This window comes from Saccopteryx leptura, chromosome 6 (genome assembly GCF_036850995.1).
Source record: "Saccopteryx leptura isolate mSacLep1 chromosome 6, mSacLep1_pri_phased_curated, whole genome shotgun sequence".
NCBI lineage: Eukaryota > Metazoa > Chordata > Mammalia > Chiroptera > Emballonuridae > Saccopteryx > Saccopteryx leptura.
In genome coordinates, this window is record NC_089508.1 from 53,946,064 (window position 1) to 53,997,806 (window position 51,743).

General features: G+C 47.1%; 2 protein-coding genes across 5 annotated transcripts; both read left to right on the top strand.

Annotated features, from left to right (window-relative positions):
- Positions 1–1,291: 1,291 nt before the first annotated feature.
- On the top strand, positions 1,292–13,891 carry PDCD7 (programmed cell death 7). Its single transcript, XM_066342632.1, has 5 exons — positions 1,292–2,211; positions 4,118–4,256; positions 9,472–9,708; positions 9,963–10,050; positions 12,090–13,891. Exons 1-5 carry the CDS (start codon positions 1,339–1,341, stop codon positions 12,211–12,213), a joined length of 1,461 nt encoding a protein of 486 aa, XP_066198729.1. The 5' UTR covers positions 1,292–1,338; the 3' UTR covers positions 12,214–13,891.
- A 3,206-nt stretch (positions 13,892–17,097) lies between these two features.
- On the top strand, positions 17,098–39,919 carry UBAP1L (ubiquitin associated protein 1 like). Of its 4 annotated transcripts, none has more exons than XM_066343503.1 (6): positions 17,098–17,157; positions 23,453–23,741; positions 30,667–31,302; positions 33,630–33,836; positions 37,466–37,567; positions 39,102–39,919. In XM_066343503.1, the coding sequence occupies exons 2-6, from the start codon at positions 23,622–23,624 to the stop codon at positions 39,234–39,236; spliced, it is 1,200 nt and encodes a 399-aa protein (XP_066199600.1). In that variant the 5' UTR covers positions 17,098–17,157; positions 23,453–23,621; the 3' UTR covers positions 39,237–39,919. The 4 variants fall into 4 exon arrangements, with proteins under 4 accessions (XP_066199600.1, XP_066199602.1, XP_066199603.1 ...); XM_066343505.1 differs by having other exon boundaries at positions 30,670–31,302; positions 39,102–39,918; XM_066343504.1 differs by lacking the exon at positions 17,098–17,157 and adding an exon at positions 17,595–17,686.
- Positions 39,920–51,743: the final 11,824 nt, after the last annotated feature.

The following is a 51,743-nucleotide window of genomic DNA, read 5'->3' on the forward strand; positions in this document are numbered from 1 at the left end:
AATAAGGGATCCTGGAGTGGTGGAAATAAACATTCTGTATCTTGACTGCACCAATGTCAACATCCTGGCTGTGATAGTGTACTACAGTTTTGCAACATACTAGTTTGGAGAAAGTGGGTAAGTAGTACACAGAATCTCCCGTATTATTTCTTACAACTGCATATTGTAGCAGGAATTAGCTGCAAACAGAGAATAATGAATGCCCAGATAAGGAAGAAGAAAGATTTACTGGTAGCAGGCAGAGCCCGTGGGGCTAGTAGCACCAAAATCATGAGCTCCCTGAAGTTTGATTTCTTATATCTTATATACCTTTACAGCTTTAGCTTTCACATGACAAGTGCCTGATTTCTTTGACTTCTTTGTTTGCAGACCTTCATGACTTTTGTGTCTCCGGGAGGGGACAAGGTTATAGAGGAGGCTGGAGGGTCTGTCCTTGACTATTACATAACTCATTCTTCTTGCTGGTGCTGCAAGTTTATTTCAGGGAATTGACAACAATCAAGGACCACAGCTGTGGTTTGTTACTTTTCAAACTTTTTCCAGTCTGCCCTTCCTCCCTCAGTCCAAAACCTTGAGGTCACTAGTTTGAGCGTATGATTATTACAGGTCCCACCTCTTCTGCATTTTTCTGGTTTCTCCTCTCAATATGAATCTTCAATGATCTCAAAATAGTTTAATTTTTTTAAAAACCAGTCATGCAGCATGGCCTTCCCTTTGGTGACTCATTGTTCCTAAGATTTGAGATCCTGGAGTCTATAATCTCCACCTCCTAGGATCACCAGCTCCCTTCATGCTTTTTGTGCTCCATTCGCACTAGCGTTCTCTCAAAAGCTAGGTGGCTTTTGCAAATGCTGTCCCCATCTGAACCGTGCTTCCCTCTCTTCTATTTAATTCCTACTTTTCAGACCTCAGATGAAGCCTAAAGTCCTTAGGCCAACGTTCCCTAACTTCTCTAAAATCAAATTCTCCTATAAACTCCTTGCCCCGTATTTTCCTTTTCGATAGTATTGTACTTATATTCACCGCGGCACTTTAACATTAGTTTGCATAATTACTTGATTAATGCCTTTTCTTTACTAGACAGTTTCACAGGCGAGAAACTATATCAGTCTCACTGTCTGCAAAGCAGCTGGCTCCACACCTAGAACGCTCAGTAAGAACAGTATGAAGGCTGGAATGAATGGCTACGCCTGCGCCGGGTTCTCTAAACCGGACGCACAACACTGGCGTTGCACGTGGTATACGTCGCACGAGGTATACGTCACTTTCTCCCGGAAGACCCTTTCTCGGGAAACCACTCAAATTGCTGTCACTTCTCAGAATCTTTCGGTGGTGGCCATGGCTCTACCGCCCTTCTTCACCCCGGATCGCCCGGGCCCGCTGCCCCCGCAGCCGCTGCCTCCTGCTCCCTTCGGCTGCCCACCACCGCCGCTGCCCTCCCCGGCTTTCCCACCGCCTCTTCCCCAGCGGCCTGGCCCCTTTCCGGGGGCCTCCGCCCCCTTCCTCCAGCCTCCGCTGGCTTTGCAGCCCCGGGCCCCTGGGGAAGCCTCCCGCGGCGGCGGCGGCAGCAGCGGCGGTAGCGCCTTCTACCCGGTGCCGCCACCGCCCCTGCCTCCGCCGCCTCCCCAGTGCCGGCCCTTCCCGGGGATCGACACCGGCGAGCGCCCGCGGCCGCCGCCTCCAGGCCCGGGGCCGCCCTGGAGCCCGCGCTGGCCTGAGGCGCCGCCACCCGACGTGTTTGGGGACGTTGCCCTGCAACGCCTGCGCGACCGGCAATGGCTAGAGGCGGTGTTCGGGACCCCGCGGCGGGTGGGCTGTCCGGTGCCCCCGCGCACGCCCGTGGGGCCCAGCCTGGGCGAAGTGCGCGCGCGGTTACGCGGGGCTCTGCGCCTAGTGCGGCGGCTGCGCGGCCTGGGCCAGGCCCTGCGCGAGGCCGAGGCGGACGGCGCGGCCTGGGCACAGCTGCACGCCCAGGCGGCGCCCCTGCGCGCGGAGCTGGCCGAGCGACTTCAGTTGCTGACCCAGGCCGCCTATGTGGGCGAGGCACGGCGGAGGCTCGAGAGGGTCCGACGTCGCCGGCTGCGGCTTCGCGAAAGGGCCAGAGAACGCGAGGCCGAGCGGGAGGCTGAGGCCGCGCGAGCTGCGGAGCGCGAGCAAGAGATTGACCGCTGGCGGGTCAAGTGCGTGCAAGAGGTGGAGGAGAAGAAGCGGGTAAGAGCAGTGGTTGCGCATGGGAGCAAGGATAATAGTGTTTGGAACGTGAAGGTGCAGGAGGTTTGACCTACCATTTCCCAGGTGGAGCCTCTTTTTCCTCATTTGTATAACAAAAAGATAGCTTTTTCTTTCCGGCCTCTTATCTTCGTATTGATCGCGTGTTGATGATATGTAGTATGTGTACAACGCAAATGCTCTAGGTGCACTACAAAGACCTGTAGTCACAAGATTACATAGTGGCGTTGCAGGGATGACATCTCCTGCGCCAAGCTTCTCGCATTCTGACACCAACATTCAAGACTAACAAGCATCTGGTCTTAGATGATTTATTTTAAGACTACAAAATATAGAGACCTTGGGACATTTGCTCAGAGAACATATACCCTAATTGGCTGATGGGTCAATAGTGATGATTTCCCTAGGATTCCTTTGTTTACAAGCTTTAAATCACATATCGGGAGATTCAACAATGGTGTTTTTTGAGCACTTACTATATACTAGGCACTATGCTAAGGTTGGTACATATACCAGATCGTGAATCCTTTTAACAGCCCTGACAGGTAGGTTAGGTATTAACTCAACTTTACAGATTGGCAAATTAAGGCATAGGGAGATTAACCTGACAACAATCACATAACTGGCTTATGGCAGTTTCACTCCTGATTGGAGCCCAGGTTGTGTGATTCCAAAGCCTGTTGATCTCAGTTTTGAGGGTGAAACTGGAAATTGGTCAGATGGTTGTTTAAGACACTGTCATTACTTTTGAGTGCTTCTAAGCATCCCCCCTTCCTCCACTCTCCATTACCAGCTAGTGTTTCCTCCTCCTCCTCCTGGTGTCTTCTACAGCCATAGAGTTTGATGTAACTCCCCTTCTGAAGTGTATTGATGGACAGTTTTGTCTTCAAGTTCCCAAAAACATCAGTGCTTTTGAGAAGAACACTTGGAGGCAACACTTCCTTAATCTAAGGAAGTTTGAGTTAGTTCAGACATTTAATGAGGGCCCACTATATACTAGGCCCAGTGCTAGGTGCTAGGAATAGAGATAAATAGGGCATAGTGCTTGTTCTTAAGGGGCTTAGAGCCCCATAGGGAATCATGTCTGTATAGCGTTGTGTGTTAGAATGTCAACTGTAGGTGCTATAGGAGCCCAGAAAAGGAATATCTAATCTTTTGGGAAAGGTGTCTGGGAAGGCTTGGATGATAAAGTGACAACTGAACTGAGTCTTAAAGAAATGTCAAAGCCAAGTGAGAGCAACAGGTGCAGTTCAGGCAGAGGGAGTAACACACAGAGAAGTGTGAAACAGCATGATATATTGTAGCTGAAATGGTGGAACAGGTTCTGGTTTGACAGATGAGAAAGAGCTTTAGGCAAAAGCATCCTTACCACCTATGGTGAGGGTGTTGGAGATAGTCCCTTGAACAGTGGATTGAGGAACCAGAATTAGTCTACATGTGAGCCAACTTAAGAAGAGTAGAATAGGGTCTTCGTATGTTTGTTATGTTGATGATCCTTGGCAGTGGTGATTTTTAGGTTGTCACTGAGCATTGTAGAGTCCTGGGCCTTTTCAGTCCCATTCCTTATCTTCCTTGCTAGCTCCAATCTTTGGGTCCAGGTTTCTACATTTTTAATCAGAGCCCCAACTTTACAAGGAAATTTGAATGCAGATGTTGTTTGAACCACACGTTGAGAAACTCTGAGGATGAAACAAAGACCAATGCCACGTGGAAGCTGCAGAAAGGATAATCCTTTGGATGCACCCGTGTAGAGGGGTGTCTTGTGCACGATCTGGGAAATTGGAGTGTAGGTCTAGTAGAGTCTTTCTTAACCCTGGGACTCTCTGATCTCCGAAACCTCACTGCTGGGCACCTGTCCTGTCCTCATGGGCTCTCTTTTCTCCTCCAGGAGCAGGAACTTAAAGCTGCTGCTGATGGTGTCTTATCTGAAGTGAGGAAAAAACAAGCAGACACGAAAAGAATGGTGGACATTCTTCGGGCCTTGGAGAAATTGAGGAAACTCAGGAAAGAGGCTGCAGCAAGGAAAGGTAACCATGGCTTTCTATTTCTACTGGCACTTCTCTCTTTGTTCCCCTGCTTCTTCCCTTTCTTTACCAGAGTGTTTGCCCTCCCCCAAAATTTTGAAGAAAAATGCTTGATACAAACTGAGCTTGTCAGCAGTACCTCAGAACTTTTGAAGTAGGAAGTCTCAGAAGATGTTTAGCACTTGGTAGCCAAAGCTGAAAGACAGGTGTGAGATCCCACTGTACCATCTTCCCCTTCACTCATCATTCCCACCCCAGACATTCCTGGCTACATTTTTGCAAGTGAAGTTAACATGGTTGGTCAACTTTACCCATGTGCCTAGTTGAAAGCTATCATATCCTATCCTTACTTGATGCTTCTGAAGATGTTGAAACTTGGCATGTTCCTTCAGATACATTTAAAACCTGAAACATGGATATTTGAAGAGGCAGGAAGGATTGGACAGGGAGTGAGTGCCCTGTAAAAGCCTCTTCATCTGCATGTCACTTTTGGACTCGGAAAACCTCAGTGGTCTCCTCTTGCTTCTAGAGTTCCCAGTTTGCTTTCCATTTGCCTGTTCAGGTCTTTGCTCTGACAGTCTATTCAGCTGGAGGGCCCTCATTCCCATCTTTGCTATTTGAAGTTCTCACTGTCCTTCAAAACCAAATTTAGATGGAATATCTTCCATTCTTCTCTGCTCTGGGTTGAGGCGACCTCCTGCTCCTTCTCACTTGCACCTGGTTTGGGCTACGTGCTGCCTTGTTTAGTAGGTTGTAGGCATTGACCTTCATCAGGGATATTTGAGAGTACACAAATTAGCAAATACCATGATAGCAAATGCATTATTCTCTGTGGTTTAAAATATAAATGAAAACTTCAATTCAGACCCTTAAATAAAATGTTGTTGGGATGTGACCATTGTGTGTTCAGCCAGGTTTATTCACTAGCTAAGTGATGTGCTTCTACATTTCAGCCCTTAGAGTGGCTGATTCAGATTCAGGCCTCAGATTCAGATGACTCCATAGGGGACTTGTGAGTCATCTACTACTCTGAGTCATCTAGAGTTGCATCTACTGTGTCTACCCACGTATGAGAACACAAAACACGAGGCCTACTATTTAATGTTCCCCTACTCCATGTCCTCCATGAGGTGAGGTCAGCAATATTTTGCCAAGTGAATTTACAATCATAATTTCCCACAATTAGCCTCCCTCTGTTTGGTCCAAAAGAAAGAATAAATTTTAGGAGGAATTATAATTTATAAAAAATAGGCTCTGGCCTGACCAGGTGGTGGTGTAGTGGATAGAGTGTCGGGCTGGGACATGGAGGACCCAGGTTCAAAACCCTGAGGTCACGGGCTTGAGCGTGGGCTCATGTAGCTTGAGTGCGGGCTCACCAGCTTGAGTGCAGGGTCACTGGCTTGAGCATGGATCATAGACATGACCCCATGGTCACTGGCTTGAAGCCCAAGGTCGCTGGCTTGAGCCAAGGTTACTAGCTTGAACAAGGGGTCACTCAGTCTGCTGTAACCCCCTGATCAAGGCACATATGAGAAACCAATCAATGAACAACTAAGGTACCACAATGAAAAATTGATGTTTCTCATCTCTCTCCCTTCCTATCTGTCTGTCTCTATCTGTCCCATTACCTGTCCCTCTTTCTGTCATAAAAAAAAAAGGCTCTAAAGTTTACTGATTTGAATTTTAAAATGACTTGGTTGCTTTGTGTACTTCAAGCAGCTTTCTTAACTTCTCTCTTCAGGCGTATGCACCTTGAAGAGTAAGTTGCTTACCTCCAAGTAAGTACTGAGAAAATGAGGCTGGATATGTAAAGTAGGGGCACATCGCAAAGTGTGTTATGGGCCAGGCTAGACATGTCACCCTTGCTTACAGCTGAGGGGAACCATTGAGAGAGTTTAAGCAGAGAGTGAAATGATGACAAAGATCAGTGCTGACAGAGCAGAGAAAGGTCTGGAGCATCTAGGAAGAGAGACCGGTAAGGCTGTTGTAGTCTGGGCAGAGATAATGTGGGAGTATGAACTACAGGCCAGATGGTGAGTTGGAGAAAAGTAAAGTGGAGAGAGCAAGACAGTGTGTGTATGTGTGCATAGAAATAAATAATTTGGGGAACTCAGCATGTTGGAGCTAAAGGGAAAAAATGATTTCCAGGTTCTGGCTTGATGTACTGAATGAATGATGATACCATTTTAATTGGTCAGGAAGGCAGGAGGAAGAGGAGGAGGAGGAGGCTTTGGGTTGACAAGTTCAGTTTGGGACCTGTTGAGTGTGAGATGCCTTTGGGACATCTGGATAAGGGTTCATGAGCCTGTAAACAGACCTTAAGGAGGTTATACAGTGTGTTCGTAAAGTCATGGTGCACTTTTGACCGGTCACAGGAAAGCAACAAAAGACGATAAAAATGTGAAATCTGCACCAAATAAAAGGAAAACTCGCCCAGTTTCATACCTATTCAGTGCAGTTCGATGTGGGCTCACGCACAGATTTTTTAGGGCTCCTTAGGTAGCTATCCTGTATAGCCTCTACAGACTCGTCACTGACTGATGGCCTACCAGAACGGGGTTTCTCCACCAAACTGCCGGTTTTCTTCAACTGCTTATCCCACTGAGTAATGAGTAATGTTATTCCTATGTGGTGGCGCTTCATTATAAACGTGCCGATATTCACGTTGCACTTTGGTCACAGATTTGAATTTAGCGAGCCACAGAACACACTGAACTTTCCTCTGTACTGTCCACATCTCGACTGGCATGGCCGTGGGCTGCTCTGCTGTATATATGGTGTTATGTCATCTGCGCATGTGCACATGCTGCCACATTATCCTAAAGAAACTGGGAGGGTTTTCCTTTTATTTGGTGCAGATTTCACATTTCTATCGTCTTTTGTTGCTTTCCTGTGACTGGTCAAAAGTGCACCATGACTTTATGGACACACTGTATATTGTGCTGAGTGCCAAAAAGACAAAGTCCAGGAGAATGTTAAAATCAAGATGAAAAAAGAGGATGCCACAAAAGAGATAAAGAGAGGTCAGAGAGCCAGGAGAAAAAGATTACTTCCTGCAGAGTGGCAAATGCTCAGAGAGATTGTGCCGTCTTGGCATGTTTCTTTGTGCTTCAGTTTCCTCATCTGTAAGAAAGGAATGATGATAGCACTTACCCAGGAGGTGTTACAGTGATTAAATTAGTAAGCATGGGTAAAGTACTTAAAACAGTCCTGGAACATAGTAAATGCTGTATAAGTGTTTCATCTTATTCTTATCACGTAATAAAAAGCTTGAGAAACATCCATAGGAATTAGTACCCTGTAGATTACTGACCTATGTTAGGGGCATTTCAGTGGAGTGGTAGGAGTAGAATCCTACTGCTAGAGTGGATCAAAGGGAGTAGGACATAAGAAAAACAAAGAGTGAGTTTAACTTACTAAAAGTTTGCCTGTGCCTGACCAGTGGTGGTACAGTGGATAGAGCTTTGACCTGGGACACTGAGGTATCTGGTTTGAAACCCTTAGGTTGCCGGCTTGAGCGCAAGCTCATTGGCTTGAGTGTGGGCTTGCCAGCCTGAGTGCAGGGTTGCTGGCTTGAGCCCAAAAGTCACTGGCTTGAAGCCCAAGGTCGCTGGCTTGCACAAGGGGTCACTCGCTCTGCTATAACCTCCTGGCCAAGGCACATATGAGAATGCAATCAGTGAATAACTAAGGAGACTAAGGAGCCACAGCAAAGAATTGATGCTCCTCATCTCTCTCCCTTCCTGTCTGTCTGTCCCTATCTGTCCCTCTCTCTGTCTCTGTCACAAAAAAAATAAAAAAGAATAACATTTTCAAGGACCGACAGGATGGACCACATTTCCATCACCTTAGGATGACTCATTTAGCACTAAAGCAGCTTTTATATTGTGAGGCCATTCTGGTATGAGTGCACAATTGCAATCTACATGGGTATTCATTAAATTTAAAAAGTTTTCCTTAGAAAATTTTATGAAAAATTTCACACATACAAAAATAGAACACCTAAATAAAATAACCATCATCAAGTATGATGCCATTATCACATGAAATTGGTAATAGTTCTTGGATATCACCTAATAACTAGCCTAAAATGTTTCCCAGTTGTGGCTCTAGCTGTGTTGGCTAGACTATTAGCTGACTCCACAGTTAAATCAGGGTGACCAACCATCCCAAGTTCCCAGGACACTGGGCTTTCAAATGCTAAAACCTATGCTGAGGTCGCCGGTTCGAAACCCTGGGCTTGCCTGGTCAAGGTACATATGGGAGTTGATGCTTCCAGCTCCTCCCCACCTTCTCCCTCTGTCACTCTCTCCTTTCTCTCTCCCATTCTGTCTCTCTCTCTCCTCTCTAAAATGAATTTAAAAAAAAATTAAAAAAAAAAAAAAACTGCTGCAAATGCTAAAACCAGGCAAACTGAAACATGTGGCCACCCTCGTCTTAGCAGCAGACTATGACGTCAGTGTGTTTGGGTGAGTATATTTCTTCCTTAATATTTACATGTATTCTCCATGAACTTCAGATTGAGAGGGAGAACTGGGGAAATATCACAATGAAAAAGTACAGACAATGCCTTCCTGTAGTGAGCCTACTCTCCAACTGTAGGGTCAAAACCATCAGAAATAAACAAAATCACAGGTTAAGTTGTATGCTCCAGAGAGAAGAATCAAAGGAAAGAGAAAATCAGGGTAGGGTCAGATTAATTAGAGACTCGAGGAGAGCAAATTTGCCTGACCAGGTTGTGGCGCAGTGGATAGAGCATCGGACTGGGATGTGAAGGACCCAGGTTCAGGACCCCAAGATCACTGACTTGAGCACAGGCTCACCAGCTTGAGCATGGGGTCGCTGGCTTGAGCGTGGGATCATAGACATGACCCCATGGTTGCTGGCTTGAGCAAGGGGTCACTTGCTTTGCTATAGCTCCCCCCATCAAGGCACGTATGAGAAAACAGTCAGTGAACAACTAAGGAGCTGCAACAAAGAATTGATGCTTCTCATCTCTCTCCCTTCCTGTCTGTCTATTTCTATTTGTCCCTCTCTCTGACTCTGTCTCTGTCAAAAAAAAAAAAAAAAAAGATCAAATTTATCCTTGAAGATTGGTTAGAATTCACAAATTCTAAGCCAATTCCTACTGTAAGTGAGACTTGGAGTCTGCTCATTAGAACACAGACTTTGGGATGAGAAAATGTAACTAAAATACCATTTGGATCTCGTTGCCTAGGGGTCTGTCCTCCAGCCTCAGCAGATGAGACTTTCGAGCATCATCTTCAGCGACTGAGAAAACTCATTAAAAAACGCTCTGAACTCTATGAAGCTGAAGAGAGAGCCCTCAGAGTTATGTTGGAAGGAGAACAAGAAGAAGAGAGGAAAAGAGAATTAGAAAAGAAACAGAGGAAAGAAAAAGAGAAAATTTTACTGCAGAAGCGTGAAATTGAGTCCAAGTTATTTGGGGATCCAGGTAAGTTCCTCTGTAACCAGTGGAGAAAAGGAAAATACTAGATTGACTTTTCCTCATGGGTGACCTCACCCTAAGCTAAGGGGTAGTAGGCAACAGTGACACCTTCGGGGTTTGAAATTCTAAACTGCATTCTGGAAATCATGGATAAAGATGAAACCCATTTGATCATATTGTCGTTATAGGCTTGGTCATCTTGCCTTGACGACTTTAGATGTGAAGCACGATAATGTGGTGTTCTGGCTTTTCTTTTTCAGATGAGTTCCCACTCGCTCAGCTCTTGCAGCCTTTCCGACAGTATTACCTCCAAGCTGAGCACTCCCTGCCGGCGCTGATCCAGATAAGGTCAGAGGGGCACACTCTATGTCACCTGTATCTTTTTCTTTTTTTAAGTTTCTAGTGGGCTTATATAAAGTTTCCGAGTTTCAGGGAAGCTGCGCACGTCTTGTGTAGTCCTCATTCACCCTTGAGAAGCAGATGTCCCTATTTTAACAGGTGAAGAAACAAAATCAAGTTGTGGCTGGCTCTTTTGTGTTCTCTCAGGCTGTGCTGTTATATTGACTTGAAGCTTTGACCTCTGTTTTCCAGTTTTTTTCTGTTAAACAGACCCTCCTCCACTTGCCTGTAGAGACGAAGACATTCTGCTGACTTGTGAGTTCTTACAGGTCAAAGCCAGGAGAGCTAGGAACAAGGAGTCTCATCTTTATATGCTAAATTTTGTAGCTCTCTAGGTCTCACTCTATTCACCTATAGAATGAAAATGGTGGACCAGAATGTGGCCTTCAAACTTTGGCAATAGTTCTCTTCCCAAATGCAGTCTTTGGACAAATCAGTTTATTAGACAGAATGATTGAATGGGTTCCACAGGCAGCTTAAATCTGTTATTGACTGGAAGCACTTTGTTGTCTCTAGACTCCCCAGACCATCTACTTGGGGCCTAGGGGCTTCAAAGCCTGGTTTGAAAACCTAAGTGATCTGTTCTCTGAGATTCCTTCCAAAGCTCCAACAATGCTCTTTTGCATACCAACTTTATGTTCTGGGAAAAGTGTATTTCTGGCTAATATACAAGTTTTAGCTTTTAAATGTGAGTACATCTAATTCTTGTTATTTAGAGTAACTGTTCTATAAAGCCACAAGTACTGAATGAAAGAATACTGAACTGCCGTTCCTAAAAGACGTACAGGGTTAGGTTTCTATGAGCCTCTGGCCAGAACATTTTTGTCAAATGATCAATACAAAACATTGTTTATGGGACCTGGCCGGTTGGCTCAGCAGTAGAGCATAGGCCCAGCATGTGAATGTCCCGGGTTCGATTCCCAGTCAGAGCACACAGGGGAAGCGACCATCTGCTTCTCCACCCCTCTCCCTTCTCTCTCTGTCTCTTCTATCTCTCTTCCCCTCCCGAAGTCATGGCTTGGTTGGAGCAAACTGGTTCTGGGTGCTGAGGATGGCTCCATGGCCTTGCCTCAAGTGCTAAAAACAAACGAACAAACAGTAGCTCAGTTGCAGAGCAACAGCACAACAGCCCCAGATGGGCAGAGCATCACCCCATAGGTGGCAGGCCGGGTCGATACGGGTTGGGGAGCATGCTGGAGTCTGTCTCTCTGCCTCCTCACTTCTCACTTAAGAAAAATTAAAAACCAAAACATTATTTTATGAGTATTTCTTTTTAAAAACACCGTATTTACTATATCTTGTTGATTCATTATCATTGAACTCATGGCTAACAGCATAACTTATGCTTGAACGTAGTTTATGTAATTATACATGTATTCTCCGTAAGGCACATCACAGCCTTCTCATGCTCGCTAGCACTTCGGTACTATACTTTGGTGTCATTTTAAATGGCAAAATTGCCAATAAAAAGCACAAAAATGCAAAAAAAGTGATATTAAATAGACTGTTTACAGTATGAGAGCTGAAAACAAGAAGCAGAGTGTCACCTTGTTTGACCTCAGTTGGAGTGTGCCCGTTGGCGACTAATACTTTTCACCACTCTGCATGTTGGCAAGTGACCACAAAAACACCACAAGTAATGATTTGGGGGTTACAAATAAATTTTAGTGAATAGGCAGATTTACAAATATGGAATCTGCAAATAATGAGAATTGACTATACGTATATTATCTGTAAGATTATAAGTTCTTTGGAGTTTTTTCCCCTTTTTTTATGTACGTTTAAGAAATACAGTTTTTTGCGTAATTCCTAGTAATCTAGTTCTTTTAGTATATGTGCTTCTGAAGCGAGCACAGGAATCTAGTTCTTTAGTGGACTAGTACGTCAGTCATTGAAAAGGTAAGTTCTGAAATAGAATACTTAGTTGCTGAACATCTTGCTTGGACTAAAACAGAAATAAACAGTTATTCTATGATGTTCTTATTAAGGCATGATTGGGATCAGTACCTGGTGCCATCTGATCATCCTAAAGGCAACTTCGTTCCCCAAGGATGGGTTCTTCCCCCGCTCCCCAGCAACGACATCTGGGCAACTGCCATTAAGCTGCAATAATAAAGATGCTCCAGGCATATGGACCAGGCAACGCTCTTTCCAGCTGTAAATACTAGTGATGCTGCCATCTTCTTGTGCTATAGATTAAACAACCACCTGTAAACTCCACATGGCATGGCCTTACCCAGAAATTATATTTGCCTTCTGTGCTCTGTCCTGGCCAGAGGGGCTTCTTGAATCAGGAGATTAATCTGGTTCTTTAGGTAAGGACCTGGGTAAACTGGGGCTCTTACCACATGCCCTGGTCCACTGAATTTGCCTCTGTTTTGAGGGGCTTGGTCCAGAGTGACTTGCTGATTTACTCAACTTTCTTGTGTGGTGGTGGGTAAGTACACACTCTACCCTCGACACAGGTGTGCACTGGGTGGTTTAGCAGCCCTGTGCCCAGCACTGAGTGCGAAGGCAAGCCTGATGCAAAACTTCCTTGCCCTTCTTACCCAAAAAGCCCCCTGACTTCCAGGAAGGAAGGTCAGAAATGTTTTTTTATCTTTGGTTTTGTGAATCCCACTTTCAGTACAGATTGAGGAGCCATAGACTATGGGCTGGGCTGGCAGGAGAGCTGGCGGCGTAGTCAGATTGTCCCGTGGAGAATTTGGAGCACCTGAAGGGTGCCTGTACCCAAACTGGATCATGTTTTAATGGATGATGGCACACTTTCCCCGTGTTGGAAGGGTCCTAATGAAAGGAACTGCTTTTAAGTTCCTAGAGGTGTAGTTGTTCAGAATCCCTCAGGATAGAAATTGATTTCCCTATGGGAGTAAGAACTTAATCCAATGCACTCAGTAGGGGACGGAATTGCTATGGAATTTTCTTTGGAACTCAAGCTCCAAAAATATCCATGCAGTTAAAGCTGGGGAGAAGCAGATAAAAGTAATAAAATTTATTTTTTTACATTCATTAATAAATGCTGTTGTGCCTGGAGATGATCAATGATATGTCAGTTCTTTATTTTGTTTTGCCTTTTGTCATTTATTATTTATATTTCCAAAAAGCTAAATAAATATCATTTTTATTTTTTAGTTTGAGCCATTGCCCCCAATTTGTTCCCTCTCAAGTCACTACACACACATTCGCATTGATAAAACACATTTTTCACTGTAAAATTCAAACTTAGGCATTTGCTATAGGAGAGTGAATCTCAAACACTAAACTTCGTAGAATCCACCTCTGGATAGGCAGGGAAGGACACCGTTAACTTTGGAAGTGATTTTATGAAGTTGAAAGCTGTTGGGTGCAAGATGCCAACACCTTTGTCCCTTTGTGTTGTTTAACCCACTCTTAAGTTTATGTAGAGTGCGTTGCACAGTTACCAGGGTGTATGCAAGCCAGCATGCCTCCCAAGTGTGTGTCTAAGCTCATAAACCTGAAAATCTGATGTGATTAGCCTCACATAACCCCATGGGCTTGTGTGCCCTTTTGTTATATAAATCTCTACCATTTGCTCTCTGGTGAGGTACAGAAAAAGTAGAAATGAAAGATGACTTGTACGTTGTACGTTTGGTGTCCAGACAGCCTTGCCGTTAAGAAATTGCCTTGATGGGGCAGGGACGTGAAGCAGGGACTCCGGAAAAATCAGGCAGCACAACCCAAGAAGGCATTTAATGCCAGGTGGAGAAAACCATTTCCTTTGTTCTCTGGCAGTTTCTGCAAAGTTTTAATAAAGTGTGAGTTATCTTTGTCTGGTTTTTGTTTTGTAACTTTTTCTTGATTGCCTTGGTAGTGGTGGTGGCAGCAGCCACTGGTACTTAGAAAGAAAAGATTTATAGTGGTATCTTTAACAAATGATATGTCTGAGAATATGGACAGTGTCATAGTAATCTTATCCCACAGTCTTAAAAAAATATTGTAGAAAATTTCAAACATATCAAAAGTAAAGAGAATAATACAATATTTCCCATATACCCATCATCCAGCTTCAAATAATTGTCAACTCATGGACAATCTTGTTTCATCTGTACCTTCACCAAGCACTCTGCAGTATTTTGAAGCAAATCCTAGACATACTTCATAAGTTTTTCAGTATATACCTCTAAAAGATATTTTAAAAATTTAACCACAGTGCCCTATCACACCTAGTGAAATAAATAACTCCTTAATAACATCAAAAAACTAGTCAGTGTTCAAATTTCCTTACTAATGTGTGTTTTACATTTTGTACAAATCAACCTCTTGATGCAATCTATGCATTGTTGATTGATATGTCTGTTAGTGTTTGATAATTTATAGGTCTCTCCTGTTTACTTGTGTACACTCCTGCACTTTTTCTCTCCCTTGTAATGTATTACTTGAAAAAAATCACGTCATTTCTTCCTGAAGAGTTCCCAGTCTGGATTTTGCTAATTGCATCCTTCTGAGAGCATGTTCCTCTGTTCCGTATTTCTTATAATTTGGTGATTAGACAGAGCTGTACTGTCTGATATGGTAGCCATGTGTAGTTATTGGGCACTTGAAATTGGCAGTTTGAATCGAAACAGATTGCATTGAGATGTACAATTACCTATGTGGCTCACATTTCTGTTGGACAGTGCTGATCTAGAGACTTGACCATATTTAGATTGAAATTTTCTGGTAAGACCATTTCCTAAACCTGGTGTGCACTCCAGGAGAACTAATGTCGGTTTTCTTTGTGATCTGAGCAACCATTGATAATCAAAACCTAGATTCATTCATTTCGGGTTACAAAATAGTGATAGTTTAATTTTGCCATTCTTTCTTTGTTAGCTGGAATACTTCAAAAAAGAGAACTAGCCCTGGCCGGTTGGCTCAGCGGTAGAGCGTTGGCCTGGCGTGCGGGGGACCCGGGTTCGATTCCCGGCCAGGGCATATAGGAGAAGCTCCCATTTGCTTCTCCACCCCCCCCCCTTCCTCTCTCTCTCTTCCCCTCCTACAGCCAAGGCTCCATTGGAGCAAAAGATGGCCCGGGCGCTGGGGATGGCTCCTTGGCCTCTGCCCCAAGCGCTAGAGTGGCTCTGGTCGAGGCAGAGTGACGCCCTGGAGGGGCAGAGCATCGCCCCATGGTGGGCAGAGCGTCGCCCCCTGGTGGGCGTGCCGGGTGGATCCCGGTCGGGCACATGCGGGAGTCTGTCTGTCTCTCCCCGTTTCTAGCTTCAGAAAAATACAAAAAAAAAAAAAGAGAACTATATTCCCTTATCAACTATTTTGTTACCTTGTGGGGTATAATTTGCATTGGAAAGGCAAGAGATAAATATGTAATTTCCTTGATTTACTAGTTTTCAAAATAATGGTTTCCTAGCCCGACCAAAGGTGACTAGAGAATTTTGTGTTTAAGTATCATTATGAAGTCAGATCTAAACATATTTGTCTTTCGATCTATTTCATTGTTCTCTTTATTGATTGCACCACCATTAGTGGGAGGAGCCTCTAACTCAGCTTTTGAGTTCCCATTTGATCCCATCATTCTGCTCCAAATTTATTTTTCTAACCCAGGTCTGGAAGCAGTCATTTCTCCAATGACCTCAGGTCTCTCTAAAATGGAAAAGGTTATTTATAGGCCATAACCTGCAAGATAGGGGTGCTCATTGTTATTGCTGGTTATTGCTAATCAATTATTTTTTTCTGTTAGAATTAAGTGTTAGGTTTGGGTTCAGGGCTCCTTTATATCCAAAACCCCTTTAATCTCTAATTCCCCTCACCTAACCTTCCACTAGGGCAACTTCTTCATTAAGCATCTCCCTTACCCAACCTCCCCATCACTTTAAGCAACTCCCCCCACCCTGGGAAAGTTCTGAGAAATGTCCTTGGGACAAGGCCATCAGAAGGGACCTGAGGGTTGGGAAAGGAAGACAGTCTGTGACCAAGGCCATAAACCAGGATATGCTAATCTGAGCATGTCTAGGTGCACCAACCTCATGCCAGCAAATGCCTGCAGCAACCTCTATATCTAACTCTTCTTCCTGCAGCTTGGGGCTGACACCCTTTGTTGGTCTCATCCCATCTGCACCCAGGTGCTTTTAAAATACTTTCCTTTGGAACACACTAGCCTTGTGTTTTCAGTTGAGCCCACTGTTTCTGCCTTTCATTAAGAACTACAGTTCTGGCCCTGGCCAGATGGTTCAGTGGTAGAGCGTCGGCCTGGTGTGCAGGAGTCCTGGGTTCGATTCCCGGCCAGGACACACAGGAGAGGCGCCCATCTGCTTCTACACCCCTACCCCTTTCCTTCCTCTCTGTCTCTCTCTTCCCCTCCCACAGCCAAGGCTCCATTGGAGCAAAGTTGGCTGAGGCACTGAGGATGGCTCTGTGGCCTCCACCTCAGGCGCTAGAATGCCTCTGGTTGCAACAGAGCAACGCCGCAGATGGGCAGAGCATCTCCCCTTGGTGGGCATGTCGGGTGGATCCCGGTCGGGCGCATGCGGGAGTCTGTCTCCCTGCCCTCCCTGTTTCTAACTTCAGAAAAATACAAAAAAAAAAAAAAAAAGAACTACAGTTCTGTTGAGCCTCCAGCCCTTGTCTAAGTCATGGCTTTTTTACACCTATATGTAAATGCTCTATATATTCAACATTAATCAAGTGAGAGAAACTCAGCCAAAGACTAGCCAGAAAAGTGTTGATTCATTGTGTCCTATATGCAAGAATATTGTTTATCTTATTTCCCAGTAGAGGAGAACCTGGACTTGTGAGAAGCTTTAACAAAAGCATTCATTTTTGAGAAGTTAAGTAAATATAGGGAAGATTGTAAGATGAAATAAATAGATTAATTATACATTAAATACTAAGAATGTTCATCCCAAGTGGCTGAGTTTATGACGTCAAAGACTTTGCTGTAAGCCAACCAACTTAATCACTCTAAAACCATTCATGTTTCTGTGTGCACGTGACTTTTGTGCAGGAAGTATCAAGAAGCTTAGTTGGGATTATACCATCTGTTAGAGCATTTCACTCACTTGTACGAGTTTTGTCTGCAGGGACAATCCTGGGAATTGCAAGGTGAGTTCAAATTATGTCTTATTCCATTCAAAGAAATATATATATCAGGAATGTGAAATGCTATGAAACATTAGTGATACATATTAAGGACTAGAGGTTGCATGAGGCATTTCCAACTTAATCTCTTTTTTTTTTAATGCTCGTAATCAATAAGCTATTTCTGTATAATTCACTGTTTGCTTCTGGGTACTTCCTGACCTGCCACATCTGGCTATCCATGAAGAATTTGTTTCCAAAGCAGGTTCTATTTGCCTTTTGGAATAAACTGGGTTTCTGAAGCCAAGATTGAAGTCTTTGAGGTTATTGGTGTTAAAGTGCATAACTAAGCAGAGGGAGACACTTCTCAACATTATTAATTCATGCTTGATAGAATCTAGACACCTGGATTTGAACTTGTACTTGGGAAATGACTTTTATTTACTGTTTGCTAAGTATGATGTTAAGAGCTAGAGACATAAAAAGTAGCAAACAGGATTCCTGCCACCCTGGAGTTAAGAGTCTAGAGTAAAGAAGCCCAATGATTACACAGGTAATTAGAGTCACTTATAATTTTAATAAGTGCTAAAAGAAAAAGTGCTTAGTCACTAATTTTTATATTTCATTGTTCAAATATTTATTAAGTGACTGTTGAGGCTCAGATAATTTGCTAAAAACAAGGGCTATGAGCAAAGTACTAAATAAACCCTAACACAGGTTTTAAGGGAGATAGATATTATCCAGTAATCATAAAAAGTGTGCTGAGTGATTTGAAGGACAGATATGGTTCTATAAGATTAACTAGGCCTCCCCGCCCCCCAAATTGAGTGTTGTGTAATGCATTTAGGTGAAGTAGAAAATATATAGTAAGGGTAAGAATTGTCATTCAGTTTACAAAGTCAAATGTATTTCATCCTGTGGGTCACAGTAAAAAAAAAAAAAAAGTCTGGAAAGCCACTGTGCAAGGTAGATCTATCCAAGTTTGGGGGTCAGGGAAAGCTTTTTTGAAGAAATGTTTCAGCTGAGCTCTGAAGAATGAACAACTATTAACTAGTAGGGAAGAGACATGGAAGAATATAGCAAGTATTTGGAATAGCATATGTAGGAGCCCTGTGTTGGGTCAAGAGACAAGAGACCGAAACGATTGAAGGTCAACACAACTATTATAAATTAAGACAGTGAGAGGGGAGAGGCAAGTCACTGCATGGCTTTGGAAGCCCTGTCAGGAGTTTGAGTTTTGCTTCTGAGAGCAGCTGGGAACGACTGGAAGCTTTTAAGCAGAAGAATGGCTTAATTTGCTGCTTTGAAATGATCGCTTTTGTCCCAGTGTGTAGAACAATTATAATAACAGGGCACAAGAGGAAATATGGACGCCAGTTGTCCAGGTGAGAAATAATAGGGGCTTGGATTCTCATGACAGCAATGGAGGTAGTATGAGATTAAAGAGAAAAACTTGGCAGGGATTTGAGATGGGTGGCAATGAAGGAGAGGAAACTGTGGGGGTGAGTCCCAATATTGTGCACCTTAGAGATTCCTTGAGATAAAGAATCCTGGGGGGATGAGGAGCAGCTTGGGGGAGGGGAAATCAGTTTCCTTGGGGTATGTTGCATTTGAGGCACCTGTGAGACATTGTGGAGGAGCTGCCTTGTAGGCATCTGTGTTTATGAGTTTGATCTCAGAAGAGGACTGGAAAATTTATTGTATGAGTCATTGGCACATAGATTACTGAAGCTATGGGCAAGGATGAAATCATTTAGAGAGTATAATGGAGATCTTTAAAAATAATTCTGGCCTTGGCCAGTTGGCGCAGTGGTAGAGCATTGGCCTCATGTGTGGAAGTCCCGGGTTCAATTCCTGGTCAGGGCACACAGGAGAAGTGACCATCTGCTTCTCCACCCCTCCCCTTTCTCTCTCTCTCTCTTTCTCTCTCTCTCTCTCTCTCCCTCCCTCTGTCCTCCCCTCCTGCAGCTATGGCTTGATTGGTTCAAGCAAAGTTGGCCCCAGGTGCTGAGGATGGCTCCATGACCTCACCTCAGGCTCTTAAATAGGTCGGTTGCTGAGCAACAGAGCAATGGCCCCAAATGGGCAGAGCATCGCCCCCTAGTGGTTTTGGTGGGTGGATTCCGGTTGGGGTATATGCAGGAGTCTGTCACTCTGCCCCCCACTTCTTCACTTAGTAATAATAATAGTAATAATAATATATAAAAATGCCATTGCCTGGGTTCCTTGTAGACTGATTACTATAACCCCCACCCACTCTGCCCCTGTCCCCAGCCTCAGATGATAGCCAAATGGGCACAGACCTGGGGACTGGTGCTGGAGGGATCCTGTATGATGCTGTTTGCTGAAGTATCACAGATTGGTGTTCCTAATATCCTCACTTGCTCCACTGCCTACTGCATGGAGTCAGCACCCAGCCTAAAGTTTAGGGTCTGCCCAGCTGTATTTACCCCAGTCTATCCTTTCAGTCTTACTACAGACTGCTTCCCAGCACATACTATCTCCTTGGGTCTCCCCTTCATTCTGCCCACCTCTGCTCCCTGGCTCAGGTTGTTCCGTACCTGAAGTTATGCTCTCCATCCCACCTTTCCCTTGCTCACAGGCTGTTGGCCCACCCTCAGGGTCCAGGTCAAGCCCCATCTTTCTGAAGTTTCCCAGCCCCCACAAGGACTAGAATACTCACCTTCCTTTGAAGAATATCATCACTTAATGATCTGCACTTCTCATTTGGTATTTAGCAGAAGTGACTGCCTTTTTAGAATATGTTCTAATTAGATTAATGTAGCCCTTGCTATTCTTAAGAGTTGTATTTCTAGAACCCTCAAATGCTTAATGTACTCCAGAGCAGGTGTAGAACTGAGTAAAGAATATCTATTTAGGATGCAGATGCTGGGTCAGAGGTAAGGACAAGGGTGGCCCTGTACCTGCTCAGTGGACAGGCAGTTTACTTGGGTCTCAAAAAAACTGTGGTCCTTCCCCATAGCTCAAAACTCTAATGATAGCCAAAAATGTAAATGACAAACCTGAGAATGCCAAAATTTGCTAACTTTCCTGGGTTCTCTACAACCCACTGTACCTCAATGTCCCTTGTAAGAACAGGGTGATGGGACAGATAACTTATTGATCACACAGGGACCTGTCTGGTCCTGTAGCATAGAGAGCCACTCTAAAGTGCTGGGAGACAGTTTTTTGAGTCTTATAGACAGTAAGATATTGACAAGAATGAGTTTACATCGGAAATAAGGGAATTAAGGGGATTTGCCCATCTGGCCTCATTTCATCTCTCTATACTCAGATTACCTACTCTAAGTCTTCACATGATGCTCTAATGTGGGCATGGGGATGACCCCAGGGAACCCTAGCAGCAGGGCTTTGCACCATCCTGATAGGGATGACATTATATTAAGCCAGAGGAACTCCCTGGTAAACATGATTGTTTGCAAAATGCCAGACTGCAGTCAGAAATCTAGATTAAAGTATATTTTATAGGCAGTCATGAACTTAAATTCTTGTGAATGCATGTTGTTTTGTTTTTTAAGGCAGCAGAATCTTTTATGTAATATTGTTTAAAATACATAAAAAAAATCAAATTCCTGGCTATTGTGATTATTAAACCAACAGATACTATACTTGATCTCAGCCAAAAGGCCCATAAACTATGTGTGAATGAGTTTATAAATTCTTAGATTTCAGCTTTAATGGATACTGTTAACTAATACTAATTGACTTTCTCAACAACAATGCACGAGAGTTCCAGATGTTTCCACATCCTCATCATTTGATATTATCAGGCTTTAAATTTTTTAATTATGTGTGTTCATGTGTGTGTGTATGTGTGTAGTGATATTTCATTCTTTAATTTTGCATTTTCCTGATAGCTAAGGAGGTTAAATTATATGTTTGTTGGCTATTTGGATAGCCTCTTTTGTGAAGTGCCTATTAAAATTTCTTGCCTATTTTTGTACTGGGACTTTTCTTACTGATTTGTGGAAGTTATATATTAAATATGAGTCCTTTGTCAGTTACATGTACTGCAAATACCTTCTACTTTTGTGATATATATATTTTTTACTCTCTTTTTTTAAAAATATTTTTAAATTTATTTATTTTTTACAGAGACAGAGAGAGAGTCAGAGAGAGGGATAGACAGGGATAGACAGACAGGAACGAAGAGAGATGAGAAGCATCAATTATTAGTTTTTCATTGCGCATTGCAACACCTTAGTTGTTCATTGATTGCTTTCTCATATGTGCCTTGACTGCGGGCCTTCAGCAGACCCAGTAACCCCTTGCTGGAGCCAGCGACCTTGGGTTCAAGCTGGTGGGCTTTTTGCTCAAACCAGATGAGCCCACGCTCAAGCTGGCGACCTTGGGGTCTCGAACCTGAGTCCTCTGCATCCCAGTCCGACGCTCTATCCACTGTGCCACCGCCTGGTCAGGCTATTTTTTTTTTTACTCTCAATGCTATCTTCTGATGAATGAAAGAAACTCTAATGCAACCCAATTTATCAGTATTTTCCTTCATGGTTAGTCATTTTTGTCATCTGTTTAAAAAATATTTGCTTATTCTAATCCCATGAATATATTCTCCAATTTTATCCTCATGCTTTACCTTTATATCTTTTTCATTTTGATCTGTGGTATACTTAAAATTAATTTTTGTGTATGATGTGAGGTAGAGGTCAAGATTTTTATTTTCTAGATGAATATCAAATTGATCCACAACAGTGATTTTTCAACCAGAGTGTTGCAAGAATTTTTAAAATATGCAGTACCTAACTATTTAGTCAGGGGCACTGACCTCTTTTCCCTTAGATCGTCAAATAGGAAAAATGACAGCAGCCAATACAGCAATAGCTATCTGGTATGAATGAATCAAAATTATACCTATTTTTTTTTATCATATTGGCAAAAAATAGATATTTTTGGTGTGCCACAGAATTTCAGTAATTAGTTTGTGTGTGCTGTGAAATGAAAAAGGTTGAAAATGGCTGATCCAGAATCATTTCTTGAAAAGGCCTTCATTTTCCTATTGCTCAGCAGGCTCGTAAATTAAGGATCTATGTATGTGTGGATCTGTTTCTGGACTTTCTTTTCTGGTCTATCGGTCACTTCGAAAGTCCTATGTGTCAGTTCCGCACTGTCTTAGTTCCAGTAACTTTAAAATAAGTCTTGATATCCAGAAGTATAAATCTTCTAACTTTGTTGCATCTTCTTCAAGATTGTCTTGGCTTTTCTTCGCTCTTTTTACATTCATTTAAATTTTAGAATTAGTTTGCCAATTTCCACCAAAGTGATGGAATTTTGATATGTGGGATCCATAAATCAATTCAGGGAGAATTCATATCTTTACAATATTGAGTCTTAGAGCTCATGGTTATGGTATGATCCTCCCTTTATAGTTTCTGTGTAGACATCTTATACATCTTGTGTTATATTGAGTCCCAGGTAGTTGATGCTAATATAAAAGTTATCTTTTAAAAATTTCATATAAATGGTATCTTTTAAAATTTTTATTTATTTATTTATTTATTTATTTGTATTTTTCTGAAGCTGGAAACGGGGAGAGACAGTCAAACAGACTCCCGCATGCTCCCGACGGGGATCCACCCGGCACACCCACCAGGGGCAAAGCTCTGCCCACCAGGGGGCGATGCTCTGCCCCTCCGGGGCGTCACTCTGCCGCGACCAGAGCCACTAGCGCCTGGGGCAGAGGCCAAGGAGCCATCCCCAGCGCCCGGGCCATCTTTGCTCCAATGGAGCCTTGGCTGCGGGAGGGGAAGAGAGAGACAGAGAGGAAGGAGGGGGGGAGGTGGAGAAGCAAATGGGCGCTTCTCCTATGTGCCCTGGCCGGGAATCGAACCCGGGTCCCCCACATGCCTGGCCGACGCTCTACCGCTGAGCCAACCAGCCAGGGCCTAAAATTTTTATTTAAAAGTAATTTTTGTTAAGCTTTTTTCGTTTATGTTCATGAGATTGGCCTCTTATTTTCTTGTCAAGTTTGGTATTAAAGTGATGCCAAACGAGTTTGAAAGTATTCCTTCTTTTTTGGAAGAGTTTTGTAATTTGATATTTCTTTCTTAAACGTTTGAGTGACAACTCCTTTTTAAGATTCTAATCCACTGCTTTTGATGTTTATTAGGCTAACAAAAACTGTACACTTTTGGGGGGTGTTGAAAGCTCTTTTGACACGAGACTTTAGAACTAGTTATAGACCACGTTTTTGGAAACAATGGCCTAGAGTTAGACTTAAACATGAAATAGTGAATTCTGGTCAGCTTGAATACTCTTGTTTTTATTCATTTCCTCCCTTATGCAGCACTGGCCACTTCACCTTTTCCTTTTCGGCTGTGTGGGACTCAGCTAAGTCACCACACAGAGCACTGAGGCCATCGGAGACCTGAGCAGGGTCCTCAGGACTGCGCTCTCTCCCTGCCACCAGGCAGCCTGCTCAGCCTACTCAGGCATCTGCACACTCCTCTAACAAAATGAATGCCCTCGATGATGTCCCTTTCAAGGTGCCCAATGGCTTTGTGATAGGCACGGAGCTTCTTCCAGGGCCAGAACTCAGTGTCCCAGCCTGCAGGGAGCTTCTGCTTGGTTCTATGGTGAGTGCCTCTCTCTGTCTGTCTGTCTATCCCCTAGTCCAGGGGTCCCCAAACTATGCCCCGCGGGCCACATGCAGCCCCCGGAGGCCATTTATCCAGCCCCCACCGCACTTCCAGAAGGGGCACCTCTTTCATTGGTGGTCAGTGAGAGCACATTGACCATCTCATTATCCAAAAGCAGGCCCATAGTTCCCATTGAAATACTGGTCAGTTTGTTGATTTAAATTTACTTGTTCTGTATTTTAAATACTGTATTTGTTCCCGGGTTTTTTTTTTTACTTTAAAATATGTGCAGTGTGCATAGGGATTTGTTCATAATTTTTTTATAGTCCGGCCCTCCAATGGTCTGAGGGACAGTGAACTGGCCCCCTGTGTAAAAAGTTTGGGGACCCCTGCCCTAGTCCCTGGGTCTGTGGGTCTGATGCTAAGCCTCATGGGATCTTGTTCCTTGATTTTAAAGGGCAGCTAGGCCTGCTCTGGTATATTCCATGGAGTTTGGAAATAACCTAAGAGGAAAAGGTGTTTCATGAGGAAGGCTGGTTGCCTGGTGATGGGGATTATTGAATGGGTCTTATTTTAGCCTTCAGATAACTGGAAGGTCACCTATATAAAGTGCCTGAGGGTCATAGCACAGATGTTCTGTTTCCTCCCTTCCCTATTAGCTTGCTGCCATGTCTAAAATTCTACCATTAGATTCACTCCTTTGGGTTACATTAGTTCCTGAATCCTCTGTTAAAATGCAGTTACCTGGGACACATTAGAAAGGATCACTGTGCCCCATGTCTTCCCTAGAGGCACCCTTAAAGCGCCCTTTGCCCCATGGCTCACCAACTAGAATATGGCCCAGTGTATGTGGTCATATAATATATGGCCTCAGGATAAACATGATTATTTAACTTCCAGGAGAAGTAAGTTTATTTGAAGATTTAAGGGGAACTTAGTGCATTTAAATTATTACACAGATGTATGATGGGGTAGAAGGCAAAATCCACATGAATTATTTTATTTATTTATTTATTTTTAACAGAGACAGAGAGAGAGTCAGAGAGAGGGATAGACAGGGACAGACAGACAGGAACGGAGAGATGAGAAGCATCAATCATTAGTTTTTCATTGTGCATTGCAACACCTTAGTTGTTCATTGATTGCCTTCTTATACATGCCTTGACCACGGTCATTCAGCAGACCGAGTAACCCCTTGCTGGAGCCAGCGACCTTGGGCTCAAGCTGGTGAGCTTTTGCTCAAACCAGATGAGCCCTCGCTCAAGCTGGCGACCTCGGGGTCTTGAACCTGGGTCTTCCACATCCCAGTCCGACGGTCTATCCACTGTGCCACGGCCCGGTCAGGCCACATGAATTCTTTTAAATGAAAGAATAAGATTGCAAACAACTGTGGAGCTGGCATTGGGCCTCTTGGGGCTGAGTCCTCAGACTCTTGCGTGCTTATTCTCCACTGTCTGCAGAGTGCCTCGTGGAATAATTTGAGGAACATGAGGAACCTGAGGCCCAGAAAAAGGAAATGAATTGGCCAAAGTTAGCGGCAAGACACAAATCCAGGTTCTGACTCCAGATCATTTAATATTAGCCAAGAGCAGGATTGCAATGTGAGAGACACCAGACAAGTGATGTTTGAAGACAAAAAAAGGGGTTGTGGGAAGTCAGGAGCAGAGAGCACAGTCCGGGAAGGAGAGGCCTGGGGAGTCAGGTAGAGAGGGTTGAGTGGCCTGGGCACAGCAGCAGTAGTGGTGCAGTTCGCTTCATCTGCAGAGCTGGAGTTGCGCTGAGGCTCCTCAGGTCAGAGGTTTCCAGAGCTGAAATAAGCTTCTTAAAGCCCAAAGCGGTCTGTGTAGGGCAGGAACTCTCGCTCTCCCCAGGCAGCCTGTGCTGTGGGTGTTCACTCTGGCGGGAGCCTGTATTGTTGCTCTACTGAGCTCCAGTAGAGGTGCATTACCACAGCTTTTCCCTTCCTGCTGAACTCAAGCCAGACTGGGAAGAAGCTATTCTTCTCCTAGTAGCAGAAACAAGGCATATTCTGCCAAGTCCATGACTAGTGTCCTAGCCAACTGCTGACCTCTTGCTTGTAGGGTGAACACCTGCAATCCCCTGAGCCTGTTCCCTTCCTGAGCCTCCACTTCTTTTACTGTTTGGCCAAACTAACAAATAGAGAAAGATGAGATTCTAAGTATGATTTACAGCCTCTCCTGATCAGTCCTTTGAGTTCACTGAGCTGTATTCCCCATGTTAAGAACTTGAAATGCATTTTCCCATAACAACAATGTTATCTGTGGTGGTTAGATTACCAGATAGACCTATAGTGGCCTAAAGGGGGAAAATAACAGCTACCATTTATTGAGCACCTGCTATGCACCAAGCCCATGCTAGGTGCTCTTTACATGTTTACTCTTCTCTCTCATTTCTATGACCCTTTCAGCAGCTGGGTGTTTCTACTCCATGGCACAGGAAATCAAAGCTTCCACCAAGTGAGAGCACAGGTGGGAGCTCTCACAGGGGCTCATGGCTTGTGAGTGATACAGCCAGGATTCCAACAGAAGTCTGTCAGATCCCAAAGCCCATGCCCACCCCTTCACCCTGCTCCTTTCCAAGGAGCCCTTTCTTGCATATTTAACAAGCAAGTTTGACTCGAAAGAACCACTGAGCTGCCTGACCAGGCGATGGAGCACTGGATAGAGCGTCGAACTGGGATGCGGAGGACCCAGGTTCAAGACCCCGAGGTCGCCAGCTTTAGCGTGGGCTCATCTGGTTTGAGCAAAGCTCACCAGCTTGGACCCAAGGTCACTGGCTTGAGCAAGGGGTTACTTGGTCTGCTGTGCCCCCCCCTCAAGGCACATATGAGAAAGCAGTCAATGAACAATTAAGGTGAAGCAACGAAAAACTGAAGATTGATGCTTCTCATCTCTCTGTTCCTGTCTGTCTGTCCCTATCTATCCCTTTCTCTGACTCTCTCTCTGTCTCTGTAAAAAAAAAACAAGAAAGAAAAGAAAAAAAAAAACCACTGAGCTAAAGCCAGCCCATTCCTTGCATATTTAAAGCCTCTTCAAGTCTGTTTTGTCATTTTCTAGTATATATAGTCATAGAGCGGGACTCAATAATTATTTTCTATGAAGGGCCAGAAGTAAAAATTGTAGGGAAAGAGCAGACTTGAGTGATTGCCCAAGTTTTTACAGACATTAGGGAAAGGAGAAGATGGGCATGGCTCTGTTCCAATAACACTTTATTTACAAAAACAAGGTGAGGGGGTCAGTGTGGCCCCCAGACAGCAGTTTGCTTACCCTGCCACCACTGCCTTCCCTTCTGCTCTATTCCCCTCCCCCGCCCCGCCACAGGCCACTCTGTTCTCACTGTATATTCTTCTAGAGATTCTTATGTCTGTATATACAAGCAAATACAGCTATTTCCTCCCTTTTTCATCCCAAAGGTAGCATTTTATATACACTGTTCTTGATTTTTCACTTAATATATTTTAAGATCTTCCATATCTGTACATAGAAAGCTTCTTTAGTTTTGTTTTTCACTGAAGTATTGCACTATTATGGATACATTGGTCTTTATCCGCCAAGTCTGGTTTTGATGGACACTTAGGTTCTCTCCTTTGTTTTACCATTACAAACAATGCCTCAGGAAAAAGTATTGAAAATGGCCTTTTGCATTTGTTTAAGTATATTGCCAAATTGCTCTCCATAGGGGTTATACTAATTTACATCCCACCCAGCACACTAGAAGAGGCCTGTTCCACCTACATACCTAACAGAGTGTCTTTGTCTTTGGGTCTTTGCCGAGGAATAGGAGAATAGTATCTTAGCGTAGTTTTATTTTGCCTTCTTGTGAGTGAGGTTGAACAGCTTTTCCTGTTGTAAGGCCAGGGGCCGGTGCTATGGCCGTGCAGGTTCACATTGGATTAGGGCAGACAGTAAAGGAACTGTGAAGCCAGAAAAAGGTGGGCCATTCATTCTGTTTATTACAGTCTTCTAACGGCAGACAAGCAAACAGGCAGAGAAGACTGCTTCCCTCTCACTCAGAGCTCCCAAGCCCCTCAGCACTCCAGATTCACTGGACTCATTCTCTCTTTGGACTCCCTGGACTCAAAGCCCCCACCAGCCTCAGGACTCCTCAGCAATACAGACCTGGCAGAAATACCCCTTCTCCAGCAAACAATAGCAAACAATCATCCCTCCCAGTGGAGGCAGGCAATCCGCAATTTGCAATCTGCTGCCCTGAGAGCAAACACCTGCAACCTTTCATAGACTATACACACATGGTGCTGCCCCAATACAAGCAAAAAAACCTAAAAAGCACTTATTACAAACTTGTTTTCCCAACAGCCATATTTAAGAGCCATCTGTATTTCCTTTTCTTTTTCTTTCTTTCTTTTTCTTTTTTTTTTTTTTTTTGTATTTTTCTAAAGTTGGAAACAGGGAGGCAGTCAGACAGACTCCTGCATTGCATGCGCCGGACCGGGATCCACCTGACATGCCCACCAGGGGGCGATGCTCTGCCCATCTGGGGCTTTGCTCTGTTGCAACCAGAGCCATTCTAGCACCTGAAGCAGAGGCCATAGAATAGAACCATCCCCAGCGCCCAGGCCAACTTTGCTGCAATGGAGCCTTGGCTACGGGAGGGGAAGAGAGAGACAGAGAGGAAGGAGAGGGGGAGGAGTGGAGAAGCAGATGGGCGCTTCTCTTGTGTGCCCTGGCCGAGAATCAAAGCTGGGACTCCTGCATGCCAGGCTGACACTCTACCACTGAGCCAACCGGCCAGGGCCTGTATTTCCTTTTCGATGGACTGTCCATATTATCTTTTGTCCGTTTTCCTGTTGGGCCGTGGGTCTTTCTCTTATCTATTTCTAGGATCTCCCTATATTAGCAAAGGTAGCCCTTTGTGATATGAATGCTATTTTCCCCTAGTTTGTCATCTGTCTTTCACCTTGGCCAAGAGTATTTGCCATGCAGATTTTGGACATGTGCCTTTGTGAACTTTTATAGCTTCTGGATTTTGATTTAGAGTAAGAAAGGCTTTCCCACTTGAAGTTATAAAGGCTTCTCCTAATTTTATAGTTTCATAGCACACAGTTGAATTGTTGATTCTTTTGGAATTTATCCTTGCATATACAATGTGAGAATGGATCTACCTTTATATTCTTCCAGATAGCTAACACCATTTATTGGCTAGTTCTTTTTCCCATTGCTTGAGATACCATCTTTATTATTTACTAAAGCCCCATAAATATTAAAGTCTATTTCTAGACTTTCCATAATCTATGTGTACCAGTACCATAGTTTTAATTATTGATGTTTTATAATATAATAAACCAGCTGGTAGGGCCAGTCCTATTATCTTTCTCTCCAGAGTTTTTCTGGTTATTCTTATTTATTTGTTTTTCATAGGAACTTGAGAATCATCTTGCTTAGTTCCACAAATTACAGGCGTTGGTATTTTTATTGGGTCTTTGTGTCATTTTATTCCCTAGGTCCCCCCGGCTGTCTCTTTATCTCCTAGTCTCTTTCTCTGCAAGTCTGCTTCATTAGTTTTGAAGTTGTCTTTTTCCTTTTCCGTTTTTCACAACTCGTCTATTTTGCTTCAATCTCTTTCTATAACCATGTGTTCTGCACACACTTACCAATGTCCTCTCTGTGCCAGGCCTGCACCTGTCCTCTCTGAGGACACAGAGAGGAATAAGACATGGTCCTTGACTTCTTCAGTCAGGGAGTCTCCGTGGACCAACTAAATTATGCTCCTCTGCCCAACCTAGGGTCCTGTCAGTGGCGGGAGGGGGTAGTGCCTGTGACCCTAGCGTGTCTGTGTTCTTCTCTCTGTCCTCCTTTTCCCTCACATACTACTGCTCCCAGCCTCTTCCTTCATTGTCTATCATAGAGCATTAAAGTTGCCTTTTTAAATTTTTTTTATAAAGATTTTATTTATTCATTATAGAAAGGGGAGATAGAGAGAGGGAGAGAGAGAGAGAGAGAGAGAGAGAAAGAGAGAGAAAGGGGGAGGAGCAGAAAGCATCAACTCCCATATGTGCCTTGACCAGGCAAGCCCAGGGTTTTGAACCGGCAACCTCAGCGTTTCCAGGTTGACACTTTATCCACTGTTCCACCACAGATCAGGCGCCTTTTTAAATTTTTAATATTTTTCAAGGCTGTTTATATTCCTGTTTCTTAATTTTAAAGATAAGCAGCAGGAATATTTTATTTTTGCCTGATTTATTTGTGTGGGCTCCAGATAGCCTTTTTAGGTGGCCCGACATGTAGTGGATAAAGCCCCTCCGTCTGATGCACAGACAAATCCCAGCTCAGCCACTCACCTTCATTCTGACCTCCAGCAAATGAAATGTTCGGAGCCTTATTTTCATAATCTAGAAATAGGAATAACACTAAAATGTACTAAGTAGGGTTTAACAAAGATTAGGGAACTTTACATTTCCTGGGTCTCAAAGTAATCTCAGATGGCAGCCAGGAGGATGGGGGAAGGTGTTACTCATTGGGAGGTTTATGTGCCTGGGCAGGCCTCCAGGGCTGACTGCTTACTGGCAAATGGTGCTGGGTGAACGTGCCTTTGCTAGGAACAAGTTTTATTGGAGAAAGTTTTTAAGCTGCTACTGTTTAATTACATACTAAATGGCAAAGGGACTTAGATATTAGATTTCACTACATTTCATCCTATTAACCTATTCTTCACTTTGTCCTTCATGCAGTTTACCATTAAATTGTGATTGATACCCATCTACCCCGTGCTAGTTTAAACGGAGGGTGGGGGTGGGCTGTGATGGCTGCTTGGGGCTCAGGATTGGAAGCTGTGGGAATCTGGCAAGTTCTGTGGCTAAACAGGGTCCCCCAAGACCAAGGGAGAGGCGTGTGCCCTGGACCCCTGGTTTACATGGCCGAGTCACACACAGTCTTTTTCTCAGCAGCATGACTTCAGCCTGGAGAGGAGGACTCTCTTCTGGGTGGAGGCTGTGGTCTGGGGACCCTGCCAATGCCAATGCGACAACGCTGTTGGGATGGCGTCAGCCCCTCCGGCCTGGCATTTGCTGGTCAGCCCGGAATGCGGGCTGGTGCCTATGCCACCTGCAGCCAAAGGCCCTGAGGCTGAACCCCAGGAGCAGCCCGAGGAGGAGGAAGAGGAGGAGGAGGAGGAGGAGGAGGAGGAGGAGGAGGAGGAGGAAGAAGACGAGGAGAAGGGGGAAGAAGGAGAGCAAGAGGAAGAAGCCTCCCTTGCTGTGGAGGAGAAGCTGGGTCCTTGCAGCCCCCAGCCCAGCGCTCCTGGGAGCCCCAGCCCTGGCCATCACCGGTGCTCGCTGGATGTGCTGCGCGGTGTGAGGTCGGAGCTGGCGAGTGCCCGGCAGAGGCTCTCCGAGGGCAGGATGGCCGCCAGGCCCCGCGTCCTCCTGCAGCGCATCCGCCACCGGGCGCTGAGCTTCTGCCCCAGCCCCGAGCCGCCCCAGGCTCCCACGTCCCGACTCCCCAGTGTACCTGTGCCACCCCCGCGGCCCTCCACCGCCGGTGCCATGCCCCCACTGCGGAGCCACAAGCCCACGGTTGCGGTAAGAAACTTGCCTGCTTGGCCAGCGCCGCAGATTAGCAGCAAGGCAGTCATAGTCTGGGTCCCCAGTCTGGTCCACAGCTTCGGTCCCCTCCTCTCTGCACTCCTCCCTACCCTTACCGCTGCTCTCACCATGCTGTTCTCCTGCGGCCCTTTGCCAAGAATATTCCCTGCTCAGAGGACCCCCGTTGTGCCTGCTTTGCCTCTGTTAGGGCACACGTCACATAATTGAAGTTACCCAGTACCTGTCTCACTCTTCCAGGGGAATATGAGTTCTTTTAGGGCAGGGATTGGAACCGTTCCTTTTTGTTTCCAGAGCAGCAGACTTGGCCTATAGGGGGTGCTCGATGAATGTCTGCTGAATTAATTAATGTGACTCAAAATCTAGGGCTTGCCAGAGAGCGAAGTTTGCTGTAAACGGGGTGAGCTATAGGTTGAGTCAAGGTATTGTCACTGTCAGTTAATTCCTGCCAGACACTGGGCTGGAAGAGACAAGGTCAAACCCCTGGACCAGGAGTGTTGCCCAAGGTGGTGTGGGGACAAAACAGCACTGGCAGGGGTCCCCAAACTTTTTACACAGGGGGCCAGTTCACTGTCCCTCAGACTGTTGGAGGGCCGCCACATACAGTGCTCCTCTCACTGACCACCAATGAAAGAGGTGCCCCTTCCAGAAGTGCAGTGGGGGGCCGGATAAATGGCCTCAGGGGGCCACATGTGGCCCAGGGGCCATAGTTTGGGGACGCCTGGATAGGGGGAAGGATCAGGTGTTGAGAAAGGTAAGGGCTGTTGCAGGCTGGGTAGGCTTCAGGACAGAGGACTTACCCAGAAGAATGGGGAGAAGAAATGAACATACCATGAAATCAATGAAGCTTACACCTCAGGCCCTTGACTTTGCTCCTTTCAAAGCTCTGTACCTAATTTTATATTTATAATTGTCTTTTTTTTTAAGAGATTTAAATTGTATAAACATGAAACTTCACACAGTCTGGATTCAAGCAGATTGGGGGCGGGGTCAGGATTGGTAGCAGGAGATATCAATAGGGCACAGTTTTCTGGCTCCCAGCTGCCCCACAGTAAAGCCCATAGGTGCAAAAGAAAAAGGCCAACATGAAACTAAATCCAAAAGAGACTCAAAGACTGGCTTTTCTACTCACTGGTTTGTGATCTTACGCAAGTCAGTGAAGTGCTCTGAGCCATCCTTTCTCTACCTTGTAAAGTCAGCCAGCAACCATTCCCACAGATGTTTGGAGAAAACAGAGAGAAGAGGCTCTGTGACCTGGACTAGCCATGCCCACATCAAAGACCAGATGTTGATGCCAGGATGGCTCTTCCCTGATCCAGATTAAATATAATTCTAGCCACAACCCTGTGTGTGTGTTGGGGGGAGGAGGGTACAGTTTGGGGCAGATTTTCTGTAGAGAAGAAAATTGAGGCAGAGCACAGCTAAGAATCTTTTTCAAAGTCACAAGAGTAGACTTGTCCTAAGATTTTGGATGTTTTCCTCTCGGGGTAAAGAGCAGACCCAAGGGTGAGGTCATCGGAGACAACCCCTGAGCAGATGGGGATGGGTGAGGAATTCATATGTCACATGTACCATGCCCCAGGAGCGAGGGCAGCGGCTGGGCTTTCCTTGGGGAGGAGGGCACAAGGCAGTCTGTTCAGAGCTGGCAGATAGGCGCTTCTTCATGGGGGGGGGGGATGTTAGGGTTGATGCCACCCAGACCAACTAAAGTGCCCTGAAGTCACCCATCTTAGCCCAGGATCTGCATCCAGTCCCTACCCTGCTCTATGCCTCGCCAAGCTTCAGCCCAGCCAAATTCAAGAGTGAGGATCCAGCTGGAAGACCCCCTTAAAGTGGGGGGTAAAGAACCCTGGATTTGATTTTGAGTCAGGTTCTGGTCCCAAATATGTGTTGCTTACTAGGTCATTAACTTCTCTGAATCTTGATTTCAATATCTGTAAATGGGATAATAGGATGGATCTATCCAATTTCTCTGGCAGGGTTGGTTCTAAGCTGTAGATGAAATAATCATGTACTGACAGTTTCTGTATGCCAGATCCTTTGCTAATTACTTTTCTCACATTGCCTTATTAAACCTTGTAACAACCCTTAAGGTATCCAGTATGATTGCCTCCGTTGTACACATAAGTAAACTGAGTAAGCAGTAGATATCTGGGGTTTGAACCCAGGTCTGTAGAACTCCACGATCTCCACAGCATTAGCCCTACACTCTGTATAAAGGTGGCATGCAAAGGCACTTTTAAAAATGTCCTGCCCAGCTAGATGTTGCTTCCAGTGCTGACACATCCAACTTGTCTCTATTTCAGTCCCTCAGCCCATACACCTGCCTGCCACCTCTTGGGCAGGAGCCCCGGCCTCTCATCACCCACAGAGCACACCCTGATTCTGCTGACCTACTGTCCGCCCTTAGCCAGGAGGAGCAAGACCTCATTGGGCCAGTGGTTGCCCTGGGGTATCCCCTGCATAGGGCCATCGTGGCTCTGCAGGCGACAGGGCGGCAGAGCCTGAGCCAGGTGAGTGATTGTTCAGAGCTGGGGGGCTGGGGGGCTGGAACCAGGTGGGTAGCCACGTGATTTTATCTTTAACTTGAAGAAGTTTTGTTTCCTTCTCTTTAGAGGCAGAATCTCAGACTGGCATTAATTATTGGAGATTGTAAGCAAGTGTCTAGATCTGAATGGTATTTTCTCAATAGGAGTTTATCAGGAATCCCCCTGCCCACTTGGAGGATCTTGAATTCTACTCCTCTTCTGTTTCTGCCCCAAATACGGGGGGGCTGGAGCTTTGGGCCTCCAAGAATCTCTCTAGAGCTGCCCAGTACAACCTTCTGCAGTGAGAGAGATTTTATACCTGTTGTCCAGGTATTCACTAGTGATTATATGGTTACTTAAAATGTGGCTAGTATGACTGAGATTTTTAATTGTAATTAATTACATCTATGTGGCTATTGAATACCATATTGAATGGTACAGCTCTAACCATTTTCCTCAGTGAATGGTTTACCCATACTCATCTCTTTCCATCTCCCCATCTATCCATGTAGTCAACGGTATTTATTGGGTGCTTACTGGGTGTTTAGAAGCAGGCTCAGATGAAGTTTGGCATGCAGGATAGTTACTAAGGAGGCTCTTGGGATCAACTCCTGGAGAAAGGAGTGGACAGAAGCAGGAGTGAGTAGATGGAGAAGTTGAGCTTTGTAGACTCAGCGACATCATCAGCCCACCCCACAGTCCTGGAGCATATATGGCACTTCAGAGTTGTCCTAAGTGGGGCTGAGATGGGCAGACCTCTATATCTCTGCATCAATCAGTCATTAGTGGTGTTAATATTTAGTAAACACCTTCTTTGTGCTAGTCCCTCAACCTGAGAGTGTACAATTAGGTCTTCTTAATTCTGCAAGGTTGCTACTACTATCCCCACTTTGCCGATGAGGAAACTGAGGCTCGTTTAACTGTGAGTCTTTGTTGCGCAGTGCTTTTCTCTCATTTTCTGTGTGAGAACCTTCCAGGGCAGCACCTCAGGCTGATCTGAGACTTAAGAGTAGATCTAAAGTTTCCCTCGCCTTCAGCTGCCACCGAAAGTCAGGACCGTGGCCAAGAGGATTGTTAGGGTTCAGAGTCACAGAGGGGGCTCTGTAATGTCCCCCCAGTCTCTAGGACTTGTGAAGGCTGAGGTCCCAGGCCATTGCTCTGGAGAGCTGAAGATTAGTTGGAGCCAGCACAGGCACTGGCCTCCCTGTGGGTGGCCTGGAAGAATCCCACTGCGCTAGGAACATTGTGTTTCCAGACACAGACTGACCACCTGCCTGGCCTGCTGGATCTCTGGGTGGCCTTTTTCCCTGGTAGGAAGTCAGGGGCTAGGCTCTGAGGGGTGGGCCTGAAGGGCCATTGGATGACTTCATCTGTCTTCCCCCACCAAGTTAATATTTCCTTCTCTTCTGTGAAATTCCACTGTTACCTAAGCAAAACCTTTGGGTTCAGTTTCCTTCTCCCCTTGAAAGATACACGATAATAAATCCTTTATGGTTATGAGGGAGGGCATCAGGTATCTTCACTTAGAAGAGCCCGGGAGAACAGAGGACACACAAAAGATAAGCTTTGTCCGTTACTCCTTCTACAAGGATCAAAGCCCACTGACTGCCTGCAGGACAAGCATGGGTAGCATAGGAGAAGGCCCAGGGGCCAGGCCCAGACTTGCTATGGGATGCCAGCCATATCAGGGCTCCTCGTTGAGCCTCACTTTCACTATTAACAGAATGGAAAGAGGATATGTGCTTATAATCAATGACTGCTGGGGACCCCAGCCTGGAGTCTGAGGCAGGCCAGGTGGCTGCTACAGTCCTATAGGCCCCAAATCTGATCAAGCAACAGAATATGTACAAATGCAGATTCCCGGGACCTACTCTCCAGGGGCCCAGTCAGTGGATCTGGAGTATGTCCAAGGGCCTATCAAAGATCTGTAGATGGTTCTGGTATGCAGCTTGGCATAGGGTCCTGTGGTACGGATTGATGTCCGCTGTCCCTTAAGTGGTTCTCAATCTTGGCTACATGTTAGAATCACCTGGAGAGCTATAACAACCCCAGTGCCCAGGCTGCACCCCCAGACCAGTTCTATCAGAGACTCTGAAGGCGAACATCAGTGGTTTATGGGTAGTTTTAAAGCTCCTAGGTAGCTGCAATCAACACCAAGGCCAAGAACCATTGCTGTGGGTGAGCTAAGAGGGGAAGGGAGCATCCCCCATCTCCCTTGCCCCCGCTCCTGTTTTCACCTTCAGAAACCCTGTCTACTTTCAAGCTAGCTCAGGCCCCTCTAGCAGCTGGCCCGTGGTGGACAGGCACTGGCAAGAGGTCAGGTGATCTAGACCCTAGTCCTAAGACCCTGGGAAAGCTGCCTGCATTGCTTGGACCTCAGTTTCCTCAAGTGTGCAAAGAGGGCTTGGCTGGGTGGTTTTCTAAATAAACTCATAGCAAGGTTTAGGTATCCTGGGGCAAGTGCTTAGATAGTTCAGAAGCTAAAACCATTAGTCTAGAATGATCCGTGCTTTCTGCCCAGCTCTGAAGGTCTGCAGAAACCTGTCCTGTTTCTTTTCCACTTCTACCCATAATTCTTATGGCCTGGCACCTTCATTTGACACTGACTCCCTGTAAATCCTGCTTTGATGTGCCTGGTCCTCGTGATTTCCTGTATCTGGTTCATCTCCCCCACTGGGCTGTGAGCGCCTTGAAGGTAGTTCTTAAATCACTTTATAAACACAGCTTGTATTTATTGAGTTCCTCTGCCTGCCATGCTGGTGCTGGGGCACAGTGGTGAACAAGACTGGTACAAGCCCTCCCTCGTGGAGCAAAAAGTCAGTGGATGAGAGAGATGAGAAAGGCAGCAGAGCAGTTACAACGTTGTATGTTCTGTGGGAGCACCAAGCACGGCACCCTGAAAACGGGGCAGAGAGGGTCCCCGGGTAGGAGTGAGGCTGGTGTTGGTTGGGAGCCAGATACACAGAGATTTTGGGGTGGGGGGAGCTGAGGTGACTGACAGGGGAGGAGCAGGCCTTTGAGCCCTGGTTGGGAGGCAGCACTTCATCCTGATGATGAAAGCAGCCCTGATGACTAAGCAGGAAGTGACCTGAACAGGTTTCAGGCCTGTGAGAGCCTCCTCTGTCTCCTCTTCTTTCCAGCACTGATGCAGGACTGTGGGCGCTCACGAAGCCCTGGGTGCAGAGATGTTGGTGTCTAGGGGTGGGGTGGGGGTACACAGGTGTGGATGGCACCCTCAAGCAGTTAGGTGCTCCCCAGGGAGGGCGAGCGGGCTGGGTGGGTGGTAGGTGAGACCCCTGTGTTGCAGCTATGCTCCACTCCCCACTTAGGTTCTGGGAGCACCTTAGTTCACCCTGACAGCCCTTTTCCTGGATTCCAGCCCCCCGGTTTGGCATATTTGGTGAAGACTTGCTGTCTACCTGTCCCCAGGTCTCTAGAGAGGCCTCTGTTTCTCTTCTGTTGGCTCACGGGGTTTCTGGGGCCCTGTCCTGTGTGGTGGATTGCCTAAACAGCAGGCCTGAGCTCAGACCTTAATGAAGTTCCTGGGGTACCTCCTCCATCTCATCTGCTGCCTCTGCCACTCCTTTTACTGCCCCTTCTTCTTTCCGGCCCAGTTTCTCAGCTACCTTAGTGCCTGTGACCGGCTGCTGCGGCAGGGCTATGAGGAGGGCCTGGTGGAGGAGGCCATGGAGATGTTCCAGTTCTCTGAGAGCCAGGTCAGCTGGGCCGCCCGCCTGGGCACTAGGGGAGGGAGGGATGGGGGTACACACGAGCCTGGGTGCAGGGGCGCACTGGTGTCTGCTTGCTCAGCCCTGGGGAGAAGGAGACAGCCCAGGGAGATGAAGGAAGGAAGGGGAAGGGAGGAGGAGGGTAGGGAAACCAGAGGCAAGGCTTTTTGTATTATTTAGCTGAATCAACACAAGTGTCATCGAATGCCCACTCTTTGTGAGACACCACATAGGAGCCACAGGCAGCACAGAAATGCTTGAACTCCCTGGGCAAGGGGTTTGCCACCTACTCGGAATCCAGAGTATAGGTAGCTGTGGGCCCAGTAGTGATTCTGAGTGCTGAATGAATAGGACCTGTCCACACTCAGCAGCTGGTGCGTGCTCTCTGAGCAGCTGGTCACAGAGGTTGAGGGACAGAGGGAGGGAGGAGAGGCAGGGAAACTTAAAGCAGTGCTGGGATTCAGTTGGTTTGCACCATTTCTGGCAGAACCGATAGCTAATTTTTTTGTTGAGTTCCATGAAGCAGTTGTTACAATGGCACTTGTAATCAGGGTTCTCTCTAAGGTGGGCACCTGGGCAGCTGCTCAATGTGGAAATCACAAATTTACCTTCCTCACTCTTTTTTAATGTTCATCTGCACAACAGCATATTCTAAGTGCCCGTAGTAATGTTCATTCCGTCCATAAATTTGACAGAACTATGCTTATAATATTTATTTATTCATTTCATAAAACTCATTATACCTTTGATGAAATTCTACATTTTAATTCTCTCACATTGGTTATTTCAGTAAACATATAATGTAAAGAGAAAAAGTGCCAAATGACCAGAGGTGACAAGCTCTCACTGGAAATATCTTAAATAACAGTTTTATTGTTTTTTTGTCAGGTATTATTTATTTTTTCATTCATATTTTAAAACTCTTTTTTATAACATAATCTAGTTTTGTGTACCTCTTTTGTTGTTCTTATTTAAGTATTAAATGCAAGAAATAATAAACTACCTTTTGGTATATCATTTTTTTATACTTAAAAGGGTCATTAGGGCAGAGAACCGGTTGTTAAAGTATTTGAATCCCACCCCTGGTTTAAAGCACTGGGGCCAGAGGAGGAAGGGAGGTGCAGGCTGCACTATGTGAAACCTGGGCTGGGTTTGGGGCCTGGGCAGGGGCCCTGGGCTGTGCATCCTTGGGCACCAGTAGTTGACTTTCTTCCTCTTCCTGCCCCAACACCCAAGCATAGGCAGCCAGGAGTGAGCCGGGGTGGGGGAGTAAAGCCAGGACCAAGCAGTGGCCGGGCTGGGGCCTCCTTCCTTGGCACAGGATGAGAGGTCCACGCTCATGTCTCCTCAGAAGCGCAAGGGTAACACAGGTGTTGGCCAGGATCAGGTTTACCTGGTCTGTGGGGGCCAAAGCTTTCTGGGAGTAGTTACAAAGGACACAGGGTGGTGGGAGGAGAGGGGGTGGGCGGTTCCCCACAGTGGAGGCCAAGCCTCAGTACCCTCTCTGCCTCCCCTCCCTCAGGCAGGGGAGTTCCTGCGCCTCTGGGAACAGTTCAGTGACATGGGCTTCCAGCAGGACCGGATCAAGGAAGTGCTGCTGGTCCATGGCAACCGCCGCGAGCAAGCCCTGGAAGAGCTGGTGGCCTGTGCCCAGTGACTACTGTGGCATTCTGCAGTGCCCGGCATCCCAGACCTGTGTAAACCTGGCAGTTCATTCTAACTGGAGACCACATGAGAACAGCAAAGCGACGCATGTTCATTGTAAAAATACAAATGATACCAAGTGTGGGAGCGGGTCCAAAGATCTAATTTCTGATTTTGGTTCAGCTGATGGCTGGCTGAAGGCTTCTCTGGGCCTCAGTTTCCCCAGGAAAAGTAGAGCGATTGGAGCTGGCTGCTATTGATAAGAATCCCCTGAGGAGTTTGTTAGAGTCCCAGGCCTCGCTCCTGGACTGACTCAGAAAGTCCAACTTGATAGCCCCTGGGGATCGGTTTTGTTTTTACAGGAGCTCTCTGGAGACCCCCCTTTTCTTTAATCTTTAAAAAATCTTTGCTATTGTCGTTGATGCCCTTTACCCATTTCTCCCACCCCAACCCCTACCCTCACTTCTGGCAACTGCTACCCTGTTCCTGGTGTCTATGAGCTTGTTTGTTTGGGTTTTTTTTGTTTTTTTAATTAAATAATTTTATTTTTTTAATGGGGCGACAACAATAAATCAGGGTACGTATATTCAAAGATAACAAGTCCAGGTTATCTTGTCGTTCAATTATGTTGCATACCCATCACCCAAAGTCCGATTGTCCTCTGTCACCTTCTATCTAGTTTTCTTTGTGCCCCTCCCCCTCCCCCTTCCCCTCTCCCTCTCCCCCCTCCCCCCGTAACCACCACACTCTTATCAATGTCTCTTAGTCTCACTTTTATGTCCCACCTACGTATGGAATAATGCAGTTCCTGGTTTTTCTGATTTACTTATTTCACTTCGTATAATGTTATCATAGAGCTTGGTTTTTTTATTTTTAGATTCCACATATGAGATCATACAGGATTTGTCTTTCTCTGTCTTATTTATTTAGCATAATGTCCTTGAGGTCCATCTATGTTCTCTCAAATGGCAAGATTTCATTCTTTTTTTATAGCTGAATAATATATCACAATTCCTTTATCTATTCATCTGCTGATGTATTGATAGATGCTTAGGTTATTTCCATATCTTGGCTATTGTAAATAATGCTGCAATGAATATGGGGGTGTGTATATCTTTTTGAGTTAGTGTTTTCATTTCTTTGGATAAACACCCAGAAGTGGAATTGCTAGATCATATGGTAGTTCTACTTTTAATTTTTTTGAGGAAGCTCCGTGCTGTTTTCCACAGTGGCTGCACCAATGTGCATTCCCACCAGCAGTGCTCAAGGGCTGCCCTTTCTCCACATCTTCACCAACACTTCTTTTTTTTTTTGAGGATAGCCATTCTAACAGGTATGAGGTGGTATCTTATGGTTTTGATTTGCATTTCCTTGATGATTAATGATGTTGAGCATCTATTCGTGCACCTTTTGGGCATTTGTATATCTTTGGAAAAGTGTCTATATGGATCTGCTGCCTATTTTTTAATCAAGTTTTTTGTTTTTGCTTTTAAGTTCTTTGTATATTTTAGATATTAATTCCTTATCAGACATATGATTTGCAGATATTTTCTCCCATTCATTAGGTTGCCTTTTGTTTTGTTGATCACTTCCTTTGCTGTGCAGAGCCTTTTAGTTTATTGTAGTCCTACTTGTTCATTTTTGCTTTTTTGCTTTTGCTTTTGATGTCAAATCCAAAATATTGCCAAGACCTATGTCAAGAAGCTTACTACCTATGTTCCTATGTTTTCTTCTAGAAGTTCTATGGTTTCAGGCCTTACATTTAAGTCTTTAATCCATTTTGAATTAATTTTTATGTATGGTGTAAGATAATGGTAGAATTTTATTCTTTGCATGTAGCTGTCCAGTTTTCCCTACACCGTTTACTGAAGAGACTGTCATTTTCCCATCATATATTCTTGGCTCCTTTGTCATAAATTAATTCACTATATATGTCTGGGTTGATTTCTGGGCTCTCTATTCTGTTCCATTAATCTATGTGTCAATTTTTATGCCAATTTCTCTGGGGAATCTTATTCAAAGTAATGGGCCCATGGCTAGTGTGTGTGACCCTCAGGGCCCGCAAATCTGGGCTTCCTTCTGCTTTGCCAATTGATGATCCTATGTCAGTCTATTCTCATTTGGGGAGTGGGCTTGTTTGGAGCAGTGTTGTCTTCAGTCACCCAGGCCTACCCTCTGGAGTTCCCCAGGGATTGAGGGGACCAGTTTTTGGAGCTGCTGTGACTCAGTCAAGCAGAGGACAGAAGCCAAGACTCTGGTGCCCCTGCCCTTCTCAGCTGGCCCAGTGCAAAGGCCTGAAGCAATTTCCACAGCGTAAAATCTTCTCACTCCTCCACCCAGCAAACAGGGCTGGACCTGGAGCTAAGTCCTATAAAAAAACCAAACACTTCCACATGTCTCCTGGCTCCAGACACCTTGTTTGAGCATTAGTGAGGATCTCTGCAGGCCCACACTGGCCTAAACAAGTTTGGGACTAGAACCCAGGTCTCCCAAGGCCCATCCAACCCCTGGGTCTGTTCCACTAAGCCTTGATGTCTGCAACTTGAGACCACATTAAAAATATTCTTTGGCCTTAAAACTTGCTTTGAAAACTAGCAGCAATGCAAAACTATTTTGAGAAAATTAGCAAAACGTTTGAAAGTTGGTCAAAAATAAAACTGCACTTGGAAAAGAATAAAGTTCAAGTTCAATTTCTAAGATGAAATGTTAAGTCCAAAGTTATTTATGTTTTGATTAAGGTAATCTGGTCTCGGTCTGCCACTTTATTAAGTTCCCTACATCAGTGGTGACCAGTTGGCAGGCCCCTCACACACATCACATGTCCTTCTCCACTGCCATGCCTCCCATCCTTTTCCTACTTGCTCAAACCTCCCCATTCCTAGAAAACTATTGTTTGACTAAAAATGAGACATCAAGGCCCTGGCCAGTTGGCTCAGTGGATAGAGGGTCAGCCCAGCATGAAGATGTCCCAGGTTTGATCCCTGGTCAGGACATACATGAAAAGCGACCATCTGCTTCTCTCCCCTTCCCTCTCCCTTTTTTCTCTCTCTTCCCTTTTTGCAGCCAGTGGCTCAATTGTTTTGAGCATTGGCCCCAGGCTCTGAGGATAGCTTGATTCAAGCATCGGCCCCAGACAGGGGTTGCCAGATGGATCCCAGTTGGGCGCATGCAGGAGTCTGTCTCACTATCTCCCTTCCTCTCACTTAAAAAAAAAAAAAAAGAAAGAAAGAAAAAAAAAAGAGAGACACCAAGACATCATTATTAGTTTAATATATTTTTAGGAGGCAGAATAATGTGGTAGTGAAATGTATGGACTCTGAAGTCAGACCTGGGCTGAAACTACAGTCCTATCATGAACTAGCTGTGTAGCCTTTTGAAAGTCACATAACCTCTCTGTGCCTCAGTTCCTTTTCCATAATATTGAAACTTCCCAACTGGGAAGATTAAACAGGATAGTACACAGGAGGCCTGTGGCATGGTATCTAGTAGCTACTTTATTTATACATATTTATATCCTCCCTTGTTCTATAGTCAGTACTACCTTTACTCTGATCCTTCTCCTCCTCATTGCTATGTTAACAAATCTCCAGCATTTACAGTCAAACTCAGGAGACCTGGAAGAACCTCTCCCCATCTCTGGTCAGAGATTTTAAAAAGTTGGCTGGAGCAGAGGGTTCTGTGAGTACCACCTGGGAGAAGGAATCTCTACAGCAAATACTAAGGGTCAGGTGGCTGCATTGGTGGCTCCTTGAAATAGCAGCAGATGACACATTCAGTTCCCTGAAGGCAGGATCTAGATAAGATGAGCCTTGGAGAGGAGGCCAGGAGAATGTAGAGTCTGGGCACCAGGTGGTGACCCAAGGCCTGGCCCAAGGATGCAGAGTGAAGCATGTTCTGCCCTGATTGATTCTTGCTCCCCTTATGCTCGGCCTCCTCTTCTGTGTCCCCACTATGTTCCCTCAGAGACCCGGTGCCAGCAGGTTGAAGAAGGTCTCCTGCCTCTGATGGGGGAGTAGGTGGGAGCGTTTTATAAACTCTCTCAGTTTTTTGTGTGTTCCCTTCCCAGGCTAATGTGCACATTGTTCTCTATCTAAATTGCCCCTTCTCCCTGCTAGTTACAAGGACCTTTGCAATTACATTGGGTCCACCTGGATAATCCAGGATAATCTCCCACTGCACAATCTTTAACTTAATCTCATCCGCAAGTCCCTTTTACCATGTAAGGTAACATAATTCCAGGGCTTAGGACATGAACATCTTTAGGGGGCCATTCTGCAGCCTACCAGAGAGGGGCAATGGTTAACCCAAAATAATCCATAACTAATGGTAGAATTTCAGGCAGTCATCGAGGGGAGTTGTGTTGTGTTTTGTTATATAAAGGACATTTCTATTTTGGAGCAGAATGAGAGTGGAGTAGGCCTTACCCAGAGGTCAAGGTCTCAGGCAAGGCTGGACCCCCGCCCCCAGGTTCAAGCTGATACAGCTGGCCCCAATCTCTCTCACCTCGGCTAGGAGCCTCTCTGGCTCTTGCATCAACTTGAGCCAGCCTCCTGCAGCTGACAACATTCTCCTGGCACCTGAAGCAGGGCCAGCTGAGGGCCTGCCAGGGCCTCCTCTCAGCTCTGACCCTTCCACTCTGGGGATGGAGCGGGGTGTGCCCTCAGGTCACAGTTGGCCTCCCAGGATCAAGTGGAGAAGCCAGGAGCTTCCTCCTCTGAGACCTTCCTCTCCTCTCGGACCCTCTTCCTTCCGCTTCTTCTCAGTCTCTCTCCCCAGCCTGACCTCTAGCTGCCCTGTGCTTCCGCCTTATCTGGTGATTACAGAATTCCTTTGTTGGCCCCTGCAGGGACACTATTTGTCTTTTAAGAGGATTTAGGGAGAGGGCAATGCTTAACTCATGAGTAGTGACTCATAAATGCTGGGGTTTTAGGCCCAGTAAAAGCTGGCAAAGGGAAGGGTGGCCCTCCCAGCTCCTCCTGTCATCCAAATATCCGCGCCATCTGTCCGTAGGTAGGACTCGCCACCAGGAGGATTTGGGTCCCTGGGAGCTCTGGAAAGTCTTCTCTAGTGAGAGTGGGGAAGGCTTCCCTTCCCTCCGTGCGGGACCTCCTGGTGCTCACCTCTCCTCACCCTCAGATCCTGAAGGCCAGGGCTCTGTTTCTAGATATGCTGGGGTCAGAGGAACATTTTGACAACCAGGGTTTTCCTGGAAGCTAGCTCACTCTCTCTCGTATCTCTAACTTGCTCTCTCCCCAAACACACACATATACTCTCCTCAAGGGGAGTGAAACCCCTGCCACAGACATTATCTGGAGGAGTTTTGGAGTGTGCATGCCTTCCCGTTGGGGACAAGTGTGACCCTGCGTGAAGCAAGGACTGCTCAGCTCTACTCAAAGGCAGGCCCCACTCACCCACCGAATCTGTTGTTAAGCTCCTACCGTGCACTCAGTCCTGCACTGGGCCCTCTGGGAGGTCGCTGTCCCTGAGTTCCAGGTGCTACAGCCCAGTTGATGAGCCAAAACTACCACCGAAGGACCCCTCACTCACTAACTCTCCCACCCAGCAAACCTTTATTGCAGACCAGCTGAGTGCCAGGTCCAGCTGGGCCCAGGCGTGGGGGAAGGTGGGAAGAAGGATGAGAAACAGCCTGTCCTGGGGCGGAGGTTCCCAGTGCTAGGCTGGGCAGTGTGGGCTAGCGTGGCCGTCGGGGGAGAGCAGGTCCGTGCCTGTGCCGGTGACGATGGCAGTGAAGGAGGACAGGCAGGCTTTGGCCCAACGAGGGCCTGTGGAGGCGGCGCTTTGCCAACTTCCCCCATGGAACTGGGTCCTAGCCAGCACCCCTGCTGGCTCCACGCCCGGGCCAGTGGTGGGGCACCCACCCCCACCCCAGCATCCCCCTCTTCTGGCGGGTGGCCCTGCCTCCTGCCCACTCTCCTCCTGAACCTGTCCTTATAAGGCCACCCACTCAGGAGACGTGTGTTCTATGTCCTCTGGGAAGTTGCCCACACAACGTCATCTGCTCTTTTACTGCTCAAGATCTTTAACCTCTGATTTGATTTTTTTTGTCATTAAGAAAATGTTTTTAGGTTTAGCAGAGACATTAACTGGGTGCCAGGTGAAGAAGGAAGAATGGAGGCGGGGGGTTGAGGCGCCGGGGAGCCGGGGTATGGCTGAATCAGATTCTGAATCCCTCAGCAGGCCCTGTGCTGGGCACAGGAGGAAAGAGGGATGGGGAGACCCTCAGGGACTCTGCAACGGGGACAGACAGCTCATAAGCCGTACATTCTGGTGCAGTAAAAGTGGCCCCCTGGCAGATGTGAGCCCAACTGCAGGAGCTCGAGCCAGGCTGAGAGCCGGCTTCAGGCTGGCCCAAGGCATCGTCTGGGAGGGGCCACAGGGAACCAGGCCTTGCAGGTGGCTGGAGTCTTTACATGGGAAGTAGAGGAAGGACATTCCAGGCTGCAGTCACTTAGGCATGGGACAACCTGGGACAAGAGGGGGGATGGGGACCTCCTCAGTGTGCCTAGAAGGTGGAGTCTGGACCTTGAAGAATTTGGACTTGACGCAGCAGCCAGGGAGCAACGGAATGAACACAGCGGAGCCCACGAGGGTGACGGAAGGGGAGACTGTGGTGGTCACTGCTGTTTTCTGGCCACCCATCTAGGAGCTATTTCTCCTTATTCTTAAGTGACACCCAGTAGACTTGGAGGAATTACCCTTCCTTCCATTGTGGACCATGTTAGTGTGTTGTCAGTCAAAGTGCTTTGTCCTCTGCTGGCCAGGCGCTGGGGCACATGTCACCCACACAGGGCCAGGCCGACTCTGACATGGAACCCTGGGATCTTGAACACAGTCACTCTGGCCACAGCCACAGAGGAGCAGATCCTTGCTGCTGCTGGGCCCCTGTCCTTTCCTGGCCCCACCCTCACCTTTCCCAGGGGCCTAGACAGTTCCCGCTGCTGCAGACCCTCGCTGCTGCTGGGCCCCTGTCCTTTCCTGGCCCCACCCTCACCTTTCCCAGGCTCCTATACAGTTCCCGCTGCTGCAGACCCTCGCTGCTGCTGGGCCCCTGTCCTTTCCTGGCCCCACCCTCACCTTTCCCAGGGGCCTAGACAGTTCCCGCTGCTGCAGACCCTCGCTGCTGCTGGGCCCCTGTCCTTTCCTGGCCCCACCCTCACCTTTCCCAGGGGCCTAGACAGTTCCCGCTGCTGCAGATCCTCGCTGCTGCTGGGCCCCTGTCCTTTCCCGGCCCCACCCTCACCTTTCCCAGGGGCCTAGACAGTTCCCGCTGCTGCAGATCCTCGCTGCTGCTGGGCCCCTGTCCTTTCCCGGCCCCACCCTCACCTTTCCCAGGGGCCTAGACAGTTCCCGCTGCTGCAGATCCTCGCTGCTGCTGGGCCCCTGTCCTTTCCCGGCCCCACCCTCACCTTTCCCGGGCGCCTATACAGTTCCCGCTGCTGCAGACCCTCGCTGCTGCTGGGCCCCTGTCCTTTCCTGGCCCCACCCTCACCTTTCCCAGGGGCCTAGACAGTTCCCGCTGCTGCAGACCCTCGCTGCTGCTGGGCCCCTGTCCTTTCCTGGCCCCACCCTCACCTTTCCCAGGGGCCTAGACAGTTCCCGCTGCTGCAGATCCTCGCTGCTGCTGGGCCCCTGTCCTTTCCCGGCCCCACCCTCACCTTTCCCGGGCGCCTATACAGTTCCCGCTGCTGCAGACCCTCGCTGCTGCTGGGCCCCTGTCCTTTCCTGGCCCCACCCTCACCTTTCCCAGGGGCCTAGACAGTTCCCGCTGCTGCAGACCCTCGCTGCTGCTGGGCCCCTGTCCTTTCCTGGCCCCACCCTCACCTTTCCCAGGGGCCTAGACAGTTCCCGCTGCTGCAGACCCTCGCTGCTGCTGGGCCCCTGTCCTTTCCTGGCCCCACCCTCACCTTTCCCGGGCGCCTATACAGTTCCTGCTGCTGCAGACCCTCGCTGCTGCTGGGCTCCTGTCCTTTCCTGACCCCACCCTCACCTTTCCCAGGCACCTATACAGTTCCCGCTGCTGCAGACCCTCGCTGCTGCTGGGCCCCTGTCCTTTCCTGGCCCCACCCTCACCTTTCCCAGGCTCCTATACAGTTCCCGCTGCTGCAGACCCTTGCTGCTGCTGGGCCCCTGTCCTTTCCTGGCCCCACCCTCACCTTTCCCGGGCGCCTGGTGCTCCCAAAGTCCTTCCAAGAGAATCTTGTTCTTAACTTTGCTGACAACCAAAGCCCCCTGCTGGATGCCATGAGAGAACATGAGTAAGGGCAGCAGCGGCCAAATAGGGCAGAGTGTGTGTCCTGTCGGTCCTGGAATCTACAGAAAGGTCTACGATGGCAAAGCAGGACAAGGAAGGTTGATTGCCAGAGAAGGCTTGGAAGTCCTGGTTCTCACCGAGGGGTGTTCTCTCATCAGGGAATTGCCGCGGGTGGTCCTGTAACTGCCAAAAGGCCACCCCTTTATTCCACTGTGCAGCCCTGGGGGGCAGGACTGAACCTGGTTTGTTTCTCTGCACTCCCCACCCCCCAGCTTGGAGTTAGAGGAGCTTCTCTGAAGTGTTTGCTGAATGGAAAGGAACAAAGGGAGGGAGTGAGGGAAGGCAACCCATGGAGGTAAGGTAAGCCCTCTAAGGAGTGGCCCATGCCGAAAGGCTTCCAAAGAGGTTCCACCAAATTGCTAAGTGAAGGACTCACCAGAAAGTATTCAGGGAAGCTCTGGGTACTTGGGATGACACTATCAGTGAGGTGACTTCAGGGGACAAAGGCGACCATCCCCTGTTCCTTAGTACCTAGCTCCTCAAAGCCTGGAGGGGCCACACTGCTGAAACTAGATGAATAAGAGATCCTGGTGGCTGCAGGGAGGGTCCTGATGTTAATCTGCACAAGGCCCCCTAATGCCCTGTGGAAGGGACAGAGGTCCAAGTTAGTTCATGGCTCCTGCGATGTGTTCCTTTGGGGAGCACATGGCTTTCCGATGGCAGCAGGGCTGGGCAGAGACCAGCGTGGGTCACCATCCCTGAGCCGGCCAGAAGCAGTGGCCATGCTCTCTGTAGCAGGCCAGGCTGAGCCCTGAGAAGAGGCCTGGGTGCTGCTGGTCAAGGAGGCCTCCACTCCTGTCTCTGTGATGAGGAGCTTTGCTCTGTCCACCCCAACCCCAGGCCATGGGGGGAATGTGGCCAACGAGAAGGCTTAGAGTTCAATCCAGAGCTATTTTTAGGGTTCAAGGTAGGTCACTGCTTCTGAAGGGAAGAGAAGCATTTTGAGCTCCCCAGGGGTGCAGGGCCTTCAGTTATGGGGGCTGGGGCCCAAGGATTATCAGGATGATACCTTCTCAGTATCTGGTGAAAGGACTCACCTACCTGCCCCTCCACTTTACCTGTCTTATGCCCCTAAGACCATGCAGGGTCAAGGAATTACATTCTGGAGACAATGCCTACCAGAAGGAATAGTGGGAGATGTTTTTAAGGCCAAAAACCTGTCTTTGGGGCTCCCAATCTTGTATTCATTAATTGCCTTATCCATATGAAGCCAGACCAATTGCTATTGCCAAGATAAGCCACCGTGCTCACCTGAGGGTAGAGGGCTTTCTGGTTTATTGACACTTGCTGTGGGCTGGGCACTGTCCTAAGCTCTTTCTGTGTACTATCTCACTCACTTTCGACAACACTCATCAACAGATGCCATCTGAGGCTCAGAGAGGTTAACAGCTACCCAGGGTCACATGGTTAGTAGTGCTAGAGCTGGGTTAGAATCCAGAAAGTCTGATCTAGAAGCTGGAGCATCTTAGCTTTCTTCACTCTGGGCCTGCACAGTTTCCTTACCTGACCACACAGCAAATGCTGCTCAGGCAGGGGCTACTGTCTTCAATGATAGATGCAGAATTGGGCACAGAGAGGTAGGGCAGTCAGCCTCAAATCGCCCAGAAAATGGGTGTGGCAGGGCTAGGTCGGGAGTGTGGGTATGCAGAACCCCTGGATAAGCCTGGTAAAGGCCAGGTCTGGCCAGGGAACCAGGCCCTATCTAGGGGCAGGGCCCGCAGACCTGCCTGGCCCCCTACTTGGGAGGGGCAGCGGAAGTTATGCTCCCTGGAGGGCATGCATATGGTTCTGTTTCCATTCTTCACCATTCCTCAGAGAGCTTCAAAAGGTCACTTTTTTCCCCTCAAATTCAAGTGGCTTGGGAGGCAAAGCCTTAGCTTCCGGTCACTGAAGCACCACCCCTTCTGGTAAGACACTCCTCTGGTTCCCATCACTGTGTAATTACTAGGCTAAGGCATTGAAATGGACATTTCCCAGTATTCTTTTCTGTGCCCACACTGAACCACTCAGTGACAGATGCCCAGAGTGACAAGGGCCAGAGGGGACAGGGCGGGAAAGAGATAGCATACTCAAATGGGGTCACTGGGGGAGAGTTGAGAAAAGAAACTGTCTACGTGGGAGGCTACTATAAGGATGATGTAAAGCTAGTGACAGCAGGGCTCTCACCTCTCCTACAGCTGGAGACGGAGAGGGCTGCACAGAAAAGGCCATCTGACAGGAGTTGTGACCCTGGTTGGTGGAGAAAAAAGATCAGTCCGAGGCAGTCCTGCAGGGAGGAATCCGGGAACAAAGTCCCCTGACTTCCCATTCCTCCCCAACCCACGTTCCGCTAGAGCCCCCATTGGGAGCCAGAGTTCAGAGAGCCCGTTGCTATAACCCAAAGGAGCACCCTCCTGGGGTGTGGAGCTTAGAAGGAGAGAGTGCATCTGAGGGGCAGACAGGAGCCGTGCGGCACAGGGCAGGGTGCGGCGCTGGGCACTGGTGTCTGTCTTCCACGGTCACCAGCTCAAACACTAGCTGTGGTTCCCACTTCCTGCAGAGGAAGGCCCAAGTCCTCAGTCCGGCACTGAAGGCTCTTCACACGCAGGCTCCAACCTACCTCCCTACTGGGAGAGCTACAGGTGCTTCACACAGCCTGTCCGCAGAACAACTCTGCACATGGCAGGGACATCCCATCATCATCATCATCATCATCATCATCATCATCATCTTCATTATCATTTTATACAAAACCCAAGTTCTCCCGAGATGACACAGCTGGCGAGCGATGGACCTGGATTATGACCCCAGGTCCTTGCCACCAAAGCCGCTGCTTACCCGTTCTTCCATCCTGCCGCCTCACTGAGCGATCAGTGCATAGACAGCAGAAACCGGTGAGGCTCATCCCACCCGGGCCTGCTCCACGAAAGGGTCTCAGTCAAGGGGTGAGGGGGCGGAGTAAAAAGGAGGGGAGGAGACAGGAACAAGGAAGATGAGCATAACATAGGCTGGCCTGTTGGTTCTCATTTTACTCCTGTAATGGTCAGAGCCAGGCTTTGGTTTGACTCAAAAAACCAGCTGTTCACCTGGCAGGCAAAGCTAGCCTCTGCAGAGTGGCGCCTGCAAGGCGGTCAGCCTTGTTTCCACCCCAACCCAATGCTATGTCCCTTTCAGCACGCCCAAAGTTCCCTCTGCTAATCGTGGCTTGGAGTTAGGCACATCTCTAGAAGGCCCCTGTTAGAATGAAAATGTTACTGGGAAGAGAAGCATTCTGGGCCAGTGGCATCAGGCTACCCTTAGAGTTGTTAAAGTTGTGTGTGTGTGTGTGTGTGTGTGTGTGTGTGTGTGTGTGTGTGTGTGAAAGAGAGAGAGTAGTAAAGGGTCCAGGTGCCCAAATACCACCATTGGAGATCAATTCCTTTGTCTTAGTCTGCCGAATGAAAGCAGAGTGCCTACCAAGAGGGGTGAGACTTACTGGAAAAAATTAGGGTAGAAGTCTGGAGTCAGTGGGGTAGGCCTGATGGGTCATTTGGGGGAACCCCCCTCACAGAGCTCCTGGAAGGCAGCACAAGAGATGCAGCATGGTGTGGCAGGAAGAGGATTCTAGAGGCACGGGGTTTGGCTCGGGCTAGTCCACTGCACTGCTGTGTCTCCAGGCAATTTACCTGCCCCACCTTGATTTCTCTTTCCTCTCTGTAAAAAGAGAGGGTTTGGATGAGATGCTTACATCATGTTCTAAGACCCTGTGGCTTTACAGAAGTCCCCTTTTATCTTTTGTCAGCTGTTGAGGCACCAGACAGGGGCTCCCCATCCATCTAGGGCAGAGGACGCTGCTAGAATGAGTACTGGGAGACCCTCTCCATTGGGGTCCCCTATCCTGTGTCCATGACTGGTGTGCACCAAGGTGGCCTGTCTGCCCACAGCTGTGTCTCTCACCAACACAGTTAATTTGCTGCTGTTTCTGGGAAGTGACAGCAACTTGAAGCAAAGCAATTAGGATGAAAAAGAGGCCCAGCTGCTTGGGGCCAAAGGAAAATAAACAGACCAGCCCTGTGTGTATTCCACCGCCAAGAGGAGCAATTCTTCACAGAGTGATTACCACTTCCAGTTCCAGTCTCCTCCTCTCCACTGAAGGCATAGAGGTGACCTACCGGCTGCTGCTGTCCTCAGATCCCGCTCCTCACAGAATGTACGGTGGACCTGACAGCT

What these genes read in the sequence shown, in the direction of transcription:
- PDCD7 (XM_066342632.1), top strand. Translation starts at nt 1,339, where the DNA reads ATGGCTCTACCGCCCTTCTTCACCCCGGATCGCCCGGGCCCGCTGCCC. An exon ending in CAAGTTATTTGGGGATCCAG is followed by an intron (nt 9,709 to 9,962) that starts GTAAGTTCCTCT and finishes TTTCTTTTTCAG; the next exon opens with ATGAGTTCCCACTCGCTCAG. An exon ending in CCGGCGCTGATCCAGATAAG is followed by an intron (nt 10,051 to 12,089) that starts GTCAGAGGGGCA and finishes GTTCTTATTAAG; the next exon opens with GCATGATTGGGATCAGTACC.
- UBAP1L (XM_066343503.1), top strand. Translation starts at nt 23,622, where the DNA reads ATGAATGCCCTCGATGATGTCCCTTTCAAGGTGCCCAATGGCTTTGTG. An exon ending in GGCGGCAGAGCCTGAGCCAG is followed by an intron (nt 33,837 to 37,465) that starts GTGAGTGATTGT and finishes TTTCCGGCCCAG; the next exon opens with TTTCTCAGCTACCTTAGTGC. An exon ending in TCCAGTTCTCTGAGAGCCAG is followed by an intron (nt 37,568 to 39,101) that starts GTCAGCTGGGCC and finishes CCCCTCCCTCAG; the next exon opens with GCAGGGGAGTTCCTGCGCCT.